Source organism: Varroa jacobsoni, unplaced genomic scaffold (genome assembly GCF_002532875.2).
Source record: "Varroa jacobsoni isolate VJ856 unplaced genomic scaffold, vjacob_1.0 scaffold_899, whole genome shotgun sequence".
NCBI lineage: Eukaryota > Metazoa > Arthropoda > Arachnida > Mesostigmata > Varroidae > Varroa > Varroa jacobsoni.
The window spans coordinates 1-72,089 of NW_019213801.1; the positions used below are offsets into that span (position 1 = coordinate 1).

General features: G+C 40.6%; 4 protein-coding genes across 10 annotated transcripts in view; 3 read left to right on the plus strand and 1 right to left on the minus strand.

Moving 5' to 3' along the window:
- Window positions 1-8,793: 8,793 nt before the first annotated feature.
- LOC111264793 (chitin deacetylase 1) lies at window positions 8,794-22,259 on the plus strand. The gene is made up of 8 exons (XM_022840953.2): window positions 8,794-9,019; window positions 17,769-17,944; window positions 18,295-18,555; window positions 19,096-19,278; window positions 19,426-19,553; window positions 19,925-20,191; window positions 20,307-20,640; window positions 21,164-22,259. The coding sequence occupies exons 1-8, from the start codon at window positions 8,983-8,985 to the stop codon at window positions 21,389-21,391; spliced, it is 1,614 nt and encodes a 537-aa protein (XP_022696688.1). The 5' UTR covers window positions 8,794-8,982; the 3' UTR covers window positions 21,392-22,259.
- Window positions 22,260-23,334: 1,075 nt separating this feature from the next.
- On the plus strand, window positions 23,335-34,206 carry LOC111264795 (long-chain-fatty-acid--CoA ligase 4). The gene is made up of 15 exons (XM_022840961.2): window positions 23,335-23,442; window positions 25,338-25,529; window positions 25,835-25,976; window positions 26,387-26,494; window positions 26,953-27,175; window positions 27,642-27,706; window positions 28,124-28,255; window positions 28,602-28,754; window positions 29,261-29,419; window positions 29,826-29,990; window positions 30,359-30,505; window positions 30,909-31,139; window positions 31,784-31,890; window positions 32,010-32,196; window positions 32,889-34,206. Exons 2-15 carry the CDS (start codon window positions 25,423-25,425, stop codon window positions 33,111-33,113), a joined length of 2,151 nt encoding a protein of 716 aa, XP_022696696.1. The 5' UTR covers window positions 23,335-23,442; window positions 25,338-25,422; the 3' UTR covers window positions 33,114-34,206.
- A 2,730-nt stretch (window positions 34,207-36,936) lies between these two features.
- On the minus strand, window positions 36,937-39,813 carry LOC111264796 (dolichyl-diphosphooligosaccharide--protein glycosyltransferase subunit TMEM258). 2 transcript variants are annotated; one of them, XM_022840962.2, is made up of 3 exons: window positions 39,575-39,813; window positions 38,323-38,478; window positions 36,937-37,445 (listed from the first exon to the last, which is right to left on the minus strand). In XM_022840962.2, the coding sequence occupies exons 1-3, from the start codon at window positions 39,590-39,592 to the stop codon at window positions 37,362-37,364; spliced, it is 258 nt and encodes an 85-aa protein (XP_022696697.1). In that variant the 5' UTR covers window positions 39,593-39,813; the 3' UTR covers window positions 36,937-37,361. The 2 variants fall into 2 exon arrangements, with proteins under 2 accessions (XP_022696697.1, XP_022696698.1); XM_022840963.2 differs by lacking the exon at window positions 39,575-39,813 and adding an exon at window positions 39,288-39,525.
- A 1,353-nt stretch (window positions 39,814-41,166) lies between these two features.
- Mical (Molecule interacting with CasL) overlaps window positions 41,167-72,089 on the plus strand; it is a 59,708-nt gene continuing 28,785 nt past the window's right edge. For 2 of the 6 annotated variants that reach the window (XM_022840954.2, XM_022840960.2), the window contains exons 1-6: window positions 41,167-43,126; window positions 67,300-67,651; window positions 68,278-68,415; window positions 68,582-68,674; window positions 71,432-71,602; window positions 72,009-72,089. The exon at window positions 72,009-72,089 is cut by the window's right edge and continues 456 nt beyond it. In XM_022840954.2, coding sequence (XP_022696689.1) covers window positions 67,505-67,651; window positions 68,278-68,415; window positions 68,582-68,674; window positions 71,432-71,602; window positions 72,009-72,089 — 630 coding nt within the window. In that variant the 5' untranslated portion in view covers window positions 41,167-43,126; window positions 67,300-67,504. The other 4 variants (XM_022840956.2, XM_086970212.1, XM_022840957.2 and 1 more) reach the window with 4 other exon arrangements.

The following is a 72,089-nucleotide window of genomic DNA, read 5'->3' on the forward strand; positions in this document are numbered from 1 at the left end:
AATATTAAGTCGTAATATACTAAGGTAATAAAAATTACTATTATGATTACTATATATAAGGCTAAAATGACAAGAATAATTATGATAATAAAAGTAAGCCTAGCACTGATGATACTAATAAAGATGATTAACTATGATGTAGGAGAAATAAGATATACTGAGCTGATGAAAGAGACTGAAAAAGGTACGAGAGAGAGCGAAAGAGAGAGAGCGCGAAAGAAAACAAAACGAAAAGCGAGAATCGATGAAAACGGGAGAAAGAGCAAACCGAGCGAAAGAATGAGACGTTGAAAATAAAACAGATAATAACAACAACAATAATTATTATTATTATGATAACAGATAACAGGAGGATGCCAGACGGTGGTGAACTGGATACGTAGATGCTAAGGATGAAGATGAGAAATAACTCTGTCTGAGTGACACTAAATAATAATAACAACAAATAATATTAATACTACTAATAATAAAAATATAAATGATAATAATATTAAACAGTAACAATAACATCTACAGAAGCTGAAGCGAAAATGAGAAAGAAGGAAGCAATGATGAAACTGAAGATTGCGAATACAGGAGCAAAAAATGGGTAATAACAATAAGGAAGATTGGTAAAAGGTAACTATCAGTGCTGATAATTACACTAATGATTTTGACGGTAATGATTCTGAAAGGAGGACGAGGGTGAAGAGGTTGCAATCGAACGAAAGAGAGAGCGAAAGCGCGAAAAACAGAGAGTAAGATGATGATTATTATTATATTAACAAATGATAAAGGCAGTGGAGACGATGATACTAATAAAAATAACAATAACGAAGATGATGATGAAAGGGGGACGATGCGCGATGACGAGACGCAACGAATCTGTGAGACTGTGGCAGTGGATCTGAAGTGGGACGGGACACTGCAGCGAATGATGAAATACAACTTCAGCTATAGCGAGGTGAGGTGCGACCATAATTGAAGGCGGTTTTAAGCAGGCAAGAATAATTGCGAACTATATCGATTCTCCGGGACGACGCTATAATTAGCGTCTATTTGTGACGATTCTATTGATTATCCTTATTGACGATGAACCATATTTCACTAAGGGATAAGATACGAGACAGCGGAAGAGCAAGAAAGATAAGAGGGGACGCGCTCATTGAGACCCTTGGGCCGGCAGTAATGCGCAGTCTATTGGTTTCAACGGCAATGAATAGGATAAAAGACTGGTAAAACAGAGGTCCCGAGCAGGACTCCCAGCCGCTGGCGTCCCGTCCCTCGAGTGCAGACGACGGCTCTAGATAGCGTAAATAAATAATTGAAGATGAATACACCAACAACAATGGCAAAGGGTGTTTTCATTTTGAATAGTTGTTACAAATGAATTAAATATATAGGTATTATATAAGCAGAGGTTTTGTGCATGAGACAAAGTTTAGCGTAACTTTTACCGTGAAAAATCCTACTGTGATCTCTTAGGATTCCCCAACTTTGTTATATAGAGGTAAGAAAAAGATATAGTTACGAGAAAGTTGCTCGTGGTTCATCCCTTGGTAGTTCTGACGATGTGCTATGTAGTGGACATATGTGCATACATGGTCGATTTAGCTGGCGTCGAAGATAACGAAGGAAGTACGGTACGATGAACGCTTGATTTACTAAGTACGGCATGTTATGCAAATAATGCGCCCACATTGTTCAAGTCTGGGGCGGGGTGGAGGGGCATTGCAGGACTTCAGGTTAGTCATCTTGATATGAATAAATAGATAACAACACAAGTGAATGCATCCATAAGCGAATTGATTTAATTTCTTTTTTGCAGTTGAAATTTTAACTTTTCGAAGTACAATTATGAGCATTCCCGCCAACTGCACCGCAAACTGCTTCTGCGCCGGTTACGTCAACGACTACCTTCTAGGAACAGGTCTATTTTCTTTTTCAGATTATACCTAACCAGCAGTAAAGCTACCTCCGTGCATTTGTAATAGGCTATCCAAGTACGAATTCGTTTTTTTATTTTATGAAACGAGCTCAATAAGGCCAAGCTTTATCCGCTTGGTTTTTTAGAGTGCAATCATATTACATGTTCAAAATTGACCTTGTGACACAAAACTAAGATTATGCCATGTCAAATCCGTGAGATTCTTTGATTCAAATGTATGGGCTGACCGTCTGCTGGACTCGTACGCCTCAAATTCTCGGTCACAAAGCGCTATCGAAAAGTAGTTCTGCTTAAAATATAGTTCTAGTTGTTTATTTATTAGTCTATATCATCTCAAATTGATTACTAAATGTGTCGTCTTGCAAAAAAGCCGAAAAACGAAGACTGTAAATAAGAATAATTGTTGAAGCACTCGCTGTCGATCTTGAAAACCGTATTGAATTTCGTCTTCACTACTCAGTTTATGTTATTAATGATGGCTTACTTTCACTTGGTTTCACTGTGGTCGCGGCGTAAATACGGATTACGTACAAGTGCGCAATACGCATCAAGCTTTCCACCTCATCTCGTGAGCAATGTAGTTTACGAAAATATCGTAACGTAATTTATTGACGCGCTCAATGCGTATCTACCAGTAATGCTAGATTTCTCTTAAATACCACTGTTTTGAATAGATCTACTCGTGTCGACAGATCTTCTAATTTCGTACAAAAAATACGTCCATAGTTTTTCGAGCTAATTGGAGATCCTTGACCACTTATGTTATCATCAAACGAACGTTTGCTCTAGTGTTTGCATTTGATAACTCGTTTCTTGTTTAACAGGGGATTCACATATTTAAAACGTTCACATAAGCTATGATTCACATAGATATGAACAAGACACTATAACATGTTTTTACCTTCCTTTGCGGTTCACTTGTTTCGAATGGGTGGAACAATTGCGCTTGTTGAGTATCAAAACCTGATATTACAATGAAAAATTCTCACCCAGTTTTTTCACGATTAATTTTTAAAACAAGGATTTTTCTATTTTAGGGCTTTATCGACGAAGTTATCATACAAAGGATTTTCATTATTTTTTTTTATTTATTATTATTTTTCAACAGGTGTGTTTTTATTTGGTCAGGCTGATCTGCCAAGTGGGTTATTACGCGTCGGGGTGTTAGTCCCCCTACACCCAATAAGCCAAATACCCATTCTGTGGCATTTACTGCTTAACATTGGCATCGAGATACCATTGCGACCAGGAACTGATTGTGACATTTAACTATGATGTAGATATGAATCGGAGCTGCGACTTCTATGTCCCTTCTTTACTAGTATATATCCATTGGTATCTAGAGCGTAAATCAGAAGCCACTTTGGGGCCGGCATTGGCTAAAAGTTAGATTATCGTTTGCTCGTTTGTCATTGACTCTGTGCTGGCGCTGACTTGCTAGCAGAAGCGGCTTGTTTTTTTTGGCAAGAGTACCAGGCGCAGGACGAACGAAGACTCTTTGCCTGTCACTTGTTCAGGCGGGAGAAGCAAAGTGGAATTCTTGGAAAAACAGAACGTGATGGCGGCAAAGCGGGACCGGTGAAATCCGTTTACATTCTATTGGAGCCGCTGTTATTAATGCTGTGCGAATACTTTTATAGTACATTCACTAGCACTTAGCTAGCTGCTTTACATAGAACGACCCGTGTCGGCGCTGTGGCGACTCAGATCTACCAATCCAAAGAGCATCTCACCTCTGTTGTCTATGAGTCATCATCGCATGACTCATAACAGACAGTAGAGTCACACAAAGTTCACTGTGATTCCTACTTGAGTGTCATCTAATAGAATTTCAGGTATTTTACTTACAAATTTGCCTAAAGGTTTTCCCAAGATCAAAACGCAACATAAACGAGATATTGTTTTGCGGTTACACAGTTACAATAAGATCATTTATTCGTCTCCGTCGATTTATTTTTCTTTACGGTGCAGCTTTTTTCAAGTCGAAATCGGTTTTGTTAAAATTGGAAAAGGTTGCTTTTCAAGGTCGATTTTGAACCAGTCGTGAAACATCCTGCTAGGACCTGTCACCTAGGGACAAATCTAAAGGTAATGCATAGCCTATGTCCTGGTGGCTAACAACAGACGTGACTTCATATTCCTGCTGCGTGCGGAAAGCGATAACTTTTGGTTTGTAACTTGCACATGTATAATCGTCATGCATTTACCAGTCATTGTGGCAGCGAATGACATGTAAAGTGGTGGTTAGAAGAGCATGCCTATTTTTCAGCACATCCCGACAGCTCAACTAAAAATATTGAATAGTGATGAATACAGAAAATGGCTATATTTGTCCGTAAATTTTGCTTCCAACGCCTATGGTACGGTTCAAACAAATTTTCAGTTTCAAGCAAGAAAAAAGAAAGATGATCTTGAGGGTTTACAATTAACTTGAAGACCTTCACAGCTTGATAATCAAATCCGACACTTGATTGTTACCAGTTTAACGCCCTAGCCTTCCCGTCGCCAAGACACCCAATAATATTTACTATCTGTATACCAAACGAATGACTCTACAAACCATTTCACTTTTACCACTCATAAATGTAGACATTGTCATTGATTACTGCCATGATCGATGTCGTAACCTCATAATAATTGTCTGTCCTTTACGGCGTCGATTTCTGCAAACTCTTGTCCGAACCATCGCCCAGCGAGAAGCAGGTGTTGTCAGAACAGCTCTACGACCGTCTTCACGCGGCTGCTCGCTCAATACAGTAATGAGCGTCACGGAACTAAAAACGATTTTCATGTGCGATGGCAACTTTGCGACTTGTCGGTATTTCAGACGGGAACAGCTAAAAAGTTGGGGCAACAGCTCTGGAACCACAACGGCACCAAGAACGTCGCTACAACACCGAATACTTCCGCCGTCTGCGTAACGCCATGGCGGTGGTGGAACGTTTGTTATCGAACACACCCTGCGTTGCTTGACATCTGCTCCTTGCGCAGCCCCGGGGTCTGTGGATAGTATGAAGACTACTAGCCCAAATGTAATAATATATTAGTAACAAGACCAAAAACTTTGTTATATTTACAACGGAGGTGTAAGGCGGTGGCATTATGCGCAAAATGGAAGATAATACGTTTCGTGAATGAAAAACTTACCAAATGTCGCAATAATTTTTTTATATAATTATTACTAATATGCGCTTCAATTTGGATAGTTTTATCTAATATAGAACTACAAACGAATACAAAACAGTAGGATTATTTGGGGTCTATGGAATTTAATATGGGTGTATAGTGAAACATTTACGCTAGACTTGATGTGTTGTTGGTAAAGATCACCCTTGCATTGCTTGATTTTTGAAGTTACAAGATATATATATATATATATATGTCGGAATTGAATTAATTTTCGGAATACTAGCGACACTTTAGCGAGGAATAGTTGAATACGTGTTCTTGTCGTTTTGCTCTTTCTACATGGAGTAGCTTCCTAAGTGATATACCGATAATGGTTAAGAGCTTTTCAGGTGAAACGGGCACGCTGTTGCAATACAGTCACTTGTATAGTGAAAGGCTTTTCACTTAGATACCACGGTTGATTTCATTATGATTATGTCATTGTATCATAGAGAAAAATATGGCTCGCCAACTGGTATAAATATAGGCGTTGCAGGACGAAAGCTCCGAGTTCGTTCGTACTGCTGTTATGTTCGCATGATAACGTGAGCGTATAGTGTCATTGTGTGTAATCGTTGCTCAGATAGTTCGCTTGTGCAACCGCACAAAAGAAGTTTCCAGAATAAATTGGAGAAGGTCACTGGTTTTACTGTATGGTTAGGTGTTGCCGGCGCTCAAAGTTTTTCTTGACGTTCTTCGCTCTAAATTATGGATGGTCATCGCTCGACCTTCGCGGAAGCAGCGCAGAGACCAGCCGAGCCGTTTGGCTGAAGCGAGACATAACCGCCATCTGGTGAGAGGAAGATCATATGTTCGAGGTAAATAAATCAAATTGAAGCGGTCTAAGCAGTGAAAGTTGTCGAGGGACCAATAAATAGCCCACACACACAAGAGGCGGGAATAGTAAGCTATCATTATTTATACTAAGGTACGCCACTGAGTTTATAAATCTATATTATTTTCCGCATTCTTTCCGCAACAACAATGTCTTAGACCGCTTCGTTTTACCACAGAACACATGTTACAGGTGTCCCAGAAACAATCTACGTACGCATTGTTAGATCAACGTTTATTATCGTTGATTTATTCAAATTTACCGCTTCATTGATCTTAGTAAAAACCAATGTGTAACCCAAATATGACAAACGACTAGATCTAGACGATTTCTTGACAGGATTTACGTACTTTTGCATTACAGAATGCGCTATTTAGTTCGTTTTAGACAGCTAGACAGATGTTATGTGCCAAGTTTGCTTCTGCTTGATAGCGCTAACGTCGCCTGGTAAGCCGTTGCGGATGCATCAGCCTACGGATGGGCAAGGTTGCAAAACGTTTCGTACTTATACTTAGTATACTATGCTAAAAATTAGTGCGCTAATACCGTACATACACGCATTTTGTGTACAGTATTAACTCTGGATGTCAGTAATTGTGGGCCATAGTGTCGTTTAATTTGGTCTTTGTATGTGATCTGTTACATAGGGTTGAGTCAATCAAACGGCCTCATCCCAGGTCTGGCAGGGCGTGTACGCACAGGCGAAAAAGTAATGATACTGAAATTGGGTCAAGCGTTACTCTGTTTTTCAACTGTCAAGGCTTGTGTGGTAGGCACTGGCAAAAATAGTCACGATGAGGATTTTGTAATATTCAGTTAGGGTAATGTTTGGTCGTAGCTCAAAGCTGTTGCCTGCCACAAAGACAGCTAAAAGCAAGCATCTACATCATAGATTGATCAATAAAATAGGCGGATAGCCCCCCTCACAACGAACCATGCATGAGAGTGCTTAGCAGACTCCTGTTAAGAGACTGCAGCGCTAAATATTCGGATTTGCACACGCAGACGCAAACATAGCCCTCTTCATGGAGGAGGCCTATGTGTTTTCCTCCAAACTTAGAAAAACAAAAAACTTAGTTGGGGTGGGTGTCTTTCCTATGAATCCATTCATACGCGGCAACTAGCGGAATTAAGGTAAACTTACTTCAAGTTTGAATTAAAAAAAAAACCTGTTATCTTTCCTTCGAATTTTTGATCTAACTTACTTCGAAATAAAAGTGTTTTTGAATTCTTTTTAGAAAACCTGTGGGGTAATAACATTGAAAAACATGCTTCATTAACGAATTAGAAAATACAACGTTAGATCGATTTATATAATATATGGCCTACGGGGTTAGAACCGGAAACTCTACGGCAGAATCCGGGTTTGCCCTGAAGAGGCCAAACGTGGTCCTGTTACTCCCGTAGCCACTATTTTCTAGTAACTCAAGAACCATTAATGAGCCACAGTGCGTTGCACAAATGCGCTGAGCTCATACGTTAAAACAGGCTGACAGTATTTCTACAGAGGCAATTTGTTTATTTTCAGGCGGAACTGATTATTTTATCGCGACGAAAATTATATGAATACGGTCTGGTGGCGACTATTACACTCTTGCATAAGTTTTTGTACTGCGGCCAGAACTAATTTACATAGAAAGTTGTTGTCGTTACAGGCGACTTCGAACTTAACACAGCATGGGAAAAAAGGAACGAGTGTATCGGGTTTGTGTTTTTGACGTTTGTGATGGATCAGAAAATGGTAAATTTGTACAGAAAAAGTGACGGTTGTATACGTGTATAGTCGCTGCTACATAAAGCTATTTTAAGCATAAAACTTGAGCTTCCATAATTGTAAGTGCCATTATTTTATTTCACTTCAAGCGAAAATTCTGTCATACGCTCAAAATGATGCGATAGCGACCACGTAAATAAACAGTTTTCTATAGGAAACCCGGCAGGTTGCTGTTCAGCTTAGAGTGCCCGTGAAATTTCTCTTCATTAGCAAATAGGGTACTACAAGGCCAAATTGCTGAAAGATTTGGCGACACACTTCTATCTGCTGAAGTTTGCCTTAGGTCAAAGAAGTTTTAGACAAATCCGAATGTTCGATATAAAACATCAAGTATTTTTTCATTCAATAACAGCTGTATTCTATCTGGGCGCCACGAAGCGACGCAAGGCCGTACGAGATAAGTTCATTTGTATCATCATTTGTTAAGTCATTGAAAAAGCTGAGCGACCATCAATCTAGAAGACTCAACGAGAGCTTTATAATGATCGTTTGAAAGAGCTACCGTTTCGTTTATGCGATAGAAGCGAATTAAACATAGATTTTTCTTTACTGTAATATACTGAGTCACTATACTGTAAAAATCATTAGTAGTCTATGACCAGCCGAGGTAGAAAAACGTATCAATTCAGCGGGTTCTGCAATTAGAAACGGCGGCCTAAAGTGGCTTAAGACTGTGGAAAATTTCTTAAACCAAATCTCGGTGTCCCAGATAGTTACACATTAGCCTCTCAAGTATCAGAAAAAAAAGAAAAAACGGTGTTACGACTCCACTTGTTCGAAGTTGATCACGTTATGAAGTTGATAGAGTTCGATTCAGCTTCCGGTTTCGGCAAACTCGAACTCCAACATCAGAGTGAAAATGATATGTCATTCACGCCACTATGAGTCCATATTGCTTCTACTCGTACTCGGATGCTTCTACTTTTTTGTCGCGTTTTGTATAGTTCAGCGCCTTTGCTGCCCTTGCTTCTGAACACCCCGTCGTCACGTGACGCTCAACAGCCAATCATTAGCTCTGGGGAGAGAGCTCCCGGTTGCTGAAATACTTAAACAGGGGAGAACCACTTGTGGGATTTTATAAAAGGTGGCGCTCGCATCGTCGCCGATGGGGCGGCAATTTCGGGCGAGGGTTGTGTCTTTGTAGCTGAATAATTGGCAACAAGGAAATTCACTCTATCCTCTCTGCCTGAAGCGCGAGTCGACGATGATCTAACGCGCGAGAAGTGACTCGTGGTGTACAATCTTTTTTCACGCGTTTTGGCAGTAAAAGCCGACGCCATGAAGAGCCTTGAGGTAATTGCGGCCATGCTCGTAGGTGAGTATAACACACGACATTTTAAACGAATTAGGGTTAATCAGAGCTGTGCTGAATAGTATATTGCTAGAACTTTATCATAATGGCAGTGTTGTGACCTTTGAGGAGAAAATTCGTCCATGGTTTATGCGCGCCGGCGCCTAACAAATTTGTGCAATGACTCAGGGTCTTCGAGAGCCCATACTTCATCCTTCATGTAATTTCTAGGGATATTGTTTTATTAAAGTCATACACCCCGTGTGGTGCAGTGGTTCAGCATCTACCCCGATGTAAGTGAATGTTAGTACGGATTTTGTACATAGTACATGAGTATCAGAAGCCTCTAATATGAAATTGCATCGAATGTCCTTATCTGTCGGATTGTAAAGGTGCTGTGGACAAGCGCACAAAATGACAGAAATCGTCAATTTTTTTTTGTTAGAGATCATTGGGCATTCGACGATCGAATAGATCGTCCTAATGAAGATTGTTTCTAATTATTGCCTTAAATCTTTGATAACGTCGACCACCGGAATAGTCAAGGATAGACAATGACGTCGGGTGAACGATGCGCCGTGTAGCGACAAAGAGTCACCACCGGACGAAAGCTCGAGGCACAGACATATAGATCACACGGTATCGCATTCACGGGTACTGTGATCGAACTCACTTCAAGCAGTCGTTGTTCTATTTTTTGGGACTTCAGGAGCTACACAGCTAGCGAGCATTTGAATGGCACAGCTTCATGTTTGTGTCGTTGACGAGAGAGAGATTCTTAGGTAACGCGGGTTCTACACGTTCTACTTGGATGTGCTTGAGTGGTTTTGGAAAAGTCCTGCCGTCGACGGATAAATCGTTAAATTTTCGTTCTGAAACGTGTGTTTTGAAGGGTTAGCCTGTGGCGTACGCGCTGCTTACATTACAGAGTACGCGGTTTTGAGAATGAACATACTTGATTAAGTCAAGTCCACCGATGAAAACTCATATAGATACTGAACAGGCCTATAACCTGTGGTTAGTGCACACAGTGAGTAAACCTACGCGTTGAAATAGGACATCATAGCTTTATTTACCGACTAACACTATATGTGAAACAGGGACCGGCTAAGAGAAGTTTTACAAACTGGAAAAGTGTTACAAAAGGGAATGATTGTGAGTCAAGAGTATTGCCGTAGCACGCGAGGAAATGTCTCACTTTCGAACGGATTCATGCTATGCGTTGCGATTTAGCACAAGTCTAATAAAGCTCCTTGAACGCATAACGAGCTATGCTTAAAGGTTTTAACAAGTGGATTTCAAAAAACGGTAATTATTGAACAGTAATATATTTTTATATTTGTATCCACATCCAAATCTCGCTCAGAAAGAGAATTGTTAAATGATAAATTGTTTACAGCTTTGACTTTTTGCTACTGGGCCAATGGTGATTTCTACGAAGCCACCTCGAACCTTTAATAAGACTAAAAGAGAATTATATCAAGAAAAATAGCGTTGCCTAGAATGTATGTGAAGCGTTCATCTGTAAAAACAATGTAGAGACTTATTATCACTGCATCATCAAATCGTTATTAAATATCCTTGATTGAATATCGAGCCTTCAGCGCACGAATGCGAGAGCTAAATATTTAGAACTATCCTCTATTTGTTTGTTTATGGACATTCTATTACCTGAATTGCACTAGGTCAACTAGTGTAAATTGAAAGCCATTTGTTACTTCCTACAGAATACCTATCCGAAACGAAAAGTCGAATGTACTGCCGAGCGAGCAGGTCCGTTACGCAGATTGTCATCATGGAGATCCACGATAAAGTCTCATTTATTGCCTACTCACACAACGTCCATGCCGTTAAATGCTAAGCGGAACATGCCCCATCGAAAGCTTCCGTGGGGTTTTTCTATCATCAGACAAAAAAACCCAATCCACACAAGATTCCTAGTATTATATATTTAGAGAAAGACAGGTCTGATTTGATACACGCCATCATTTATTTTAGCGCTTTCGACATGTTTCGTATGTGCTATATATACCATATGTTGTAGATAAATGAATCAGCGACGGTGAAGAAGATAACCTTGTCATGCTTTCATGAGCCCGTCTTTCCGTCGCCGTTGCATTGACCCAGAAGCAAGGTTGCCGTCATTTGCCGTCCAGGCGATTGATTGTGTCTTTTGCCCATGGAATGACGAGGCCTGCGTACTGCGTGCCTACAGGTGTATGATATTTCCATGCTGATACGATGCTAACCATAACGGCAGATCCGATTGGGTCGGAGCATTGGTTTCGACGTTACGTAACGCGTAAACAAAGAACTCGTCATAATCGTAACGTAGTCGCTATACAATAATTAGTACTTTAAACGAACGCCACAATTCAACTACTAGCCAACGATTAGAACTTGTTGTGTGGGTGTTTCAAAATTCGGCGATGCTTCTCGGAGCTCTCTGTTGCTTCAGCTGGAAGGTCGCTGCAGCTTGATCGTTTAAATTATTAATTAGTAGTTAAAAGTATAAATAAATTGTGTAAATAATCAATATTGATCTATAGTTGTGTTCATGGACGTTACATACCCGCTGGCCAGAGGAAGCAATTTTAAAAACGTTCCATCAATAATGGGTTTAATTCAACTCGTTAAAAAATGAATATTATACCATCTTATTTTACTTGTGCGCCGTTGTTGTGGCGGCCAAGAAGTCGCGGCTACAAGATCTTATACGCTGAAATGAACCTTAGCCATATTATTCTGTGGATTTAATTCAATATTTTTGCTGGCATTTACTCTTCCACCGTTTTGGACAGTCGTCGCTTTGATTTTGACTTGAATTAAATGTTTATTATTATGCAGATGCAAAGCGACCACCGTATACATGAAGGCCCCGTACATTAATGCATCACACTTTCCCCTAATTAAAATGTATGTTAAATCGAAGTACTCTTATCAACATATATCGGTGGTATAGGAATTATCAACAGGGAACAAAATGTCACTAAAGATAAGAACCGCTGTGCTGAGTAGTAACGAAGAATCATATCCGACCTATAAATTGTGCCACTCCGTTCGATTTTTGCGTCGTCCATTTATGTTCTTTCGTATTATGCGGCTTAAACTAAGCTAAATAGAACGTATTCTTAGATGGCTTCAGATGAAGCTTTTAAAATGTCATGCTACCCGTTTTGCTTCCATCGATTAAGTGTACTACCAAAGAGTAAGCATCAAATAAAGTGCGTATCACAAATGAGATTACAAATACGCGAGATCGTTTAGAATCTAGATTGTGCTTCATTTTAGCGTTACTGCTATTAAGCTTAAAAAAAGGTTTTCAGTATATCTCCTCGTGGGCTTTAGTCTTCCATTCTTGTGGTCGACTTGAAATATAATCTTATGATGCAAAATTTATCGCACCTTAGACAACCTCGCCGACAACAACGAAAGTTCACCTCATCAGTGTGTGTTCGGCCTACATCAGTGTATATGGCCAATGCCGCTTATCTTCTTTCGCCGCTAAGAACATAAACAAGCAAACTTTTTTTCTGTACCCGCAAAAATAGAAACCTGCAGTACCCCGCCGCGGGCCGCTGTGTTTTCGCATGGCCGAAGTCCGTTTGCTTCTGCCGCTAGCGGTTGGCTGTATCATCAATTGATTCTGGTGAAAGCCACTTTGGTCTGACCAGAGAAAAACGAAACGACAAAGAAGTAAAGTGTACCTATCGATTTGAGATAGCGGCGTCGACGATACCAAAAACGTGACGAGGTGCACTACAGAGCCAGGTTGTGTAATAATGAAATTTTGTTTTCTGGTAGAATCAACACAAGTGGGGTTTTTGAGCACTTCATCGTTAGTGCGAGTTCTCTAGCTTCGATTGAATTTGGGATTGACTTAGCATCAATCAGCGGCAGCATTATCGATCGACTTAATAAGAGATTTCAGATCGACATTATTTGAAGCGCTAACGATTGTCGTTTGCCTCTTACTATGCTCAGTAAAGGCAAAGATAGTCAATCTAGATAGATATAGACTAATCAATAATGCCTATTTCATTCTCGTTAAACATTGAACCTTTATAAGATTTTCCTGTTGCCGAAATCGCTTGGCATACAAGATGCTCCTGCTCCCTTGAATGTCGTTACTGCACAAAGTCGTATTTCTCTATATTTCCAGCTATACGTCCGGTATCGCCGGTAGCTGGCTCTTGCCGGCATGAAACAAATCCTATGGCTGTCTATGCCCGGTTTCGAACCTAAACCGCCACACGTACCCGGTATTTGCAAGCAAATGCGTTACCCACTAATTCGTCACGGAGACATAGTAAATTGTGCTTATCTAGAACTAAGTAATACTATTTACAGATGCTGGTAACATGGTCGGTTGAGTAACCGTTTCGTTGCAAAAGTCGAGGCAACATTTTTTTATGTTCCCCTAGACCTATTTTCAGTTTCGATGAAAATACGTACACGTTATCCAAGGCCTATCACTTAATTTCACTTTAAACAAAAGAAGAGCTGCAAGTTCATGCGTTTGAACGTTTGCATAAGCTGATTCTTTTGCAGTAACAATAAAACTACAATTGATTGCGACCAGCTCCGTTAGGCTTGGTTAATATTGAAAATGGCTTTGAAGGTCTCGAAAACTCTCTTAACGGCAACGGCTTATCAAAGCTAGCTTCAACTTGTAGTATGTAACAGCCGCAAGAGAGGATCATCCGTTGCTTTCTGTCACAGCTGGTCTGTGACTACGTTGAATACGAGAATTTCAGCGCTGTCCAGTCTTTTCCCTGCCATTAGTGGTTTCGTGTTGACTTACTTTGGCTAGCGTTCAGAGCTCGTTAATCTGTAATGCGTATTACGGTAACAAAAAAACAAAAAAAAAAAAAGAAAAAAAGAATCACGGGTTTCACTGCCCGACTGCTGTTGTTTGCGTACAACTTTTCACGATCCACATACTGAAAGCTTGCATCACAGATTGTATGTAGTAGGCTTCGCTCGACCTACCGCTCATACAGTTGACCAACCGTTTAGGGCGCGATGTCGCCGTTACAACAGCTGAATAAAGATGCGGGAAAAATAGAAGAAGGTATACAACTATTATGAAGTTAGTATTTAACAGTATAGGCCACTTTCTATGCAGATTACTTTTCAATGTATAGAACGAAAACATTACAAACCTCTTCGCGTGCTGAACGAATAGTCGTCAGCCAGAAATCATGTCGATAACATAAATACGACCGTCACATGTTTATATAACAATATGTTTTATACAGTCAATGAGTTAGTCTTTTTAGGGTGCTGATTCCATAAGCTGTGATCCATTTCTGATAATGACCCTAAACTTATCTATCTAATAGCGCATTATATACAGAGCAGGAGCGAAATGGAAACTGGCATTAGATAAAGGTTCAGCCATATACACATTATTTTTCACTTAATCACAGTTAACTCATTACCAAAATTGGAGGGCCGAAGCAACTAAATTCGCTATAGCAGATCAATGAAATTGATACGCGCATGCGTAGTAACCCGTGAAACGTAGGCAGCACATTTGAAAGCATGTTGGGGAGACTAAATGCGAACGAGTGAGTGATTCCTCATCTCATCATCTAGAACACTCAATAATTGGACGCTCCGGCCATTTTGAATGTAGTCCTTGACTGTAGTCGATTGTCGGTCTTTCTAATTTCTGCACAAATACGATAATACTTGCATTATTACTGTTGCTGTTTACGTTGGCATTTGTTGCTAACGTGATGCGGTTATGGGTCAAGGTTAGATCTAGACGGAGACCACTGCGAACACAGGTTTTGGGCCGCATCCGAGCAAACGTCATAAAAAAAAGTTTGATGACTTGATGCTGCTCGCAAGATTTTTCTATAACGTATGTACGATTCGCGTCGATTTTTTATGTTAGAAAAGTTGATACGGAAAAATAAACAGATTTTTTTTGTGTAAAACCAATCAGAGGGGTATACATGTCTTACGCGATAATGCCATTCTGTTCTTCTAAGGGGATTCAGTGCAGATGTTCTAAGGATATGTTTTACTTGTTGGCAATTTTTGTCACCCTATACCAGCGTGGTCCCGCTAAAAAAAATGCAAAAATTGCTTTGGTTTAATCCCTATTTCTTTTTTAATCATAAAAGTAACATTTAAACTGATAAGACGGCACAACTTGTCAAGGCAAGTTTCAGTCGGCGGAACCGGAACTTCGCGGATAAATCACCACTGAATAACGATGGTAGCGTTCGTCATACTGCGCCGATCTGCTTGCTGTGAAATCAGCTTAGTGTTTGAGACTAATCAAGCTAAGCCGTGCGCGAATTCGTTGAATTTACCAGGCTACTAAAGGCAAACATTCGAATTAATCGTAGATGTCATAATGAGCATGGTAACAACGTTACCATGGTAGAAAATGGTAGATCAAACGCAAATATTTAGTACTTGTAGCTGTGGAAGACTGCCAGCGAGAAGACCCACAGAGACCCACGCAAGTTGTGGTTTGCGAATGTAGCGGATCGCGGTCACAGACAGCCTGTCTCACGCTTGGCCGGAGACGCCCTTCGGCCTTAATAGCAGTGAAATGAAAGGTGGTCGTTGCTTCGTCGGGCCAAGCCATCATCATATTCAGCACAAACATTACTGACTCAATGTATTCTACGACTGTTCAGCAAACTTCAAGGGATGTATGTATCGTATAGGATATAGCTGAGGAAGCCAGTCGATCCGCCGTGTTGGCGGCCGCCATCTCATACACACGAGCAGTTGTGGCAGTAAGAGTCATAATAATAATAACATCAAGTGCAGAATCACTGGCTTTAGCTACAACTATACGTAAACTTTTTGTCAGTTCTGCCAGAACTATGAAATATAATAAAATAATTTTCATCATCATCATCATCAGTAGCAGCAGCAGCAGCAATGAATCAAAATATGTTTTTGTATATGAAAGCAGTCGTTATTCGGTGATATACAGACCTGGCGGTAAAGGCAACCGGCGGGTCGTTCGTCGTAACCCTATCTAGGATTAAAGTAAATGTTGATGGAAAATAGCTCTACTTTGAGAGGACGATCTGTTTCCTTATGATTATTGTTACTAATATTGCGCTATTTTTAAGCAGCGGGGCAGGCTGCCAAATAGATACTCAACCCTGAGCAAACCTTAGATCAACGTCGTTTGAATGCTGCACATGGAAAAAAAACGTGGTACCGTAGCAAAATACAGTGGTGACACGAAATGCGGTAACAGCATTTTTGAAGTATTTAGTTGTCATTTTAAAAAAATACTTATACTTAATTATAAATCAAAAACAAATTTGATAATTTTTTTTTGGGGAAGACCTTTGAATGCTTTGGCAAGATAAACCACTACGCAGAAAAATACAACGAAGATTAACCGATGGTCCACTAGTCATAACAGGAAGTGAATAGAACATCCAATGGGAAAAGGAGACGATGACCGATATCCTACCTTCGTACAAGACACAAACTACGAATAAAGCAGTGCCACACAAACTAAAAATATTTTAAGATTTACGTCCAGTGCTGTCATTACGCATTGCTTCAGACGGCTGGTTTTTATCACCATAAAACGAACTGTATATCTACCCACGCCAAATAAGACTTTTCACCCACAAATGTTTTATAAGTGTGGCAGATCGATGAAAACTCTACTACAGCGCAATTACAAGGATACACAAAAATACAAAAAAAAACAAACCAGATTAACTTGTTTTAAATATGCGTAATACATGCTATTTATACTTAAAGTCTTCCATTCGACACCATGCCAAGAGCAACTGTACAACCCAAAGTTTTGATTTTTTCTATTTACTCAGCGTTCAAGCAAACATCGATAGAACCACATAGTGCATGCTTAATATCTCCATGAGTCCGGCCCGGTAAGATCGATATTATCTCCGAAATTTTTAATCATACTAAATATTAATATATATATGCACTGGTTGCTTATGCAGAAAAAAAAACAACTTAATCAACTATAACGTAAGTAGCAAATGAGTGTATTAACTGTTTTAGTTGGGTAGATTCAAGGTAACAGAATGACTGCACCTTTGCAGGACAAATCGGACTGGATTGTCCTTACGTGCTTTTGCAGAAAACTTGCCCGTTATATAAACGTTCATGGTATTCTTAGATGGACAGCCTTACAGAGGTGTATATGTTTACGGTTGTAGCCCCGCACTTATGGCCATTGTACATACAAACATACATATATGTGCCATGTTCCGCAACCCTTCTTCGTTATAGTCATTGCTGCAACGACAAGTAAATCGCGTCGACGTGGCCTGACCTTTATCGAATCCACCCCTCGTAACAGACTTCGGCGCGTGCTTGAATTTCCTATTAAGAAGTAAAGAATAAATGTAGGTGGACTCGTATAAGCTGATATGTAGCAATGACTAACTGCGTCAATCATCTTACACCCTACGAATCCCACCCAACTCGGGGGGTGAAGATAACAAATTACGACAGTGCTGGACAACCAAATGCAATAAGCCATTACTTCAATTTACGCTGATGTTAATGTTTTATCATTGAACATGTTAATAGTAGCCTCCACGTCTTCCAAACGCGCGTTCCGTGCCTGAAGTGGCTAAATAAACCAAATACTGTAAAAGCGGCACTAGTCGAGTTCGAGACAGCTGAACAAAAAACATAACGTTATTGTGATCGACTTATGCATTGGCAAATGTCTGACTAAAGCGAGCCCTATAATTAAATGAATCTTGTCGTTTCGTTAAACTGCTCGGGCCACGAACAGCCTCCACATTGATAACAGCTTCACCCCGGCCACTGGTACGGCGGATTCGTCGCCAGTCGGGTGACTCCGGGGAAGGCGAAGACGATGCCGAGCTCTGTAAGGATCGACCACCTGCGGAATACTTTCGCCTTACAAAGGACGAAGACTGCCGAGACGTTGTGAGGTGCTCCGTTCAGGTGTGTAGAGGAGACTTGAATAAAATTATATTCTTACCATTTTATAATAATTTGCATATTTCTTGTGTGCCTTTAAACTTCACATAAATTCGAACTTGTACAGCTACGTTACGATGAAAGAATTATAATCCCCGGGACTCAGCAAGACGCTCGTTGGATCGACGCGGAAAATTTGCACCCGTCGCTTACACCGAAAGATATTCTTAAAATTAGTCTAAAATATACTTCTACATGATATTTCTTAGAGCAATAACTAATAATTTTTTTGTCTCGTACAAAAATGCCAAAGGCTTCTAAGTACCCCCAATAATAAGTAATCAACAATCGTCCTTTCCTAATTACTTTTATAGGGCCTTCTAGCTCTGCGATGCCCTTCCGGCCTCGCGTTCGACATCGAGAAGCAGACGTGCGACTGGAAGGCTAACGTGCACAACTGTAACCAGACAGAGAAGCCGCGGGTCGCTTTGCCCCTGCTCGCTACAGATGAGCCCATCTGCGAAGCGGGAAAATTGGCTTGTTCTGCTGACGAATGTATCGAACAAGAGAAGTTTTGTGATGGAGTGAACGACTGCAGTGACGGCCAAGACGAAAACGTCTGCACGCCCGACAAGGTGCGAATAGCAATCAATACAAGTGTAATACAGTTAGACGCCCATTTAGGCACGGCACTCGGCTGATCGGAGCGTTTACGCATTGCGTACTATGAAAAATTTTCTATATAAATTTGGTTTATATTGTATATATATGAGTTTATGAAAAAATATATATATAAATTTGTACGAAGCAATATTAATTTCCAAGCTATACGAGAAAAAACAGACTGAATAATGGTTAATGAAAATTATTTGTCAATAATTTATGTATTAATCAAAAAGAGAAATATTACTAGGATGATTTATGATAGATTTGAATTAATTTCCTACTTTGTTTGTTACTTTTATAAGTGTTGAAACATACGTGGTACAAGCGAAGTTCTGCTTCAGCCAAAAGATGTGTGAAGGCATTGGCTAGATCGCGACGAGCCTGTACTCAATAAGCAGCTAGCCAAATATATTACTTTAGAGAAGAAATTAATATTTCCTCGTCGAGGCGACAAACTATTGAATGCTAATACAAAGCAGTGATGTCTCCTGTACGCTATCCATTTTTAGGATCCGAACCGAGCTCCACCTTGTGATCCGACCCAGTGTGTTCTTCCTGATTGCTTCTGTTCGCATGACGGCACCCAGATTCCTGGCAAGCTCGAACCTAGCGTCGTGCCTCAAATGATCACACTCACATTCGATGATGCCATCAACAACAACAATATCGACCTTTATGATAAGATCTTTAAAGTATGCCATTTATCTATTGACGAGTATGTGATTTTAGGCACTAGATGGCGGGGGGTACTAACTGGACATCAAATAATAATTAATTGGGTTTTTTTTTCTAATTTCTATCGGAGTCTGAATGTTTTTCCTCTGCTCTGGAATATTTAGGAGGGCCGTAATAACCCCAATGGATGTACTATCAAGGCAACGTTTTTCATTTCGCATAAATATTCGAACTACTCGGCAATTCAGGAGATGCACCGAAGAGGTCATGAGATGGCCGCCCACTCGATCACGTACGTACTTCCTTCGCGTCGTGAATTTGTGAGCTGCCACCACGGAGTCATTGTTTTTACGTTACTCGTTTTCATGATAATGTACCTAGATTTTTTTTTAAACAAATGCAGTACTATAAATGAATATGATAAAATCGAGTTAATATGGTACATGAAAACTTGTTCTAAATATTAGAACTCCATTGTAACGTTTTGCCTAACATTTTAACAAATCAACTTGAACCTTTTTAACGAATTAATCCAAAGGCGAATTTACTTGGTAATGGCAGAAATGCCTTCCACAAAACGAATGTGCACGAGTGAACGGACTAATAGACATGTTCGAAAAGGACTATTCGAAATTCATGACAGTATGTTTTTTTGCTGAATAGCCATAAAAACGATGAAAATTACTGGTCCCAAGGAAACAAGGACACTTGGACCAAGGAAATGGCTGGTTCCCGTTACATTATGGAGCGTTTTGCTAACATCACTGATAATTCGATTGTTGGAGTCCGAGCACCCTATCTCCGAGTGGGTGGCAATCCCCAGTTCTTCATGATGGAGGACCAGGCTTTCCTCTACGACTCCACCATTACCGCACCCCTCTCAAACCCGCCCCTTTGGCCATATACACTATTCTTTCGTATGCCTCACAGGTAACGTAGCTTACGCTGCTATTCATGCCAAATGTCTCTGTACATGTATCTGTAATAATAATAAAGTATGGCTAATGCTTTACCTGTTATCCTGTCATTTTGCTGTCGTTTCTAGGTGTCACGGAAACGGACAGAACTGCCCTTCGCGATCACACGCTGTCTGGGAGATGGTAATGAATGAGTTAGATCGACGAGACGACCCGACCTTTGATGAGGAACTTGCCGGTTGTGCGATGGTCGACGCCTGCTCAAATATTATTTCCGGCGACCAATTCTACAGCTTCCTCAACCACAACTTCGAAAGGCATTACAAGACGAACAGAGCCCCGTTGGGCCTTTACTTTCACGCGTCGTGGCTAAAGCTAAATCCTGAGTATCTAGACGCCTTCATCCAATGGGTTGATGAGATATTAGACAAAAATGATGTCTACTTTGTGACAATGAGCCAGGTGCGTTTCTGAAGTCGAGGCAGATCGTTATCCTATATTTACTAGTAATTTTAGTTTAGAATGAACGATTTCACTTCGCAAGGAAAATGTGATGCACTTCTGTTTATTAATCATCGTATTAAAAAACAATAGATACGCACACTATGGTAGTATAAACAATATATAATGCATGTGATAAGATTTACTGATGAATGATGCGTCGTCTAGTGTTCCTCTATGGAGATATGCCTGCAGCCCGAACCTGCCATTGAACTATACATTTAGTCAGATGTCCTGGGCTACGACAGAAGGTTAGGCCGAAGTGATCTTTCGAATTTCAAATATGGTGCTGGCGTTAGAAGTTGCTTCATTAGTACCAGTTGCCTATGATCCTTAGAGAAACATGTTTCCCTACCAAATACGAATATATTCGTTCTACAATATTTAAATAGATAGTGATTAATCCGGACGCGTTCATAGTACAACCCTTACGTTCAAAAAATTTTCTTCATAACTTATCGTCCTACTGCAATGACAATTGTAGGTGCTCGAATGGATTCAGCACCCGGCTGAGATTTCTGCAATTAATTCGTTTGGGCCATGGAAAGAAAAGTGTGATGTTAAGGGTCAGCCCGCCTGTTCTCTCCCAAACGCGTGTCCATTGACCACTCGGGAACTTCCTGGCGAGACCGTTCGTTTGCACACGTGCGTCGAATGCCCCAGAAATTATCCCTGGATAGCGGATCCCAGTGGCGACTTTTACGCCAACTGATTGACTAGCTAATTAACCAGTCACTTTTTACAGCTTTCTAATGCGCTTGTTGCAGTGCCATGCAACTATAGTACACAACAATTCGTATACCTTGTCCTGAAACATAAAAGAAACACAAAAACTACCTGCATGTTAAAAACAAATAAAGCAAAAAGCAAACAAACTAGGAAAGCGAAATGCTACAGAAGATTGTTGGTGATTTTAAGCAAGCCAAGTTTGACGGGATAATCTTGATCATTTGTTGTCTTGTAGCGTTAAAGAAGAGCGTGCGCATCGTCCTGTTTCTGATGCTGTTTGAATCATGCGCTGGACGATGAAGTCTACTGATAACGAAATTTCGAAATAAGTCGTTAAACAGGACTTCAGACGGCTGGCTCCCAGCACGAAACGAAGCGTGTTCACGCCCGTATTCGAACCTAGACCAACTCGTGTTTTGTTTCTACCTTACTGTATTCCAGTGCCAAACACGTCTAGCGAACATTCTCGCGCATCAGTAAACGCTGGTGTTGTGGACAGCTATACCTTTTTTCGAAAATATTTTAGAGATTATATATATTCGTGGCAATCGTTGTACTTCAGCTGATGAGATTCGCCGGAATTGAGCTTGTGACCAACCACGCTATCCGGCAGCTGTAAATACTTATAATAAAAAACAAGAAGAGTGGACTCCTAATGCCTTCTGTGTATTTTCTATTGATTCAATTAAACGAGAATATATTCTCGGAATGGAGAGAAACGAAAACGTAATGTGATTGACGTACAAATGAAGAAGTTATTTAAATGGGAAAAGAAAAGTGATCGAGAAAGACCTGCTTTTTAGGGAGATTGTCCTGATACAAATAAACACGAACGTTCTCCGAACAAACAATGGGTTCTTTATTGCGAACGCTGCACGAGCATGCTGCATGACTAAGCCTTTGTATATTTTTATTTGTTCGGCGCTAAAGTTCGATACTATCCACTCGAAGTAATAAGCGATAGACACCAGCCAGAAGTTAATGAAAAATCGTTGTGGTACGGAATTGGCTAATGTTGGGTACTTTAAATCGTGTGATTGATGGTAGCCATAGGTATGGGTTACTCCAAGTCCAAATCTCTGAGGGCAATTGTGTCAAATCTTTAACAAAAACTCCTGATGAAAAATAAATCCGCCTGGGACCCAGGTGTGAACATCTGCTGAAACGTCCACGGACGTTTTTCATACACAGGTGACATCTTCAACTTTAATTATTAGTTCCAATTTTTTTCTATTTCTAACACCAAAGCATCGAGGCTACTTTAGTAATGAGTTTTCTAAAACTAAACGCATCCGTCGAAAAGAGTAAACCTATACACTTAAAAGCTAAGTACAAGAAAAGCAATTGAATATCAGACTACTGTCCCCGTGCAAGACCAGTGTAGCTTCTATCGAAAATAAGTAAATCATAGGTAATAAACTTCCTATTTTTTTTTTTAAATTAGATGCTTGCTTTTCCCTTTTAGTCTCAAAACCACCAACATGTTAGTGAAAGAACTGTAAACTTCTTGTTACATCAGCTTTATGGAAACGCGTACTCTAAGTGGTGTTTCAACAAACGTAAGTGCAAGATCCTATTTCCACACATTCCATTACGCTGATATGGCAGTTACTGCGTATGAAATCGACTATGCTAGCCGCGCGATTGCAAGAAAATCAAATGGAAAGCCCTGTAGATTTGTATTTTCATTTTATTTTCGAAGTTCGTGCTGATCATGCGTGTCGAAGAGGGTTCATTTAATGATGGTCCCGCTCCATCTTTTACAGCGTAACCGTGCACGTCACAGGAGAATGTCCAAAGTCGTACGTTGGCTACTTTTTAATATGATTCATAAGCGTACGTCTACGTTCCATATGCGATGCACGATTATTCATTTGTATGCGTGAATTTCCTTTGTCGGTAACGCTATTGTACGTACGAGCGGTAGTACTTATACATTCTCTGTTCTGCGGTGTGGCGTGTTCAGTACTGCTCAGGGTTGCGTGGTACGCAGCGCGCTGAAAGTTATACCAGCCCGGCTGCCTGAGCCGAAAAGTAAGTTTCGTTAGGTTTCGTATACTTCGAATCGAATAGATCTTGGGCTCGTTACTTTACACCGAAAGCAAAGTTTTAGAGCAAAGTTCTATAAAGCTTTTTCTGCATGAATAGACTCGTGAGCGGTGTTATCTCGTGCGTTTGTGGATCTGATGAGACGCCCTCCATGTGCAGTAATAGCGCAATAAGGGATACGCTGGTGCACTGTTGTTGCATTTTGTGACGACAAAGCAACTTCTAGCAGTTGCGAATGGGTTACGTGTAGTCCGGGCCACGAAGTAATCAAATCGAAGTAGAATGATTCGTTTGTTATTTGGCAATGGGCGTACATCAATAAAAGTGGTATGCTGATAAAAAAACGCGTGCCCATTTTAAGATTTGAGGGATGTGTAGACGGCTTTGCTGGCTCATCATCGGCTCGTTACAACACAGAATCATAGGACAAGTCTAGGATCTACGCAAAAGCAGAGGTTCTTACATTTAATATTCTGCTCGTAATTAATCCACAAAACCGCTCCATCTAGCAAAGAAGCTGCAAAAGTTTTACTTTATAATAGTGCAAGTTGTGGCACCAGTTAGCAATGGCTGGCACGTGCTAACCTGAAAAAAGGGTTTTTCATCCTACTTACTTATTTGCGACTTAGAAGAATCGTTGATTAGCATCATTACTATCAATTATCGCACAGTAGAGGATATTGTTGACCACTGAGCCCTTTTTGGTTCGTTTGTTCGTTATCGTTCTTTAAAACTGACACTTCATATAGGCGACAGTGAACGTATTGGTAAAAAAATGACATATTTTTGTCGGTATCAGTACAGTTGACGCTTGCTGAGATACATTTCTTTATTTAAGTAGAACCGGGGTTACTAGAATTGGGGCTTCTCAGTTGTGTTGCGTGTGTCAAGCTGGTATTTTCAACATCGGAGCTTCGGGTGAGGACAATGTTTAATTCGGGTCTTACAAAACATGTACACTATATATCGTGCTGACCTGAATATCATTGTGTGTGTGGTGTTGATGATACTGTTAATGTAACGAACTGCTGCTGTTACGCGGCGCGAACTAGCAGACAGTTTTTTTTAGCTTAGAGTTATCCATGGTCTAATTTCTACATAGCACTGAATATCGAATACTGAGATGATTGACTACCGGTCACTCTTAGTCTGCCCAGTAGTTAAGCTGAGTTTTATAATAAAAGGTAACACTATTCTACTACATATATGTACATAGTTCATTCTTAGGTTCCTTATTTTAGTTCCTTATCTACTGCCTAATAATAAAAAAAAAAAAAACTTATCTTTTTATAAAATCAGCGTCATTAATATTTGTCTTCATAGGACTTTCCTAAGGAGAAATATTATTTAAAAAGATATTTTATGACCATAATATTGAACTCTTTTCACAAAAAAAAAATATATATATATATATAGTAGGACCGTTTGTTTGAAAGCGTCAAAGGCGGGATGATTGGTAGAATCAGTTTATTAGGTACTACAGAATATCTGTACGATACCAAACATCATTAGACATTGAAAATACGCTAGCAGAAAATGCTAACAATATTCGTTGAAGTGAACTTGATGTCGTTAGCTTTGTCAGCGATCACAGCTTCTATCGTTGCGTTCGTTGTTGTGTATGCAGTGAAACTTGCCCATGGGCATATTAAAAACTACCGATTAATCGATAAGATAAATTTTGTTTAACAAAAAAAAAGGGCATTGCTAATTTGTAAGTGCAAAGGCAATCGTCATTGTTTGTATTGTGTGTATTAATACATTTGAATATATAAAGCCCATTCAAAATGCTATGCGAGCCCAGGTCCTTTAAACACGATCTTACACTGGAATGCTGCCCAAGCCTATTCACAAAAAGCTGTTGGTTTCATATTTTTCAGTTTTGTCGCTGCTACGTCATTCGGATATTAGTCACAGCCAGGCATTTGCTTGCTTCGAGAGGCCGTGTACCGTTGACGTGCAAAGATGGATGCTAAGCGGAAGGAATCTAGGTTGACGGACGCTATCGCTCATACAGCTCTAGGATACTTTCGTTTCAAAAACGCATTTCGAAAGCCTTTAGAAAGTGATGAGTATGTTATCCTTTTTCGGCAGAACCTGTCTAGAACAATAGGCAATAATTTTAACTATTAACTTAAAACTGATTGAAACGGGTACCTTTTCAGGGCCGAGGCAAATGCAACATTTGTAAATGACGTACAGTCTAGATCATTTGATCTCGATGGGGTTTTTCTTCCATGTTGTTGTTGATTTGAATGAATAAGCACTTCGATATTTACCTATCCGAATATCATTCCAGTTGAACGTAACACGGTAAGTCCTTACAACTTGTACCATTTCCAATCCTGATCTAACGTTCAACACGTAAACCTTTCAGTAAACCAGTTTCGTACGCAGAGCGTGTAAACGTGAGCATGTACTCGCCATACGTGAAGTCGGGCTACCTGAAGGCTCTTAGATTTGACAAAAAAAACGAACGGCCGTTTGACAAGTTAGACAAGTCGCTATCAATGGCGCAGGTTTGTCGATTGTTTTATTTTATTTATTTAACGAGAAAGGCAGCCAAGGCAAATGTAAGCATGACAATTACCTTGTCTAGAGACAACGAAAGCTGTCGATAATGATTATCTAAATACAGAAGTTAACACAACGTTGAAGAAAAATGCCGGTTCAAAAAGTACAAATACAACAAGGTTTTTGTCGTATTCAGTTAAAGCGTGGTTATCACTATTTCTATTTACTGATCAAAGCAGAGCGCCTTGCAATGTTGGCTAAAGAAGAAGACATTGATTAAGACAGAAAGCACTCACGTTGAAATTCTAACGTTTCAGTCATAGAAAATATAATTTATACAATGTACGAATCTCAGCCATTCGGCTTGCAGCTAATTTTTGATCAAAATCCAACCGGCAAAGTCTTCATCTTTCAGGTGTTTAAGGAGGCTGTTGCCATGTATGGAACGAAACCCTGTCTCGGCGTTAGAGATATTATTGAAACCCAGGAAGAAGTACAAAGCGATGGTAAAGTCTTCAAAAAGGTACGTGGCTGGTACGTGGCATTGCCATCCCCGTCGTGAGTATATATAACTATTTAAGGTCCATTTTTTAGTGTAAGCAATCCACCCTTATATTTTTTTCATTTCCTGCAGTATGGGCCTGTGTATAAGCCCTGTCCGCTTGAGAGTAATAAACGACCACGTTACCATCTGTCATCTCCGAGGCGATGGCAATAGGTGCTATTGAGCTGCTCGTCATTCAAAACGCGTGTATGCAAAGTGTCCTAGCATGCCTGAAGAACAGACTAATCACTCTTTCAGAGAGGCACGGCCAGTAGTTTTATTTACGGATATGTGTAAATCTAAAAAACGTACGCATGTTCCTAATGACTGTTCGTTGTCCCTCTCGTGTGCATGTAACTTCCATCATGCTAAACTTCGGCCTGGCTCATTTTTAAATGACAGTTGCATCATTACTAAAAACGTACCCTCTCTAATAGGTGAGACTTTCCCAGTACAATTTTCTTACCTATAATAACGTTGACGCTCAAGTGGATTTATACGGGAAAGGCCTTAGAGCTATTGGCGTTAAACCTCGGGAAAATGTTATCTTGTTTGCGGACACCCGATGGGAATGGATGGCTATGGCCCAAGCGCTTCTCAGGCAAAACATGCCTATTGTAACATTGTATAGCATGCTGAGCGAAAACGGCATACATCATGGTAAGCATTGTTCTTTTTCTGGTCCTTATTTACTTGTGGTCCTATTTAGACGAAATCTAAGTGCGTCTCGCCGCAGCTTGTTACCTGTTTATGCTAGAAAATAATAAACAGCAACATCGGTCAATCGCCTAGTTTGCCATTTAGCAGCCACATTAATAACAGCCTTTATTATTAAGCCAGCCATGCAAAAGCTGCATATGTATGCAATGAAGAGAACAGAGTCTGTAGCATTACTAGCCAGTTTGGATGTCAAAAACAGATAACATTGTGCGCTGAGACTTGCATTGTCCTTGGTCCTCCTACAAGTCCTTGGCTATTCTTTCCGTAAGTAGCTCGTTCTGACACTTCGACAGTCTCTTCCAAACGAAGACAACAATTCTGACAAACTTGCTTCGATAAATACGCGTCGCTTGCAATGAACGGAATGTTAATATGAAAATTTAATGATTTACTCTAAACGCTTTAGGCATACAGGAGACCGAAGCAACCGTAATGATTACCAGTCGTGAGCTACTTGACAAGTTTCACAAGGTAACGTAAATGCAAAATCTAATCTAATGCGAAAAAACAACAACAACAGGTTGTTGTTAACCTGTATACAGTGTCTATTTGTATTAGTTAGCTAGATCGACCAATATATTATATATAATTCCAATGAATAGAATTTGAGATGTTGTTTGTTGTTGATCTTGTTACGGGACGGAATATTCCGCCGGACGGGACAACGTTTACAATGAGATTTCGTAGTTTGGTTAAAATTCAGCGCTTATGGTCGTAACCCATAGTGTATTGAACTTCCTTAGGTTTACTTAATTACACTACCTTTGTTACATTACTTTGCTAAAATGTTCAATTGCAAGCGAGCAACTTCTTAGCGTCTGACGAGCTCATTTAATGTAGTTTTCCTGCCAAAGTATTCGTCCAAATGGCACAATTGTTTTTTTCTAGTCGTTGGCTACGCTGCTGCAGCTTCAACACATCATCTATATGGAAAAAGAGATTGCCCCCAAGCCGACGCCTATGAAGGGAAAAACACTTCTTAGTCTTTCTGAATTGGAGCGCATTGCCAAAGGTGCTAAAGTGAGTAAAAAGTATTCATATTGCATCAATCTGCTCGACGAAGCCTATTATTTGGTCTTACTCGTTTGATTATCTTACATAGGGCTTGTGTGAACTAGCGTAAATGCGCCCGACAAATACTCAGTTGCTCTTGGCTATTGTTAAACCTGATCGCACTGTTTACGATATCGACTCGAACAACAAGCCTGTGCTTGAGTTGTTATGGAGAATATTCAACTAGTATCAGGCAAATGTTGACTGTCGATTGTTCTTTGTTGGAATACACATCTCTGGACGGCCAACGTAATCAAAACTTGCGTCTATATGAACTTGAACAGTGTCTTTTTGTATTTACGTTGTGATGCAGGGTGAATTTGAAGAAGTCCCACCTACTCCAGATGACACAGCTATTCTAATGTACACGTCTGGGTCGACGGGTTTGCCTAAGGCTGTTATTTTGACCCACAGAAATATGCTTGCAGCAGCTCGGGGACTCTGCGATGTGTTCGAAAAGCTCAAGGTGAGACGGCTCTCTGCACAGGAATTTTTCGACTGAACGAGCCTATCTTACAGACGTATTTGAAAAAATAATCGAATAGAGATGGTAAGTAACAAAGTTCTATGCTTAGCGCACAGGACGCCGGAGAAAATCCCATCTCATATAACCCACGTAACCCTGGCGGAAGAATATATTCTATAATATTTTATCACTGCTTCGTAGTGAGGTGTTGGCATAGTGCAAGAAAATAACGTTTCCTATAACGATATGTATATCGTAGAGAGCGCACACGACATACCTTCGTCAGTAAAGTAGCGCATCCATATATCTTAATTTAACTCAGCTTTTGTCAAATATTTTTTCTTCTTATGTAAATTAATAATGCCGAGCGATTCGCTTTAATACCTAGGAATAGCGTCGGTCGGCAGAACCTTTACGTTTGTGCTATTTCACCGCATAGTTTTTGTTTGTCACTAACGAAAATCGAGTTACCGAAACGATCTTCATCCTGGTTTTGCCAAATATAGGTCAAGCAAGAAAGTGACAGCTATATTGCATATCTGCCCCTAGCGCATGTCTTTGAGCTGAACTGTGAAATAATCGCGATTTTGTACGGCGTAAGAATTGGCTATTCATCTCCTGTTACGCTTACGGACTCTTCAACTGGCCTCCTGGCCGGAACCAAGGTGGGAACACGTGGTTACATCACATACGAAAAAATCAATTCAAACAGTTCGTAGCCAAACTGAATTTATAGCTATGAATCTATCTGTAAATGATTCCCCATACATGTGGTTTTTCAGGTTAGCTCGCCTTGAGGCAGGAGTTCCCTAGATACCTTTGTTTGTTGGATATTTGATCACATTTCACTTGGCTTAGGGATTTACTGTTATATAATGATTCAATAATTGATACACAATTTATCTGTATTTATATGAAATATCTGTGCGAAAAGCTGATTTGATGACATAACATGTGCAGATGCAACATGGCTAACCGTGATCGTTATCTTGTATTGCATAAAAGTCTCTAAATAAACAAAGTTGCAATTTACTATGTATATAATCACGTTGCCTTTGTTCCTCCGAATAGGGCGACTGTACTCTACTGCAGCCGACAATCATGGCGTGTGTTCCACTTGTGTTAGATCGAGTGAAAAAATCGATTCTTGAAAAAGCGGCTGCCAAAGGATCAACTGCGCTGAGGGTACTAGAGCTCGCTGTCGAGGACTCTGTTCGAAGATTTAAAGCTGGGCAGGTAGGTAACATTCCATAACCCATATTTGTCGAACAAACTATGCTATTAATAACAATAATTATTATTATGATTTGTTATTTATTTTTTATCACACAAGTAACGATGGTCATACACCAGAGTCGTGAGAAAACGCGCGAAAAATGTAGCGTGCACATAGAATATAACCAATAAGCAATAAAAAATTAAAGTTGTTCAACGTTGTAGAGCATCACGTGTACTATAATTAACTAATTATTAAAATATAATAATCAAATTAACGATTACCGTCAACTCCTTGTGGAGTGAATAACATCGACACGAGCTTTAATATCGATTGCATTATGCATGCGCAATTTAATAATCACCTTGTGTTTGTGTGCCCAACGAAGAACTCAACCGTGTACGACAAAGACGTCTTCAGCGAAATCCGCTCCGTGGTAGGAGGCCGCATCCGAATGATAGCCACGGGCTCAGCACCACTATCGCCTGAAACCCAAGATTTTATCAGGGCTGCACTGGGATGCTACCTTATACAAGTATTATCATTCAAGGAGCAAAAAACTTACATATACTATAATTCAGTAGATATTTGACATCTTGATTTGAACCAATTTATGATTAAAGAGTGCATTTCTTTGGGTAAGTTGTAGATGATGCACCCACCCACGCCATCAACGTTGCCGGGCGGCTTTCAAATAAATTTTGCAAGTTCTACTTCTCGGTACCGCCTTAGTTAATGCATAGCTTCAGGCAATTGGCCGCTTGCAACAGAACACGCATCCTGTGTCTACGTCCACTTCTAAACCTAGGTTATCTGGCGTGCCCATTAGGAAGAACCACCGAATGCATTAGCCCACACAATAGAAGGGAGTATTAAGAAGCTTTTGAGCTTCCGAAAAAACCGTTATCGATAATATGCCTGCCTTCGTTCGTGTGCAGGGTTACGGCTTGACGGAGACATGTGCTGCAGCCACATGTATGGAGTTGAATGACAAATCAACAGGAAGCGTTGGTGCACCCGTAAATGGTGCCCTGGTTCGGCTGGAAGATTGGACGGAAGGAAAATACTTGGTCACGTGTAATCAAGGGGAGATTGTTGTCGGCGGCGAAATGGTTGCGGCAGGCTATTACAAAAATTCGCAACTTACCAAGGAGTGTTTCTTCGAAGAGGTGCGGCACAGTCGCGATATGCTGATGTCATTCTGAAAGATAATCATAGAAACACAACGTAATCAAATTTTATTAACTGCCGGCCATTGGCAGTGGCGATTCTCGTTACAACGACCCTGTGGGGTCGTCAGTATCCACGATTACTTTTTGCTACTGTTGACTCTGGATACTGTAGTTTGGGCACCCGAAACGAAAAGCGTTTCATCCTTTGCGCGGTGTAAAAGGCACTGTCGACCAGTGCCATAAAATGGGTATACACTAACATACTCGTTTCTGTGCGAGCTCAACTAATAATAGCTGAAGCAATTTATTTTATATGATTGTTACTACGCTAATTTACCTACATTTGGCCCCATAATTAAGATATTTCATCGACTCGAATACGCACCAGCTTGCAGCAAATAAGTCTGTAAACGTTCACTGCAGATTACCTATTAAACCCTGAGTACTCATTTAAATAATGCAGACTAAATGTATGGGTTCGTGCTTTTGGCATTCAGACTCATTCGTAGGATCAAAATTTAAAACCTTACTCGAATGCAAAATATAGCAAACGTTCTCTAAGCAAGAATAAACATTGGAAATATGGGCTCCACAAGAGACCATTTTAGCCCAGCTCGCTAATAAGATACGATTAATTACAGGATGGCGTGAGGTGGTTCCGCACAGGTGATATAGGCGAAGTTACAAACTTGGGTACTTTCAAGATTATCGACAGAAAAAAAGATCTTGTGAAACTCAAAAATGGAGAGTAAGTTTAGCTAAATACGATTCTTTAATATCGTTTTATAATATATTCATAGTTGTTTATAATATATAGATATATTCAATAAATTAAATGATAAAAACTATTCTTTTAAACATTTTTAGATATATACCACTTGGCAAGATTGAGACGGAGATGAAAACGAATCACTTCGTGGAGCAGGTTTGCGTCTGTGCTGACAGCTTCCAAGATTATATAGTCGCCCTGGTGCAGGTTAATGAAAAGAACCTAAAGGCGCTTGCCTGCAGCGTTGGAGTAGACCCCACCAAGGACAATAAAGAACTTTGCAAGGTAAATCCTTATTTCGTAACGTACACTAACTTACGGGACAATGATAAATGGGAAAATCTTCAAGCAGATATGAACCACAAATTGGGCATCCGAATACAAGTAAAAGAATTGAGCAATGTATAGAAGCTTTACTCTAGATAAGCAAAAATCCGCACTGTTGCTTTTGAAAAAGAAGGTTTTTCCTGGCTGATCTTCGGTTTTGAGTGGCTCACAACTTCCGGCTCTGGACTCTATAACAAAGCTTTGGCTGCACAACATGGTATTGTGAATTTTCAGCGGAAGTCCGAAAGCTTTTCAAAACTTATGGCCAAGTGAATGGCTTAATATTAATACTTACTTTGTGCAAAACGTCTTTGTATTCTTGGCTAGTTCGTAATCCAGTAGAAAAAACAGATCACAGCTTAATCTATGTGGACACAAATGCCAATACATCTTCCAAGCAGTGACCTAACGTCGCGAAGAAGCCAACTACGTTAATGATCCATTTTATTGAGATAAAGATATCCTGAAATTCCTCATAAACCTACCTTAAAGATCAGAAAGCAGATGCATTAAGCTTAAAGGTGTGTCCATTAAACGTATATTAGCACAATTCACATAAGGCCACCTTACATTTGTTAGCAGTCTCTGGTATACATAAATAATACTGTCTTTCTGCTCTTTATACTGGTCGTTTATCGTAATATCATTAGGACCCTGCGATTGTCCAATATCTACTCGTTAATTTCGAGGCACAGCTGCGGAGGCGCAGATTCAAAACGGTCGAGATTCCAAAAAAACTGACTTTGTGCGCCGAAGAATGGACCCCGGATAGCGGGCTGGTAACGGCTGCCTTCAAACTACGCCGCAAGCAAATTCAAGAACATTATCAGAAGGAAATCGACCGAATGTATGAAAACAGTAGTTACTCAAAATGAATCCCTGACTTTCGTTTCTAATGGCTCTCGCTTCAGCCAGTGGGGCATAACGATTATTGGCTCCCAAGCAATGCTCGCAAATCAGATGCAGTTTTCTTTCTCTACAAAACGACGACGTTAGTAGTCCTAAGGTTTATAGCCAGCTGCATGTGGGTAAAAACGAAAACCTTTTATCGACATGTTTGCCTTATAATTAATATTATGGTATAGTATAATTAATATGCTAGTGTATTTGTCGTATGCAGATAATATAACTAATATGTTAGTGTATTTGTTGTATACAGCAATCAAGCCCGTAGGATCGAAGGGGTTTGCCAAACAGGCTTAACAGACGAACGATTCTAAGCACTAAATACAAGTAGACTGAATCCATGTTGCTATCCTTTTTTTTACCTAATTACTTATCACGTTTCAATGATAACTGCAGCTTAAGATAAATGAGACGTTGCCTCTTAAAAATCACAAACATGTTAAATTTTAAGTAAATGTTTTGTGTGATCCACATGCTCCATTCTAGTAATGATCGATGTGTATGTATCGTCCCTATATAATATTTCGTAAAGGGATGATAGCTTACATCCGCGAAAATGGTGTTGACATTTATTCTGATCTAGTAGGCAGAAGGAACTGAACACTGAAATTTCGCATCGTTCGCACACCGCCAGACTTTCTAAACATCAGTTCAAGCTATAAGAACAGGTTGAAAATGAGTCGAACACGTTAAATGACGCCGCTCCGACTAACTAGTTACTGAATCTTTGTATATGTGATTATTTTAGAACATTAATGCACCGATGTCTATTTCGAATCTTGGATAACCCATATAATATATGCACTTCTATTAAAAAACTATTAAAAAATCATGTAATCTATAAATAATGTATAATTAAAGTATACGAAATGTAAGACAGGTACGCTCAGAAGACAAGGATGCTACAGTAGTGTCCAGTCGTTATATAAGCTAATAAAATTACCGACTTATCAAAACTAAACATATTTGTTTGGGGTCATGCGCCCTTCGTTCGATCCTATTATAAGCGTTTTGTTAACTACTAAGTATCATTAAATTTTACTGTCTTCACTTAAGTATAAAGACTGCTTGCTTGGTTTTCAAGTCTACTTGGGGTCGTCGAAGTGCAGGCGGGAGATTTAAAGTAACTGGGAAAACTAGCCTCGAGGTGCATTCTACCTGCTAGTCTCTCATCCAAGCGAAGATAAATAGCGTTCATGGTAAGCCCAAACAAATTTTTAATCAGTGCGGCACACTACCGGCATCGTCCTGCCTAATTTCTAATTTGGACGAAATTTTTTACGCTAGTAGTAAGGAGGAACTTTGATTCTGTGTATGATGCGGAAAAAATAGTGGCTTTGACCTCTTGACGGTAAAGATACCACTGTGGTTACTAGGAGCCACATACCTCTAAGCAAATGGCCTAATAAATCCTTGAGGGTGCGGACCGCTCGTAGTTATGAAAATGAATATGCACCGAGCAAATCTCGAGGGAAATACTCTAATGCAGCCACAGAAAAATTTGCTTGTGGGCACCAATATGTAACTATTATGTATTCTAAATAGCTACCTTTTTTCTTCCATTATATGTATACAATATTATACACTCGTGGACGAACTTAGAGAAACGTATTTAACCGACAAGATAAATCCCACTGTAGACATCGCGTTATATTTTTTGTTTCCGACAAAACTATTTGGGTAAGATGTCCTGTATATCTCGGCTCCTTTCATACTCTAAATATTCCTTGGAATCGGCAGGGTCTTATAAGAAATGCAAAAAACTAGGCATGACACGGAACAATCGCAATTAAGTCTATTTTTTTAATCAAATAAACCTACGGAATTTCTGTTCAAATAGCTAAAATGTCCTTAAAATATATAAATTATATATGTATTTTTTAGCCTTGATTTACCACTAATTTTTAGAGTTTCCTTCATTAACAAGTAGTGACACAATTAGGAGCGATTAGTTGAATTTTCAGTTTCCTGAGAAAACGCCTAGATGCGCAAAATAGATATAAAAAAAAAAGACTACAAAATTATATAGAAAAAACTGTATGCATCGCGGCAGTGCCGTCAGGTCATATGTATCAGACCATAACCTCAAGAACCGTTATTGTATACTTAGTAAATTGTTTATTACCAGTAAATTGTTTATTACCATCTCATTTTATAATAGTCAGTAATTATTCATTCATTTCCTCGTTACCTGTCTTCATTCGTATGATAATAAGTTCGTATTTATAAAACCAGGTGAGTTCTTTGAAAATTCAATTTAATTTTTTTGCTATTTTTTTTTTGTTGTAGCTTTAGTTGATAACACTTTCTTGCATGTGAAGAGTAGCTATTCATGCAGTTAGGCCTATATATAGCTATAGTTAAACAGAAAATTCTGGATGTAGTTTCCATAAGTGTTCATATATCGATAAAACCAACAATTTCGCCATCCGTTCAGTGCGTATGCGATACCAAAAAAAGAAAGCCACTACAAAAAGCACCGATTTCTACAAACGAATTTACTAAGGACGTTTTAATAGAATAGTTCTCATCTTCGATCGGTCCATACCGTAGTGCTTTCCACAAATGTACGCAGACTTTCCGAAACACGTAAGCCATCCTGGATATAAGTAGATAAAACAGTGGCCTTATAATGGGGTAGCCCTGTAAATGCGTGAACTTGACACTCTGAGGAATTTATAAAATACGATTTTCTTAAATATATATACATCTAATATTAATTCATTCCAAATATATATATATATATATATATAAAGGTAAACACTGTCTTCTGCTCATAAGGTAGTTAGTTTTCTATTATGCTATTTCTAAGCACGGAATACGTCGATATTCATTCAAACTAATTTTTTTCATACATGATATCAAGCGAAGTTGGGTAGCATGTCAGAATTCTCTCTGGAATTTCCTTTTATTATTTCGAATTTAGCAAAGACTAATGCTGCTTTCCCTCATTTAGGAGACTCTGGCCACAAGTAGCAGAGAACATTGGCCCCTCTTCCTACCGTTCCAGCGTTGAATATTTTCCTTTTCCATAAAGTACAATCATTTGATGAACTTACAGTATCAGCAACAATAGAAACCATGATTCATTTTTTGAAGAAGATGAACAGCTTGCCGATTAAATTGTTCGTTTCGTGACGGAGCTGCGAAATCCGAACCTACATGTGGTACGTGTCAACTATATCATGAACCTCTGTATATGCTCTTCTTAAATTTTGGTGTTCTGAAAAGATCCTGGAAACCTGCAGGTCACATAGGTTTTTAGCAGTGAACAACGATGCGGATGTAAAGGCGATTGGTCCTTGCTCTGATGAAATTGCTCTTTAGTTAATCCAGTTTATCCCCTAAACTCCTAGTCGTATTCAATACTTGGACTGTGTGTGCGTGTAGTTCAACGAGATCTTGTTACGTTTAAGTAAGTTTCTCAAAAAGATTTCGGATTGATCCCTGTAACTACACCACGCTACCGTGTCACAAACCGTGGTTTGAAAATCTTCTGGTTATTCATAGCGCGGGCCATAGGATATACAATTAGGTAACAAAATTTACTTGTCGAGAATCAAACAACAGTCCAAGAATGATACTTTTAGAACGTATTGATCCGTTCCCACAAAAAATGGTGTGCAGTGCGAACATCTATGATAAACTTCGAACTGCAATTTAGACATCCACAATCCGATGAAATCTATACATACGACAACCCGGCCGGAACCTTGAATGTAGCTCTGGGAAGAATTTGTGATTTCCTAAAATAGACAGGTAACAAAAAACCTACAACACAAAATAAGCATATTTACTTTAAAATTAGCTTTTATTTTAATCATTTTTTTACGGTTCGTATCATATTATTTGCCTATTTATATATAGGTAGATAAGCGAATGACTTCTCCGCCGCTGTCCCACTGCGCCAAGCCACCTTCTTTTATGTCGAGAACTTCGTCACTACCCATTTAATTAGGCGAGCTCACATTCGATTTCTTGCCCCACGACTACAATTAGGTTAGCTTTCAGCCATTCTCACGAATTCATTCGTGCACCATAACAAATAGCCTGTCGTCGGGGCATGTTGCTTGTTACGTAAATGTCGTTACCATAATGATGATTTAAACATCGTCAATAATATATATAAAGGTAGAAGATGACGCTCGTCCCATTCGCGTTCTTCGCTGGTGTATTGCAACAGCTTCCGTATACCGCACGAATACATTTAGTCCGCTTTAAACCCAGATGCCGACAAGTAGTAATAAAAAGAGAATTCCGCAGCCGAGAAACGTTGCCGCGCAAAGGGCGATAGCTAACTCCTGAAATCATAGCGATCAAATTAATGTACCATTATCTGACTACTTAAATTCGATAACAACCACCAAAAATTTCGCCTCCGCTTTTCATAGCAATCAGTAATAAAACTAACGCGGACCTCTTTAGAAATTAGCCTCTAAAACAATCCGCCTCCTACCCTATATTTCGAGTACGATTCCCTATCTGGCAAAAAACAAACAGTTTTGTCTTATTGTTTCCACTCAACAAAGCATAAAAATTATTATTTTTTAGTTACAAATTGCAGGTTTCGCCATCAATCGTTTCCTACCGATGGATCAACAGTGCTTGGCCGCTATAAAAAGCATGTCTCGGCGCGATTTTGTATACACAATTTTTTTTTAATGTCCATACATCTCCTCCCTAAGGTCATGAAAATTTCTGGGGTTTCTGCCATTTCGCTCATTAAGTTAAGATAGGAACCTAAAATTGAACAGGCGATTGACGTATTTTAAGCCCAGTAAGGTCAGAAGTTCAATAGAAAATTCATCTATTCAATAGAAAAAGGCAGGAACATGTAATTACTAAATGGTAAATGTCAGTTTTATGCCTTCGAATTTCCCCAATGAATAAAACAGAAATATTTCAGTATGCGATAAAAATTATATAAATTCATGTTTGTTCTTATTAAATATATCTATTCCTCTCTTTCTAAGAATGACCAAAAATATTTCGAAATTTCCAGCAGATCCACTGCATGCATGCATGCATATATATGTATATGTCTTGGGGGAGGCGTGCGTACGTGCATCCCTCAGTTTTCGCCTGTTAATGACAAAACTGGGCAAGTTGTGCAGCAGTCTCTGCGTTATATTTACGCTCTTTTTCTTTATGTCGAAAAGTTGCTTGTCTGTTGCTTACCTTGTACAGCTGTCGCGTGTACTTGGTAGCGGCCACCTCATAGACGAAGAACCACCCAGTGAAGAAAAGGCCAATCGTCATCAATACCAATGAAAGATGAGGATAGATCGCCGGAGAGACTGGCGAGGCATACTTGGCCATCGACTCGAGCGCGAACTGACGGTAAAGTAGTAAGTATTATCAAAGAAATCGAGAGCGATTAACTTTGTATTTGACCAAGCCTGAACTCTATTCATTTTTAGTAACAATTGTACGTAGTTAACACTACTCATTGACAAGTTATTTACTTTTAGAAATAAGTTGTGCTATGAAACTGAATAGCGTACGGAAGCACTGAACATGATAAATTAGACGACGCTGTTGATCATTTTTCATCGATGTTCGTCGATATATTATCGATTATAAACAATTAATTAAGCTGACGGCTCCATTAACCATGTGCCGAAGAAAAGCATAATAATCTGACAATAACATCTCTGTATTATTCCGCTTTAGATTGAATAACTGTACCAGTAAGAAGCTCACTTTGGTAAGCTGCCGGTTTCCTGCCGGTCAGATATTTATTTTCCATATCGTGAACGTGAAATTAACCATTCGCATAAGTGATGCCGTACAATGCGCGCCTAAATTGTAAATTAGTTCGAACACTGTTATAGTCTGTAACAATTTAATGGATCATTGATAACCTAGCACCAATTTTATAACTACGGGGTGCGGCAATCTCACGTGCAAATGTATTCATATATTGTCTGACTCAAATATTAAATGCAAAGCATCACGAACTACTTTATTAAACTTAACTGACTCTTGAAAAGGTTGTTAGCTCTGTTGCGTTTTGTCGAAATGCTTCTTGACATGCGATAACTGTAGTGAAACAAAAATTTTTTTAAAACCGACGAACATTCGGGATATTAATAAAGAAGAACTTCGGCTTAATTGATGTTTTCAGTTGAGAAAGTATTTACCAAATTATGCAATATGTGTCCAACAACGCTCAGTAGTGCGCTGTTTACATTTTTGTTTTGTCTTATTTAGCATGAGTACACGTGTCTCTTTCCGATCCGGCGCAGTGGTCCGTGGCCTCCTGGAATGTCAGCCCCGTCGCCAGCACCGTTTGGAGTGACAGACCTTATAGGGTCTAAACTTGGTCTTATATTTTGGCACCAAGTTTAGCCGCTCCAATAGCTAGATAGCACAGCACACACTTTAAAGGAACGAAAACGCACACAAAAACAAACAATATTTTACTCACATAGCCGGCAGAAGCCATTGCGATGTGTGTAGAGCTGCTCTGGAATAGATTCGCTTGCACAGCCGGGAGCTAACGTTATGTTTTCAGTGACAGTGGAACAAGACGGACCGAAAATACTAGTTGATGATGGATGATCCTGCCTGTTGCTCTGAAGTGTAACGACAGATGCGACTTTGCGCAGCCAGCCCGGACCTTTGCAGAATGCAGAACGAACTGTTGATTCGAACTTGCTGAAAAGCTACCTATATCAAATGGATAAGATTCTATGCTATATTAAAAATGCACAATATCCGCATTAGAAGATCACATCTCAGCTTAAGCAGACGATAAGAGGAACGCGTTCGTTAATGGAAGGGAGAGGCAAGTAATTCAACTAATACCGTTTCTAGATAAATTATATACGGAAAAAAAATTGAAATCGAGAAAGACGCAAGCCCAGCAGCAAAATGACATTCCTGTAAGGAAAATTCTTGTTGACTTTTTTATTTTCCGTGTCAAAATAACAAAGAACGTTGCCTGTTCGCATAAATGGCATAGTGTCTGTGTATCGGGAATGCCCCACGGACCCACATAGAGGAATTAAACGAATCTATTACGAAGGTTCAATGAACAAATTGTGAATCTGACTGTTTAGTTATGCGGTTTAATGTTATTTTTTTATGCTTCTTTACAGTTAGAATTGGTCGGCATAAATCCTTTTTAGGAAAAACTGGTATGAAAATTATAGCTTGCTTTGACTTTCAAGCGACGACAAGAACAACCCACCTCGCAGAAGCTCCCATGAAAATACAATCGATATATATTGTAAGACATTAAAGAAGTTCTAAGAAATTCCTAGGGACGGATTTACTTTTGGTTTCGTTTTTTACTGTGGTAGCACATTTTCTTCCAGTGACAAGTTTTTTTGCTTCATAAAAAAGCTAATTTCCTGACTCGCGTATTTTTACATGCAGCACGTTACATACTTCCAAGAGGCGTTTCTTAACTACTTCGCTCAAGTATTTTACATGCTCTTCCTCGCTTGATAAATAGTTATGAAAGATAACCTCTTCAGTTAGTTTTCATAAGTAGTTATACTTGGCATTTTCTCCCAATCACAATCTCTAAAATATGCCGAAGAAAAGCATAATAATCTGACAATAACACCTCTGTATTATTCCGCTTTAGATTGAATAACTGTACCAGTAAGAAGCTCACTTTTTTGTTTTTTTTTTTAGCTAGCTTTTAAAAGCTGTGAATGTAATAGGGGTTCTTGCATGCCAATTTTTCGAGGCTAACTCCTCGACGACATATTCAATTTTGTCAACAGTGTTATAGACGATGTAACAGATTTACTCATTGGTAGCGAATACTTGGCAAATCTACTTGAACTGTTCCTGCAGCTGTAGGAGTGAGGAACGATGGAGTGCCTAAACAGCTATCATTATTGCCACTTACTCATGAATGACCTGAATTTTCACAAACTGTACTCAAAATTCACCATGACCCTCTTTTTCGTTGATTCATCTTTTTTTTTTGCAGGTTTCTGCAGACATTTGTATTTTGCTACACTCCCCACAGGATGCCGAAACCGCTAAGTCATTGATACAAACATCGATATTTATGAGCGCCTGGTCCATTTTCAACTCATTCATTCGTTTATTGTTCTGCTTAGTTGTTATCTGTCTAATTGCAGTTGAGCCTCATTGACATTTCCATGCTCTTTCTGCTCCACGTATCCGCACGACTGCTTAGGATCATCACCAACACAGCTGACTACAGTTCGCCGTACCACAGAAGCAGTTTCCCCACCTACGGTGTGTGGTCCGTGTAAAGCGGGTCTTGTCCTGCTCCGGCATCGTCTGCTCTTGTTTAAAAACAGCTGCTGCTGGCCATTTCTGTTGCTGATGTAGTCTGTCTATTTAGCAGTAGGTTTTTCCTATGTAGCAGTCAACTTTTTTGTTGCCTTGCATGTCCTGTATTGTGCGCTGTATCTGGGCGGTTGCTCCAGCGATAGCTAGCGGCACCACCACCGCTGTTAATTACTCTACAAATGCTCAGTGCCTTGTTCGGCCTTGCGGTCGGCTGTGAGTCTTGTTCCTCCGTAGGCTGTTTGCTGTGTCGCTCTAACACATCCATGTGCCAGCGCCGTATTGGTATTAGCACCAGTGGGACTGGCGCAGCCGTTGCTTCTTTCCGCTGACTGTCGAAGCAGTCAGCGAACTAACCAAGCAAGCAGTCAGCGACTGTCTCCACTTGTATCTACACGCGCAGCACAGATCTACATTTCGGCTGGTCCCCGCTGCTGCGTCCATCCGATTGCTTGCCTGCTGCCTCCGGTGCCGTGGCCAGTGCCTCCTGTGTGGGTTTTGTATATGGGTGGTGTTCCAACGCCTAGCTAAGACCAGCCCCAGCACTACCCCACTTCTGCCAAACATGCAATAGCTGTCCAGTGGTGGCAGTAGCGGTAGTCACTGCAGCGGAAGCATTAGCAGCAGTTGTAGGAACAGGAACCAGAGTAGAGATTGCTGTTTTCGTATAGAGCATGAGAACGACGTGAAATATGGTAGTCGTAGTCTGACGGCAACTCGTCATCGTCATCATCATCATCATCACCATCTCCTTCGTCGTCGTTGACGACCGAGAGCTGCTGGGGACTCGGCTAACAACGTCGATCGTCTGAATGGCGAGCTGCGAATGAACAGCAAGGGCTAAGTGAGAAGGGTTGAGCACTTGACCGAGCGAAAAAAACAGATAGAGAAGCGCAAAAAAATGAACAACAAAAGTCGAGCGGCGGCGGCAGCGGCAGCTCATTGATTTGGTGCGTCGGGGGTAAAGCTAGGTGTTAACCGCCGCAGCCTTTCTGTTTAAATGTACGTCTCTGCTGATCACTCCCTACTAGTGGACCCAGCCTCTGGAAAAGATCAATTGGGGCAAAGCTACAGGGCCTGTGACATAGGCTAGTAAATGAGTGTTCGACACGACTCAGTGTTGTTTTGTATTGCGATTGTGTGTGTGTACAGCCGTTCTTCACGTCGAGAGGACGATCAGCTTCGTAAATGGAAAGCATAAGAAGGCAACAGGTGTACTGCAGTTGCCATAATACGTTGATAAATTAGCGATAATCAATAGCTTGGTGGTCAGTAAATGGATGTGGCTGTTACAATAATTCTATTTACCACGGTTATTCGTGTACAAGTGATGTACTTTGTCGCAGTCTGAGGAGAAAAGCGAGGAGATAATCGGGGGTTAGTTGAAACAATCGAAGAAAAGTTATTGGTGGTAATGAAAAAGATCGCATCGTTGGTGTATGGGAGTCCAGAAGTATCCTGATGCCGGTGTCAGTGGAGTTTCGCCGTGCGGACTTAATTAGTGCTATGCTATGCTGCGAGTCATCGACGCGAACGTATCTCGTTGGAGGATTAACTGCCGGCCGTGTGTTCATAGAGGCGACAAGGAAATAACGGTTTTGCAGTGCGAGTGATATCTTTCCGTTCTGTTTATCGTCACTGCATTAATATTGGAGCAAATTGGGAATCAGCAACTTTCTGTTGCTTAAGGTCAGCCATCATTGTAAGTGTAGTGATTATGTCTAGGATTGCGTGATGATAGCGTTTCGCTATTCAGCATTTGCACAGAGGTCTCTGCAGGTTGTTACCACCGTTCAGTCCCATTTGACATCGTATTGTTCTCAAGGCCCTTCTCCAGCTCAGCTCTGTGTTGAATTGTTTTTGGATTCAACGCAACTAGACGGCCCGACGAATACGACCATCTCAAACACTGAAGTCAAACGAAATATATCTTTAATATTACGGACGGTGATTGCTGCCCGAAGGCGGCGTTTTAGCACATATCAATGCTACAAAAATACACAAGTCGATGAATTTCTTGATCGTATCAACAAGCGCGCGAGAAGAACATAGCGATAGATAGCAACAGATAAATACACGATTGCTTAAGTGAACCGATAAGTGACGAGACAAATACCTATCATAGGCCAATCAGCCAAGACTGCTCTAGCCTCCATCCCGGTATCAGGAACCACCGACAGCACCACAAGTCGTTTAAAGATCTACTTATCTTCTTTCTATCATATCATCTTACCGCCACCATCCAGCACAGCATCAGCTGCAGCTGCAGTTGGCGCTATTAATATTGCTGGAATCATCATCACTCACTGCGATTTCTCGCCGCCCGTACAGCGACAGATATAGTCTCTTTCCGTTGTTTCTGCATCATCTTTGTTCAACTCGTTCATTCGTGTCGCTATTTTGTTCCGTTGCAGCATTCTGTTACCGATCCTCTTGCTGATGTTCTCCTCCGGCACGCCATTCTAAGCATGAATTTAACGTAATTTCGTCGCAGCTACACTAGTATTGGTAGTAATAGCAACTAGTAGCTCGATTGACAGCGTTACTAGCGCAATTATTGTTGTTTGCGATGGCTGTCCTGTAGTCTGATGTGTTGTCGTATATCGAATTGACGGTCATTCATGGTCGCGATCGGTGACGCTAGTGCTAGCGAAGCTGATGCAGCCGTTCATAATAATTGTTATTTTGATCATTATCATAAAACTAGCTTCTACTATACGATTGCATTGCATTGTTTTGCACTATGCTATATACGTTAAACTAGTGAATGGATGACGACGAGTAGAGTGGTGACGGCGGCAGCGGCGGGTTGCTGCAATGGCATCAGCTGATTAGCATCGACGATGCGCCCCATTGCTAGTAATGCCCCGCTTTGCCGTGGGCTATTACCACTCATAACATCTGTCTCCTGCGGCCACCGTTAGTGCCGCTACCGTCGTTGCGTGACTAGTGTTCTATGCTGCGCTACTGTGGTGAAGTCTTCTCGTCTCTGAGCGGTTTGTCTCCGTTTTTGATGGAGTAAAAAACGGTGCTCGAGGAAATGGTTGTGTTAAGGTTATGACAAACAAGCAGATGGATTAGTCAGGGTGTCTTCGTCGGCTTGTCAACTGTGCCCGTAGGCTGGTTTTTCATTTGGGTAGGAGCCTACTGCCAGTGTGAGAAGCGACAGCATTCGTACGGCTCCGATGGTGGAAACCGAAGCGACCTTGGAGATTTTCGGTTTTTCAGTGGCGGTCAATTCGCTCTCGTTATTTTATTACTGTTGAAGTTGTTTTAGTTTCGATAGTAATGGTTGTTGTTACTTTTGTTAGTTCTGTCATTATTATTGTACCTATCGTTTTGGTCGCCTTAATATAGCGAGCGTCTTTTTTCCTTAAAATCATCTCGAAGAAAGGTATGCTGAACTGTTGCCGGTGACGCATCGTTCATTTATTTGCTGAACTTGTTTTCTCTGTCTCCAGCGAACTCTCAATTTCTTAAAAAATGAACTCCCTCGGCCAAACATTTTGCTCCTAGGTGCGTTGACGGTTTGGCCGTTCTCGCAGCCACTGTCGCCGTTGCATGTTTGAATCCTAAGGAAAGGTTCAAGTCGCAATCTGCGAGCATACTGCTTGCTCGAATCATGTCTAGTGTTTGGTGTATTCTTGGCATTCTGTTATGTCGGGTAAAGTGTACCCCGCTGTACATTGTATGTAGATCCACGCCTGCAAGTAACAATAACCAAAGACTTGCGGTGGATGCTGTAACTTTCAAGTTGCTGCTGGGATTGCCTTAGTCAAAGGTGAGTTTAGTTTCACGAAAAAAAAAACGAAATACCATTGTTCCGTGGACGGTGCACCATGATCGTCACAGAATTCCGTTCTTAGCTTTTCGTTTTTCCCATGGTATTATCCTGGCTAATGGGACACTATAGAAATAAGGGCAGAAATGCACCAAGCCGAACGATTTCATGGGGGTAATTTGTGGTGGAACGGGTTCAGGAATAAGAAGTATCAGAAAGATTGGCGGAAACGCGAATTCCCAAAGAGACCTTAGAATCTCATCGAACCTGTAGACGCTGCTGTCGTCGACCGGAAGGTCGTTTAAACAGCAGCGGCAATCTAACGTAGGCGGTGCCCCCAGTCTGGCCACTTGAACACCCTTTCGAAAGGAAAAACCGGCAAACCCGACCGGACAAAAACTGCCTCCTCCACAAACGCGACTGCTGCCTCGCCATCGTCACAGTCAACGCTGTCACACGAATCTATATTAAGAGCAGCGTTAATATAGGCTGTGCATGTATGATCGTAATGCAGTGTCGATTCAAGCGATTGATGTAGTATGATTTGGTGGTTTAGCAGTAGTTGAATGGAATTTTGTACTAATAACAAAAGCAATGATGGTACTATACTGCTCATAACTGTTATATATAGTTATTTGTGGGGAATGCTGCATTGGACAGTAGTTCTTCTGCATCGTGTCTGTATATAACGACACGTATGTGTATCTGTCTATTTGTGTGTATCTGAGCTTTTTCAGAGCGGATGATGGACGTCTGATAGGAAACGTTAAACAAATTGATACGGGATGTCCGATTGACTGTTGAGCGCCACAAACTTTCTGTCTACGATAAGCTGTGGCAAAGTATCGATACACTGAGTTGTTGTCGATTGATGTTGTTAAGTTGCAACGGAATAAAAACGCTAGAGCAAATACAGACGCCATTACTGCGTTATACGTGACATAATTATCCGTGACAAAAATAATTCACGAACGGCATAGAACTACGTGAGAGCAAAAACATTTTCTGGTGAATGCGTAGTGCACTCTTTTTCCAAAGGTACTCAAAGATGACCCCGATACTAGATTACATTCATTTGTATGGTAGCCTTATGGCATAACTTAAATGTACGGCTGTACTGCGCAGTGCTCAGCCGCTTTATCGGCTAACGGAGTGCGCGGCCAATGAGATCGCGAGCGCACTGAATGGCTTCCTGATATTTTCCTCTTACGCAGACTGACACTCAAACCGTGCGCCGATATAATCAGTATCGAATTACTGAGCGAACAGGCAGTTCATTTCTGCGTCTGTCTTGGCAAAAATGATCGACTATCCGTAACAACAATCATAGCAGCAGTAACAATAATATATCTAGGAAAAACACAATACGGTGACGCTATGAATCTTGCGAAACCAACTGTAATTAGCAGCCTCTTTTCTGGCATTTGGGGTTCTCGGTAATCGATCGGTACGATTCTTCGGACTCGCTACGTCAGTGGTTCGAGTCATCCTTTGCTCATCATAGCAAGCTCACTTTTTCGAAGTATAATTTTCATTTGCACAACAATCGGTACATCACTTCGCCAGCGAAATCTACAACCGTAGCGAAGCTACCGTTTGAATGAGTGTGTTTAATAGTGGCCCATAAATGTTATCTAGTCTGTTTCTCTATGCGAGCGAAGGGAGTGAGCTAGCCGAGCGGCTTCCGCCCAGACCTTCAGTTGAGTACAGGGCACAATAAAGTAAAATGGCAGACTCGAAGAGCGCCATAAGGATAGGCCATTGCTTGCTAGTGTCGTGTAGCAGCTCTGCTTCGAAAGAAAGGCGTATGCACGTATAATGACAGCAAGAGTAACGACACCTTTTTGGTTTTGGTCGTGGCACGGCATGGCGTACCGTTACAGAATGATGATGTCCGGATGTTCGATATTTCGGCCCAGTGCCGCTTGGCTGTTGTATGCCCATCCGTCTGACGAGCTTGCACGGGTATTTTTTTTGAGCGTTTCTTTTCATTTTTGTTTCAGTGTTGAAGTAACAATGTAACAAGCTAAAGCAAAGAAAGATAACTGCGCTTACAGTCATGCCGGACTTTTTTCTTTTACTAAACGTATACGTACATCTGCCGGCTAATCCTTGAGGGGCCCGTTATGGCACAGATTCGAATCCGGGCATCGTCGAGCCAGCCGTTTCTCTGATGGAATGCCTAACGGCGAAAGCGGACGTAAAACTCGAAACACAGAAAGGCGCCTACGTGCATCTACCCCTGGAATCCTACCCCCACCGTTGCATCGTCATTGCTGTGGCTTGCGTCACCTCCGCTGGCGGAAGTTGCATGTTGAAGCAGCGATGTTTGCAAGCCATGTTTGCAGGGTTATAATTCTAATGGTCAGCCTTCTGGAAAATGTGGAAACCGGAGAGCTATCAGACAACAATAGGCGCCCATCAGCCGTGCCAAAGTATCTGCCGAGAATGAAGCCGTCGTAAAAGCTGTTATTTGACTTGGCAATCAGTTACTTCGAGCTGGTATTTACCTCAGTTAATGCCAATTTTTCGTACGTACTGGTCAGCTCGCGCAGGTTTTCCATGAACGCACAGGTACCGAAGCACTAATCCGTAGTGCATGTGCACTGGTTTTGTGTTCACGCGCATGGTATTACTATAGCAGCGACCTGCGGCTTTATCGATGGACCCGTTCGTTTACATTTGAAATCCACCCATCCATCGGATTCGAGATAGAACAGCTCAGCGTTCGTTATTCACTGATGCGCGCGATCACGCGTAAATGCTATAGAAAGTAAGACGAAAACGGTGTGTTTATTCGTTTGAGGTCAAGTTCTTTCAGTCAGTTTTAGTACGAGGACTGCTTATCTATATAATACGTCTTGCAACAGTAGCGTCAGTTACTGCATTGCACAGACACGAATAACTATTGTTTATTATATACACATACTAAGAAAATATATTGAGCAGCTGCTACTTAGCCGAATCCGTAGTATATTTTAACCCTAGATAGAAACAGTTTTTATAAAATATATTGAAATAAACGTCCGGTCCTGTGCCTCCAGCGAATCGTTGTTCCTGCGTAGAATATACGAGAAAAGAGATGGAGATCGGTGTTGCGATAAATCAATAACAAAAACAACAATAATGTTACATTTACTGGACGTGTTCGCATCAGACTGTGCACAGTCGGTGGGTAGCACCCGACTGTCGATGGTAACGACTGATGAGAGAATAAAAAACGTCTGTTGAAACAGTTTAAAAAGTTTTACGGAAAATATCTTTGTGCAGATGCGAACATTATTAGAAGTAGTATCATATCGAAGCGATGTTGGCGCTATTATTTGACTGTTTTGAATATAGTTGCTTAACTAAGTGAAACTAGGTTATATGAAGGCAGTAAAGAAAGGAAACTGTTAGGAATATTGGCAAGAGTGTAGTGATCGGTAATTCGTCTCGACCAATCGTCCGGTTCATTGGCTACCAAGTTATAGTTTACACTGGACGCATTTATTTATAACAGTGAATTGATGATTATGATCTTTGTCATCGTCAATCCCATTATCTGATCTAAGTATTGCTGCTACAGTACTGTTACGAAAAATATCGGCGACAGGAAAATGTTTGTGTGTCTCATTTTCATTAGGCTAACGGTTATTTATCTAGGACAATATTAGTTAGACCGAATAAAAACACTGCACTTTGTGGACGCTAAGTATCATCCACACAACTCACCATCTGTTCAGTGCACTTGGTACTATATCAAAGCACATCAAGGTAGTATATAATTTACAATGGGCCACTCGAGCTGCCTGTTGTTTGTTAACTTATTACGCTACCGCTAATGGCTTCTCACGAATTAGCATTACGCGGTATGCGAACTGTGTGTTTTGCGCACATATTTTTCCCGCTTAACATCCATTGCATGCGTTAATTTATTTTGAAATGGTTGTTCAGTTTTTTTCGTATTCCGTGGCGTGGAGCGATCGTTTTGAATTGGTTACGTCACCAACGATATTCTACAGTATTACATAGACGCTTGGGTTGTTTGTGAAGTTACCAAGGTTTATTGAGTGAGTGTGTTTGTTTGTATACTAGCGAGGCGCGTATATGTTTACATATAAATAAGGAATCTTCTGTCTCAAAAAGGTAAGAAAGTGGTGCTATTAGAGACAATCTCTCAGCCAAGCGATACGTACAAATCTCCGTGAACACGTGAATCCCTGGTTAGTACATGTCGACGTATGCAGGCATCAATAGCATAAGGTAATTTATGTGTATTCTGACTTGTCTTGGCTGAGAACATTTCGCTCAAGGCTGATGACACATTGCAAGCTTTGTTTGTGTGTACGTGTTTGATAAAAACGTGTGTTGAAGTTCGTTCGTCCTATATCCGAAGTCTCGTTGTCGCCTTAGTACATACATATGCACGTTACATCATTCAAGTAACTGTATTCTGTTTGCTTGATAGCCTAGATAGCTTAGCCAGTAGCAAACCAGCGAAGCTGTCTTTTCCTTGCTGCTTTCGCTTAATGGAGTACTTTCATGAGTCGATTAAAGCATCGTCTTGGTTCCCTGAGCCTCTACTGCGATACAAATGTTTAGCTTGCATTGCCGACAACGCTTATGCCCACGCTGAACGTCTCGATATCACGAGTTTGGGGTTTTTAATTCGGGCACAAAGGTAATCTTGGCAAATTTGCGCTGGCTCGTTAAATGTGAAGGAGCCGAACTAGGATGGGCATGTTTAGATTTGAAAGAATTTCCTTTCCCTATTGAACAAGTATGTAGAAACGCCTCTCTATGGCAACCGAACGCAGACAGAATGTTACCGGATAGTAGTAACTGAATTCTAAGGACATGGTTTTGCAACGCGAAAAGCAATTTGCACACACTGCTAAACTAGCGATAATACGGTCCTGTGATTAATCATCGTCACTATCATCGGATACTTGTAACCACTAGTAAGAAAAATAAATAAAACAACGGCTTACTATGCATGTTTAAGTCAGGTATGTTACTGCCGGATGGCAATGCCGATAGAGGAGACCTGCAAATTGGCGCTAAATATAGGCCAATTATTATGGAAAAGGCCTGAATTGCAGAAAGCTATACAAGTCCTTTTTTTTTTTTAGTTCGGCTCGCAAAGCAAAAAAATTGCATTTACGGAATGAACGGTCACTTTGCGACCTGTTGCCTTTCGGCAACGGTAATTTTATCCCAATCAAATAAATATAATAAGCGTTTATATAGTGAAGCTACCTACCTAAACCATAATCCTTATTCTTGCACCCGAGGGTTGTTTACCATGACGTTATCTCATAGAAGCATCGAATAAACGATCATTATTGGCGGCATTTCTATTTGTAGTAGTTTATGTGAGATGCTCCTATCTACCTCAAAACAAATAATTTTCTGTGGAATTGGGCGTTTCAGAGAAAACTAAATGCGATTGTGGAGGCGCTTCAATTTTATATAGATGTAATTATTCATAGGATGAAAAATTGAGTTGGAGAAATTTTGTCGATATTTTTCTCTTCGACAAAGACATATGCGGCAGCCAACTCAGAAAATTGCTTTTGCATAAATCTAATAGATATTAAGTCAGATGTTTATTGGCACAAGAACTACAACCAGAGGCATCTACATGACCTTGTATGACGACGAAAGCAAATATTGGGTGCCTGTGAATATTTTCGGAGACTGCCAAATTAATGCATAGTATTGGACATTTGCTTGAGGCGGTGACGTTTGTTATTGAATTTGCTCTCTTCTTCGAGCTTCTCATGGAATACGGGTGCATAGGGTCCAAAGTTTTCGATTTCATCGATTCGTCAAAACATCCAAGACTATGCATCTTTTGATTTTCACACTATTGCTTCGTCGTACCTCACTCTCGGCGCAGCTGTTTTGTTTGCTTGCGACCTTTTGCAGAGTTTCTACCATCTGAACATGAACGACTTACAACGGCTTGAGCATAGAGGACTATCCGTGGCCAAGCTTTCTGGCTTGCCAAGTTCTCGGCTCGATTATGTCAATGCCCTTTCTAGATAAACTGCAACTCGTTAGCTACTGTTGTGAGTGCGCGATCTGCGCTGTTGTCCCCTAGTCCTCTGCCTTTGGGCATCCCGTTCATTCTGCGGGATTCTTATAAGGTTACCCACCGCTGATGTTTTCCTCTCCCACTATCGCTGTTAATGCTACTACTGCTACTGGTGATGCTGCCGTCGCGTGCGTTCGCATGGTATGGCCCAACAACCATTATCGGCCTCTAAGGCAAGCGAAACCTTCAACTGTTCCTCCGTTAGACGGCCTTCCCACAGGCTCCTTAGTTACCTACAGGCCCGTCAATCAGGCCCTGCATTGCACCGCGCATCAACAGTAATCGTTTCATGGTAAAAGGGCGCTGATGCTCTCGTTGGCCCGAGGATGCGCAACCCAGCGGTGTCACTCCGTAGAACAATAACATTGTTCTAGGAGAAGGAACTAGCTGAAAATGCTACTTATCGTGCTGTCACAGCAGAGTCTGTATGAAATGTTAATGGTGAAGCTTGTGTGGCGCGATTTAATGAAAAAGCCATGGGGATGTAGGAAGCGATGCCGAGAAGCTATTTTTTTTACCCTTCTTATTAAAAATAAAAGGAAGGGGAAGAAAAATCTGCCCTTCGCAAGGCAGATTTGCCTGCGACGGCTCGTGAACGGTTGAAGAGTTGTGATCGGGTTAGAAGTAACATGTTGGGCTTCTTTGATCAGTCGTTTAAGAGGTTCCTAGTAGCGCTAATTTTGGTGATAGTTGGTGGGCGAGCAGATATAAGTCTGACGCACAGGGCATGCAAGTTGTAATCTATTGAAATAGCTCGTTTCTGTTGCTGTGGGTTGCTCTATTTAAATTGACTGACGGTATCATCCTTGTCTTGATCTACTATTCAGGAAACAAAACCAATCTCTGCGAGGAACCTATTATTGATGACTCAAGAGGCAAGTCACCTTTATGATTATAAATGAGCGTCATGAAACAAGAAATGCTGCGATCAATATACTGCTAGGGTGCCATAATGCTTAGCAACGATTCTTTATGCTCTTCAGATTTTTTTTTTCTTAAAAATTCTGTAATAATTCCAACCTTGCATAGCCAATCTGAATAGATGCACTCACAAAACAGCGGAAACATTACACAACATCTAGACTATAACGATACTGCAGTCATGTGCGAAAAGCTTTGAAGCACTGGCATTTCTCTATTCTTTAATGGAGTTCATATAACGCCGTAGTTGGAGTTTTAAAGAGCCCGTAAAAGGTGTGCCCTGGAATTGGGCTTTATTTGAACGTTTCATAGCCAACGGTACGCACGATCAATGTGAATTGATTCACGTCAGCCGCCTGATTTGTCTACGTATGCTATTGACCAGCAGATGAGTTCGGATGAACAACGACAAACAGCCGTTAGTGATTTTGCTGCTTTCACGTCGGTGATAGCGTCTAACCGCCGGTAAGTTTAGTCTGGTAACTGTAATAATTCAAATCTCATATCAACCCTTAGGTTACGCACTCTGTCCTCGCTACTATTGCTCAACAAGGCCCCTTACTGACGCTATAGTCACCATTTAAATTTTATGTATATACAGTCTATTGAATGCTCTTAGCATCATTCAATGTTACCGGTCAAGTTCGAGTAGACTAGGTAAAACGAGGTCACATGCCTGTATACCCTATTCTTAGATAGCACCTACTAAACGCCGTGTCGTCCGTTTAATCGTTTTCGTTATCGCACCTATCCTGACAACTGATCTCAGGATACGAAGCGACGAACGGGTACCGGCAGAACGGTGAACGCTGGTGCAGTACAAGTGCAGGAAAGCGGCACCAAAATATCGTCGTTAAATACATTTCTGACGAGACCAGGCGTCCGTCAACTTGGCAAAACGGGAACAACGAGCCCAATTGACCCAATTGACTTCGCGCAGTTAATTTGGTTTTATGCCAGGACGCTGAGCATTGTGGACCACCAATGGATGATATGAATAGGCATGACATCAGTTCTTCTTGATTGCAGACCAAGCACTCGATAATCGATTATGTGCACGAACAGAATATGTTGCGAATTCTGCTGGTCAACTCCGCAATTCTGCTGAAATTGCGATGACTGGAAACTATACCACGATATAGTACAGAATTGCGACGTAATTTTTTGATCTACATCGCTGGCAGTGACGATGCTTGTAGTTTAGCTAGGAAGACTCCATTTAGTGGCTCGATCAACGGAATAATGTTAAATATTCGGGTATGCTGGTAATCTCCTTGACATAATGGTAGTCGCTTAAAGAAGAATATAGCTTTGAATTTTAGTGAGCTCCTCGTTGACAAAAGTATGGTTCTAAGTTCAGAGCTCATGTGGGTCTAACGCTTCGACGATGGGCATTGATTGGTGAGAAAAAAAGAGGTGTATATATACATATCTATCTACGTGGAATAGCTAGCTTAACGAAATCGGATCTCGTTGCGATGTCAATGGTTGGTCCCGTAATATTGACTGCAATATAGTCGAAATTTATTTTCATTGAGGATACCTCTATGCTATAGGTGAATGATCATGATATAACATACATTGAAAAGTACAAGGTAAATAAATAATAAGTGAAACATATAGATAATAAATGTAACAGTTTAATGTGGCACACATTTTCTTGTACTTTAAATCTGTTGTTGCAGTACTAGACACGATATCATTTATGGGAACCACTTGTCAAAGCACTTTCGATTGTATTTTAGTTCAACTTGCTTTTGTCTTCCTCATTTATTTCTCAGTTCGTATCGTCCGCTTGTTGCCATCAGGATAACGGTCACTAATTTGGCCTTTGGAGACAAAAAGAGGTAAAAGGCAACTACAGACTAAGTGTTGCTGATTACTTCAGGATCCGATGAGAAAGGGAAAAACAAATTTAATATGAATAAAACGATCAGTCGCTATCCTGTGTGTTTACACTGGCATAGGGCGTTTGTGGAAAACCCCCTTATACAACGTATTAACTATGAGGCTCTAAAGTTACTTGTTTATTATAATTAAATGGTCATTCAAAATTAATTTCTCGCCTGACAGGACGATGTACCTATGTGATACGAAACCCGTTTAAGGGTCACCAGTGATCCACATCTTAAATCATTTACATGGTAAAAACGACCCCACAAACTTTTTATTTGCCTTAGAAATAAATACAATTTGAAGGTAAAGACAGCGACAAACGCAAGCATATAGGCGACGGTGCCGCTATCGTGGGCACAATCTCGACCCGTTATCTGCCGACTCCGCTATCTGGTCCAAAATACGTTTTGTCACAACAGCAAGTGCCACATACGTTGTCTAGTGCTCCTCGACAAAGCTGAAGCATTTCAAACGAGTCCCACGACAGCTTGCCAGCAATAACATGAGAAGTGAAATTTTTCATCGAATCGCTGCGACGACATACCGGCTAATCTGCTGGGGGCACTTTTTCTTGCGTCGCACCCAGCGCTACGCTGCTTACTTGTAATCCTCTCGACTCCTTCCCAAAACCCACCCTCCTCAAAACCTTCCAAGCGTCCGCATGGAGTTGAGAGTGCCCTGCAGACTATGCCGAGGGTTGACACGCACATTGGGACCAACCAGTTTTTCCATAGCCATTTGCACCCTTCTGTACCAGTCCCTTCTTACCGCTAGACCGTCAGAGAATCATTGACCCGTGGATTTGACTGATCCTGGATTTCAAGGCGTTTGCGACAACGTCGTTTTTATTGTATTACTTCACATAATCATATCATATATATCACATACATACAAAAACATTGATTTCTAAATAGGCGCGTCGTCTCACGCGACAAAACGTCTGTTTCGGCCACTGCTAGCAGCAGGACATAGGACTAACCGCACACTTTAAGTACGATAACAGCTTGATTGTTGCTTGCATAGATCCAAATTCGGAAAAGACCTGTCGCAACTCATAACGAAAGGATAGTATAACTTGAGAACCGTCCCACGGTTTTGTCTTATAGCGATAAACATCCCATGTACCTGCCCCGTTTAACTCTCGCCATCGTTAGTACACCATCATCAGCTGTGCTATTAATGCTGCTGTTGTTTATGGCGATCAAAATAAAAATGAATATCAACAAAAGCAGTTGACAGACAAAGTGATGTTTTATGCAGATATTATTTAAAGGGCTTCCTTCGTATTTTAGCGTGTATCCGAACGCTAATTCATTGTAAGATGCCCACCAAACAGTAACCAAATAATAAACGCACTGAAGTGTCGCGATCACAGAGCAACTATTATTATCGTAGTTATCTCTGTGCATGTACAAATGAGTAAATATATAAATATCATACGCGGATCGTTACATTTGTAACCATTAGAATTCAAGTCTGAACGTGGTCATGCCAAGTTAACATGCCTCGCTGTAGAAGTGGATAGGAATCGACGTAGAGGTGACAAAAGTAATAACAAAAGCAAAGCCATTCGTTTTCACATGTCTAATAAAAATCATTAAAGTTATACAAAACGTTTGTTTTATATATATATAGGTGAACAATTTTAGTCACGTGTGCTCTTTTAAATCCATATGTGTGTTTTTCTTATTGGTTTTCTGTTTTGCTTTATTTAGTCAGCGAAATATGAATTACTCGGCTACTACTTCTATTGATATTGACTCTAGAAAGTGTAATGACGCTACAGTTAGTTGTGTAGGCCAGAATGAAATAATTGCCGACTTGACTGGCTGGCCAATTTGTTGCTGTAATGATAACAACGATGATTGAATAAGTGCTAGCAACGGATGGTCTGTCTTACGATATATGTGGCATCAGACGCCGTTTACATCATCTGTGCATTTTAAAAAGAAAATATTAAAGAGTTCAACTACATACAGTTCGACGATACCCGCTACCGAAAACAGTATGGCGCTACTAAGGGAGTGCGGAACCCAATGAAAACGAATTTTGATTCCAGGGGTCGCTGAATCACCATTGGGTCGTTTGTACACGATGACGAGCTGGTTTAGATACTGCCAATACCACCAATATAATGGCTTAGCGTAGTACCTAATTAAAAAAAAGAAAAAAAAAATGAAAAGAATAAATTATATGCGAATCTATTTCTTGTTTTGTTAGTATTGTTCGCCCTGGCTCGCCATTGGTAGTACTAACATCGACACTTCCGCTTGCGAACATTTAGGCTGCACCAACACCGATAGTTTGTTTAATATTTTTAAAGTCTTGAAGACTCAGTTTAGACATTGATAAACTGTGCAATAGCCGCAACAACCACAACAACAATAGAAATGAAAGCTACATAAATAGCGAAAACATTTGCGACAAATGCGGACCATCAATTGAAGGTCGTCTTAGCCGTCAAATGGTCTACGGCAGAGTGCCCTATATATTTACACCTCATTGCGTCCAATAAATATAGACATAAATGCAGAGATCATTGAGAAGTGCATTCAAATATCCTCAAAACGAATATTTTCAAGAATAAATTTCCAGGGGCCGAAAGTGGTGCTGATGACGGTGGGTTATCTGTCGACCGATGAAAAGAACAATTGTTGAAAGTCAGTATTGACCTTTACTTCTGTTTTTGTGGCGTCATCATTATCGCATTTCTTTTGACGAGACGCAAGGGCAAGATGAATTATTAAATTAGTTATGCAATTTAATCAGGTTTGAAAAGAGAAAGTGCACGGGAAACTGATAGCGCAGGATAACTGTGTCCGACCGGAGTGCATCTTTTGAGCGGAAAGGCTTATTCTTATCTGCGACATGTTGCATCTATATAATTGTTTAGCGGTGCTAACAACTCAAATTGTACGTTTATTGAAAAAATGACGTAGCATGCAAGTATACTGAATACATTGCGAATTCGGACGAACCAATTTTTCGCTAGATAGCAGCCTGCACTAAAAAAAACATTTACAGTTTACGTCCATGCGACACACAGCATATATGTTTATCCGGGATAGAGCGATTCAGGCGATTACTGGCGGCAAAATTCGTTTATTAAAACAATTTTTCTGGCTGACTCATCTAGGTGCATCGCTGACTGGCTCTTTATTAAACATCGGTTAGTCATTTGTCTGTTGAAGATATCTAGAACTGTAGATTTGTTTATCATCATCTACGAGTGAACAGAGGAGGACAAAAAGGTAAATTCTCTCAGCCATGTAACGGTCTCTTCCACCCTTTAGTGCCAGGTCGGCGTGTAACGAAAAAGAAGGGACATAAGTGGGCGAAGAGCGTTGCTGTTTTCATATTATCATTAAAAGTGTACTTGCTGTACGTCTATGTATCAGGCTATCTTTATTTCATGTTTGATGCGTTGAAAAATGGCGCTCGTTTAACACAATCGATTTGCTCTAGTTGGCAACCATTAACTGATACCGAGAGTAAGAACATATAAGCTCGATCAGGCCAGGGATCAATCACTGTCTATTCTTGTCAAACTTGTCATATCTCAGATGAAATGGTTGGAAAGCTGACCGTTATTGGATTATATTACGCTGGCGTTAGTTAACTGTATTGGCAGGTTGAACGATGTTAAGTTTTGAGGCTTGAAGCTGCTTTACGAGCTCCGACGTAGAATGTGTACAGTTACAATCTCACAATTATGTAGGAGCGTAATAAAATAAATACGAGATAAATGTGATTGAATAAACAAACAATTAAGCAATGGTAATTATAATTGGTAGGATCACTAATATGCATACGAACAGAATATCTTACCCAATCAAACACATGTGCTCTAACTGGCGAATTTAATAGCGACCTTTTCTCGCACTAGCGAACTTTTGAGAACAACTCTGAAATTCTATAATTGTTCGATGAAATATTCTGATATGTAACAATCATAGATTGAGGTGTTAGTAGATTTGTAAAGCTCTCAACGTCTTGTTTTATTAACGCTGATAATATAATACTGTTACAATGGGCTGTTATTCCTGTGATCGGTTCTGGCGTAGTCGACGTAGTCGATTATACGACACAATAATGGTAACACAGGCCGCGCTGGTCGCCGAGCCGTTGTAGGAGGCGCAGTTCATCGAGGCGACTGGAAAAAATGTGTATCCTCAACTGAACGCTTAAAAAAAAATCAACGAAATATCTACTACAGCAGGTAAAGAGCAAATCGACATTGACAGTTTACACAAGGCGTTCTATGGTCCCTTGCCCAGGTTGCCTAACCAGAGGTAAAGGATGTTTTTGAGCGCTGCCAGTTTTTGAGACCTACAAGGGAGGGGCAATAGTTTTACTAAATAGCTTAACAATATTATGTTCTTGGCAAGTGGCAGCCTTCACTACATGCCTGCACATAGAAGTGGTTAGTTTCACTACTCCGGATTAGTGAGTCTGCTCGCCCCCCTGTGAAGATAGGAAGTCTACAATATGGAGCTGTTATTTATCTGAAGTGAGTAAATTTGCAAAATCAGATGAATGAAATTTTAGCCACATATTAATTAATTACAATTGTTTGGCTACTGTATCTAGCTCATAATTACCTTTTGGTATTCAATAAATACATAAATAGTGGAGCCTAGGGTTTCAGCTTCGTAATGAGAGGGTGGGGATGTTGGACTTACCAATAATGATTAATTAAAGAAGATACCATTAAGGGTCCACAACTGCTACATTTTTTTAAGCAACGAACAGTTAGTAGTTGTGAGAATATGAATAACTTCCGTCGACAATTTAAATCAATTAGACAGCACTGGCCGCATTGTCAAGAAACGCTATTTAAGTTCAAAGAAAAAACAATATTTTTAGCAAGAAATAAGCGACGCTTTGTTCGACTATAGGCAAAGCCGCAGATACAACGATCGATTTAGTTTAATGTCGCAAAAATTCAACGGTACCAGCCCAATGTTGTGTACGGTATCGCTGTTGTATCCATTTTGTACTTGGAATCTGTGGTGTTAGTTTTGCGTTTATGAAGGATAACCTCTAAAAAGACGTTGTGATTCCCGAAAGTAATTAACTATGCATTTTTCTTGCAAAACGACTGAAATGGTTAGACGTAATTTAACTTAAACACTCTCCAGTTTTTCTAAATAGAGCTCATATCATTTCGCCATTTTTTATAAATTGACCGAAAACTAATATCATGCCATTGACACATAGAAGCCTTGTCGGTTTCTAGTTAATCTTTAGACACTCGTTAGCCTTATTGCACCTTCTTTATGCTTGATCTATATAAGACCTTTGCCTGTGCTCCTATTCATTGCCCACAAACCATACCAGTTTTTCGCAGCTGCTGTAAATGCTAATACTAACATCGACACACTCGAAACTGCAGTGATCTTGCTACTCTATGGTGCAGTTAATGACGACTGTATTCTGCGTACGGCCGCCGTCTATGCAAAACAGTAGCAAAACCAAATTTCGAAAACGAAACCAACGTAGTAGTTGGCAAAGATCATCGCCGTGAGAGAAGCGGGCCGATGTTTACGTTCCCTACCGCGTTCAGTAACCGCATAGTTAACTCGTTTATAGCAGCAATAGCTGTTTCGTTGGTTAAACAATAAGCGGACCGTTGAGCGCAATTGTCATAAATGGTCGTTACTGTATGACTCATTCGGTGTCAATATTATCTAGGTGCCCAGCGACCATGCTGCATTGAGTCATGTTGCGTGTAATGGACAGCTCGAACGTATCTTTACCAATGCTATTTCGTAAGGATATAACAACGTTGCGGGAAAAGTACCTCGATATTTTTTTTCTATGATTTATACATATGACGCTAATTCTTATTCGGTCTGATTTTATTATATTTACTATTAGCAATATCTGTACGATGACGGACACAAATGTTTGTTTCGTGCCAGAAAAAGAACGTCTTACGTGACAAAAACAAAATACACGTTAATACCAAGTAACGGAAGTTGGCGATATTGGTTACACCATTGAAAACTGGAAAACAAGATATGTTTTAAAACCAATTGAGATAACCGGCGAGTTCATTCTAAAATTAGACCTTCCCTAACAATAAGTAGGTTTCAAAAGGAATAGAACCGATAAATATGAGAGAGTTATATGGAATGTCTAACATTTTGCGCTGGCGCTAGTAATTCACCGTCAGGATATCTACCGAGACAGATGATGTCTTACGATTTAGAAGGTTTTCGGTCCGTTGAAAACGATATGTCGTGAAAAACTTTTACTGATTAAGAAAAGGATCCGATTTACTCCATCTTAACCTAATCGAGAGGGCGGCATGATATAGCCAATCTTACGATTTCCGCGCGATTCTTATAGCTATACACATATTCATCTGACAGTCTTTTCTTTCTTATGGGGCATTGCGAATCTATCAATTATTGAGAGCGCATGCGAATTGTTTGCCATTACGCCTATTGAAATGTACTTCCAATAGATTAAGCAATGTGGTGCAGATTTATTTGAGTGTTTACCTTAGTCAATTGGTGAGCAGCTGGATTTAAGCATTTTGAAACGATCTTAATATAATCCTTGTAAACTAGAAATGTGCATAAAAGATTTACTGCTATGTCGGTTCTCCACTGTAAAGTTTTTCAGACAGGAAGGTTCCGCTCAATATAGACAATAAAAATACGTAGACAAAAGCGTTACCACCTGCTGACTGGCAATTCACTGAAGTTTATATAGGAACAAAACATCTATATCATATAATAATCACTGTTACGTCATAACATATTCCACTAAATCTAAAAAATTATATTTCGCAATATATTCCCTGTTGTCTTCTTGTTTATTCATATGTTTGGCCGGTTCGGTCGCGGCGAAGAATCGCTTTGTTTCCAAAAAATTGTTGATACTACTTATTACTATTTATTTTTTTTTTTACAAGAACACGCACAGACTTATGCTTGTCTACTTTTCCTGCAACAGTTCAATATCGCATCACAACCCATCGTCATCATATACAGAAGTGCTCTCCGCTCACTAAACGATTGCTACCGTCACTTCCAGCTGTGCCGATTTCCTTTCGTGGTTAGTCGCCCGCCGTTCCTTGTCTTTGGATTATTAGGGAAGATTATCTTATCGGCTTGCTACTGCTTGATATTGTAACAATTCTACAAAGAGTAAAATGGATCGATGAGCTGCGACCAACTGCGTCCTCCTTTTAACTATTTGCCTACCCTTCCTCAATTTGCCCTTAGTTACTCTTTATCGATTCTCACACTTCCTTTTTACCTCTCCGATTGTCTCCAGCTCTGTGTTATCCTCTGGTAAGCATAATTTTCTGTGCCTGATCACACTTTACCAGCTCAACATTGCCATGACGAGCTGCATTCTGTTTTCGTGCCGCCTCGCTGCATTGTCAAAACTACTCACTTCCTGCACTCCCCTCTGTTCTAGCTGCTTCAGTTTGGGGTCCACTTCAACAGTATTTTACGCCTAATTGTGCTGCTTGCGTATGAACCGATAAATCAAGCAGACCTAAGTAACGAAAAAAACTACTCAGGACAGTTGTGCTCCGCTGTCTAGCTCGCTTTTCCTGAGTGGCGATCAACCCTTTCTTTGCCCCTTTTGCATGAGTGACGTCGACTGACTAACTAACTGACTAGCTACACCGCGATTCCAGTGTGATTTGTTGCTGTTGGCGATGATGATCGTGGCGGGTCTGGCTCTGTCTAAATGGTACATAGTTCGCTAGCTCGGATAACGGTCGTCGTGCTGTTTTGCGACTTGCCACCCGCAACAACTTATATCGGCTTCATGTTCTTTCTGCTTTGTTTGATACGTCCGCTGTTGAGTCGAAGAAATAACGTGTCAATCCGATAGTCGGTGGGCCGGGTACCTATCGATGTCGTTGACTGTTGAGGGCGACAATAACCATTGCGGCACTAGCACAAGCCAGTGCTAGCGGTAAAGAACCGATGATGCGACACCGCAGATGTTGGCGGTTCCGGTAGTGACCTGCCGCGTTAGTAAGCGCAGCCGCGTTCTGCGTCCGATCGTTTTGCTTTGCGTAACGTTATACCGCGCATGTAGCGTTGCGCTGGCGCCGTTACCGTTGCAGCTGTTCATGTCGCTATCATGTGGCGCTGTGAATGCACTTGCAACGTCTGCTCTTTTGCCGCTGTCGCCGCCGCAGATACCGATGCTGGTGCCGTTGTTACTCTTGTTGTCTGTGTCAAGCCTGAACACTGATTCGAAGCGAATTTCTTCTACGCACTACGGCTGCTACTACCGTTGTCAGCCCCACCAGCAGCGGCAAAACGAATTAGATGAAGCGGTACTGCTAGCTGTGGCAGGTGCTGCTATTATTATCACTGCAGCTAACATATTGTTATAGGACCGAACGGCGTAAACGTTCTGGCTTACCTGTTCTAGCTTTCTGCTCCTACAACAGTTTGTTGTTGTAACGGACCAAAATGGACTTTTTTTTTTTTACTTATGCTTCATTCCCGTTTCCAGTCTCATATCCCCTCGCTCCTGTTCTTCGCCATCATCGACTCTTTGCGTTGCATTGACTGCACGTTTTAGTTCTTGCTTTTGCTTTCCGTCGTTGTGCGTCGCGTTTTCCTGATTTACGTGCAGCTGTTGCCGACGCCGCGTTTGCCAGTTTGGTTTTGATCGTTTACATCAACAGCACTAACGTCATCTTCATCAACTACGTTGCGTCAGTGCTGCTTAAGTGTACCACTAACAATAACAGAAGTGCTTGTAGCATTAAATCAACTACACTGACTGCACTGTAGTTGGTTTAATAGTAAACGTTATGGTAGTTATTGTAACTATCATCAGCTATACGTATCATCAGCTACAACTGCTATCTAATTTGCTTCGATGTGGCACTTTTGAGACATCATCTCGTGCCGAATATACTTGGACCAATTTGGAGCGTCTGCCTGCAGACGATAGTTTGCACCTGGGCATTTGGCGGCCGAGATGATGTTTGCCCGCACGACAAAGATTTCTTCCCCTGTATTATTATTTCTCTCTCTTTGTCATCCATTTATCTTTAGTTTGCGACTTTTCACGTGTCTCTTCCCCTTCCACCGCTGCATGGTTGTGGATGCTTTCGTCCCATATTGGAGAAATGGTAGAAATGACGCAGAGGTTTGTTCTATTGAGCAGCAATTTTTTTCGCATTGGACTGTTCAGCTACCGCCGAAGCGAATCATCGAACAACTCAGATAATAGCATAATAAGCAATATAAGTCGTCATTGTAGTACCAAAAAGGCTCTCAAAAGACCAAATGGACAACATCTTTTACTGGACTTCTTCACACTTGATCCATGTAAAGCACCTTATTCTAATATTACGTGCATCCATGATAGAAAATTATTATAACACCATGGAACGATATGTATTCACTTTTGTAGAAATACAGTAGTTCATTATTGCGTTTCATGTTTCACGTAGAGCACGTACAAACATCTTTTAGAAAGCAGCATGGCCGTAGGATACCTTACGTTTACCTACCTATTCTCAAGTCAACGAGCGGGAACAACTACGAAGTAATTCGCTTGAACACATTTTCAGATGCCATGCTGCCTAAAGCATTTCATTCTAGATTGATCGAGTCTCAAATTTAGTCCACTCAGCTTCCTGTTAAATTTCTGTATTTCTTTGCAGTCAATAAGCCGTAGTTCCCGGCAGTTTGCATTTTGCGCACGAGTTGTTTCGTAACAATACTCCTTATTATGTTGTTGTCAGCCAAGCCAAGTTCAGCTGTGCAGGCAACAGCCACCGACATCCCTATACTTCGCAGAGTTCGCAAATGGTCCGACGAGACTTCTAATGTGTCTTATCAGTGAAAAAAGAAAAAAAATAAAAACAAACAGTAGCAGTAATAAGACGAGCAACAAAACCGCTGTTTTAGCGGAATGTGCTGCTGCCGCCATTCGAAAGTTCATTGTTCACGTTGTTATTCAGGTAATCAGCGGCGTTAATGACTCGCCACCGTGACGCATGCCCCTGTATCTATAATACGAACTATTGTCAGCAAGGCAAGGGCTCAACCAGTTGAGGGACGACGCCCAGACACAAAATTCGATGTAAGCATCGCTGGTTTGAATCCGCCAACGTGCATTGCTGCTTAATACGAATGTTCATCATTTAAGCAAATAAGAAGACTAGCCATTCTAGTAACATGTGGGTGTGGCGCAAGCAATTGCCGTAGGCTGTAGTCGCGTTTTTCTATTTTCTAATTTCAACATATAACTGTAGCTGAGAACAGAACGTCATATTTATTCTAATCGGAAAACGAACAGTATTATTATATGAGTACGTTATGATGCCAAGCATTACCAGCAGTCATATCGTAAGTGCTGGTTCGGGAAGTTGCAGTAGAAGTTGACATTAATCATCTAACGTGTACAGTAGCACCATTTTACGATACAGGAAGGACAGATTCACCATAACACAACCAATCGCGCTATTGCTAGTCAAAGAACATCAGTGCTGCACTTCGAAAAGCGGACAACTGCGAGTCTCTTTGGAGCCCGTTACCACAATGATATGCTGCTGTGCTGTTCCATCGCGTCGTAGTGCGAGCTGTCACAACAGAAGCAGATGCTGAACTATGTACGACGATCAATTATATCGCGCTTTGCGTAACTCTGCGGCCAGTGAGTATTAGCGCCGTGAGACACCTGAACTCGCTATCAAATGTGTCTGGGTTTTGAACATCGGGTAAAACCGCACGAAGCGCAACTCAGCGTGTTTTTTGTTCCTGTCGACACCCCTGAAGTAAACAATGCACATGGCGCGCAGGTCGACTCTTTAATTGTTGCGCTGAACTTCTTGAAGCAACAGTAATAACCGCCAGTCTGCGGGGCTAGTATTAACAGGAGAATTCTTCGGATACAATGGTAATATCACTCGATACGGCCGTGGGCGCCACAGTCATAACAGTAGTCGTATAGCTGCCGTCATATCGTAGTAACAGTGGAAACGACTCCGACAGCAAGAATAGTGTAATGAGACAATTCGCGCGTGCGCACTAACCATCGTACACAAATATACAGATATTCAAGTAGAAAAACCCACAAAAAAAAAGCTCTGTCTTCTGTTTTAAATGATCTTCCCTCCTCCTCCAAACGCATTTTTATTGAGCGGATACTGAACGGTAGAAGTTTTCCTCGAAACGATATGACACCAAGAATAACTTAAGTGGTGATGAAGTTGTTGCTACGAACGAGATGTGGGTGTTGATAGATACCGTAAATTATTTTTAAATTGCTTATGGAGGCAAACGTAAACGAGGATTAGTTGTTGAACATAGTTCATAGTGTGAAGAAATAGTAGTTCTATATTAAGTGAATGAATGTACCTACAATGATATGCCTGTTATTATTTGAATTCTGTATTTATGTGACACGAAGAGAATGACACTCTTTCGATAATTGAATGTTTTAGGGAAATCGATGCCTTTAGAGACTGGTACCCTCACATCTATTGTGCTTATTACAGGCGGAAGGTAAAATTAAAAACCTAATTTTTATATTGTCAGTATGTTCACCATGGCAGAAACTCGCGCGAATCTTTTGAATCCGATTCGCGCATTTGCCATACGCCGTTATGCAAATTAAATATGGCGGGCATCTTAACCAGCTATAGGTTAACGTGAGGTAATTGCGAGTGGCATATGTTTTCTGTCCCTGTGATTTTGCAACGTTTCAAGGTGGAAGCTTAGCTTCTTTTTCGCATACGCTTATGTGATTCGCTTGAAATGCTAATTTTCAAGAAATCATCTGTTTTTAGAGCCATCACTAGAATCTCGTTATCATCTACATTGATGCGGTTGTGTCCCAAAACTAAAGGAAGCCTGCAGTCATGTGATTGACTTTTCTACACAGCCCATCCAGCCTGAAAAGTACTCAGTATTGCGGAGTTACATTTGCGCGACAATAAATGCATTGAATAGGGACACATCGAAGGCAATGGCCCGTCTTCAATGGTCACACGCGGCTTAACCGCCCTCTAGAAGATTTGAAACGAACTAGGGTCAAAAAGGGACAACTGTTAAGCAGACAAATGTCACAAGCGATAATGCAAATAGTAGATAATAATGCTACACTAGGATGCGTCACTGACCGAGTAATTGCCATTGTGGTCGACGGTTTTTCTCAGTATGCTAGTGTGTCTGTATCTGCATATTTCGAACTGCTTGTGGTGATAGAACGAACTATTTGTCAACGTCAATGAAGACTATGTCAGCAAGGGATTTTATTATCACTATTATTGTATATTTCATTCGTTTAAAATGATGTCGTCACTAAACAGTTTAAAAATAAGTAGACGGCAAAAAACTAAGCGGATAGTTTTTTTTTCGCGCGCATTACTTTTTTGGTACTTGTGTATTTGTTTGTTTATCGGCAGCACAACACACTAGGCACACATAATAATAATAGTAATGGCTATGGTTCGACCCTGCAGGGTTTTTGCGGATAGTAATCTAAAAAGACCCTTGAGGTAATCGTCTCTTGCGAATGACGTCACCTTGATATCATCATATGATTACCCTAACATGAGATGTAAAAAAAATAAATCAACCAAATAGCAGGCCAATTCTGAAATTGATCAGTTAACTTTATTATGACAACACCGGCAAAAACGGGTGTCCACAAACCATCAGAGATGGGTGTTCTGGTCTTAGAACACCTCAGTCTGAGATTTCTGAGTAGGTGTAGTGATCAGTGCGAAACACTGTGCTGCGATTCCAAAAAAGTCTAGAAAAGGTCTACGTTGAAGTCTATCTTTCAGACGTCAGTGTTTACGGTGCCTACCTATTAAAAGTACTCGAAGCAACAAACAAAAAGACAGACAGACATGAATTTGCCCGATTTAGCTTAATAACTACACCTGATGGAGCTTACACTGAAAGAAAAAGTCGTTTGGCGTTTCACAGAGAGTAAACAATTGAATGAAGATGAGTTTGTATTCCAGAGTTCAATAGAAACGTACGTAAACGGCGATATATCTTTGTAATCGTCAAATCGGTACAGAAATTACTTTGATCCAGCAGCGGCCTCACTAACTTCGATGACAAGGAATCGCCCTTTTTATTCGGATTCTACTCCACTCCGTGCATAACTGGAATGCTTTATATGCTAATCAATTATCATTACTAAAAATATTTTCTATGTTTAACAATGCTTTCAGGTGTAACGAAATCACTGAAGTCTGTCGGTGATCTCCATTCAACTTAGAGCGTTAAGTATCCTGGACTTACTGTGCGCTGACACCAGTAGCTCATTTAACCTGCTAGGAGCCGTTCAGGCGTTAGGGATGCGTCTAACAACGCGTTGATTTGGGCGCCATCAGGGCGCCGGGCGTATTGCGCCCACAGGTGCCGTGATATTACATTATGTCAGTGGGTCAAAGACAGACGAGTCCTGTGGGGGGCCCTGGGCCTCGCGGGCTCGCGTCGCCTGAAAGTGCCTTAGCTGCCGACCGGTTCGAGGCGTTCACCTCAGCTGGCACCTTCAAGCAGGTGTTGACCTGTTATCGTCAGGTGAGACGGCATTCACAGGATTAGATATAGCTAGGCAAAATAGTTTTTAGCCTAATGTTAGCACCGTACGTAAAACAAGTCGGCGCCTTTAGGGCGTATAACATAGATTGACCCGATGATTTTAGCGGGTTTGAGCTGCATGCGCTAATATCGTTGTCTAAAGTGGCGAATAAAGTCACCGCAACAATTCTCTATGTCCTGACGCCCTGATGATAACCTTTCAAGGTCGCCCATTTTAGTATTAATGACGAATAAGTAATTGAATGCTATCCATTCATATAGATATAACGTATTCCGTGTGGGAACAGAAACGTACAGGGCGAAATTAAGAAGTGTTTAACCGCCATGAATAAAATCTGCGATTTTGTAAATAAAAATCAAGGAGAGTACTCTGTTATCTGAATTAAAACTCAACTGACTTACTATCCCAAGATACTACAAGCATTTCGTTTATATTTTTTTTTTTTTATTAAACCCATTCAAAGCGAGAAGGCCAAAATCAGTTTATCGAATCATAAAATATAGGCACATACATAGTACTTGCTACAGTACATACAATAGTGCTATATAGAGGGTGAACCGATTCGCGATGAACATCTCTCCTTTTTGCAATTTTTGTATTTCAGATCTGCGACATCCTGCAGCTAACACCAGCCCCATTAAACCAGTTCTATCCAAAGTTGAAGAACAAACTTAGGTCATGGAAAGCCCAGGGACTTTGGAACAAGCTCGATAAAAGGGCGAGCCAAAAGGAATATAGCAAGGTAGAAGAAATTTTTCTTTTGTGCTTCCTGTCGGCAGCAAATGGCAGTTCCAAAGCTATGCCGGAATTTTACACAACGGTCTGAATTTTTTTTACTTAGTTCACCTACTCAGTGCTATCATTTGCTGAAATACAGATTATTAATATTTCTCTCGCTCGACTTTTAGGGGCGAAGCTGCGAAAACACGAGAGTGTTGATCATCGGGGCTGGACCTGTCGGCCTTCGATCGGCCATCGAAGCTCAGTTGCTCGGCGCCAAGGTAACTTTAATCTACGTAACGCTTAAGTACGTTCTTTTCGAAGCAGCAGAGATAGCTTACATAAAATATATACGAACTAATCAACTAACTGCTCGTAACAGTTTCACACCCTCGTCACATATATGTTGATTGAGACTAAATAAAGTGAAGAAAAAAAAAGGAAGAAATAGCTTAGGTCAACAGAAACCAAAAAATTCCAATAAACTCATTAGAAACAAAACCTTCAGAGAAGAGACTTTTTTTTTCACTAATTCACGTCGCTGGTTGCGGCTTATATAATATAATTTTAGATTTACATAGTAATAATAAGCCCCTACCTAAGAGAGCCCCTCTAACAACTGCACCTTATTTTCACTGGTTGAATTTAGTCGATTCAATATCAGCAGTCCTGCACTGCTGTGCAACAGTGGCGTGTCTGGAATCACGACTTTCGTTATGTTATTGTATTTTAATCTATCGGTGTGACCGTTTGAACTGAACACTGCCGTAGTCACCCCAGAATGAAAAGTGCCTGCAATCGTTACCTTTGGCTTTCTAATATTGCTACCGCCGCTAAAACAACAGAAATGGCAGCTGCTGTTATGGCCGTCAGCTGCTGTTATTATGTCAGCGAAATGGTCTGAGTAATAATTGAGTCTATTTAACTGAAACCGATAGGTGCTTTATTTAGTCAGGGTCACTGTTTTTGGTTGCTAGTCAGACTGGATCAAAACGATCGAAATTGGACGAGCCTGGCGTTTAGGCGCTGGATAGTGTTGTTTCGAGATAGCGTCAGCAGCGCGCGCTGGGTGGACGCACACTTTTGCTCTGTTTATTGGCAAATAATGGGAACGGTGTTATAAAATGATTTTCGAGTCGCCACTTGTGAGCACCATAGCGAACGGTTGATGAGCCGATGAAGCCATGAGCGTCCGTGATTTCGACTCAGTAATGATTGGGCAAGTTCACTATTTCTGCATAATATCACAGTGGTCGCCACTGTACTCACCGTCATTTCAGCGAAATTTTCGTTTTGTTTCAAGGTTCGAAGATAATTAACACACTAATTATCCTCGCGGCGACCATAGTGAATTTCCTGGCCAACCGGGAAAGACAGACGGACCGCAGCAGTTATCGCAGCCGGGACACGAAGCGATCGAGCGACAAAAATTTGACTTGTTTCTTTTTATATCGTCTTAACCTTTTATCAAGCGCTGCAGTAACGGGCGACTCGGCATTTACTAGCGCTCCTTGTATAGGTGCAGTTACAATAGTAGCATTTCTAATGGTTTCGCATTATGTAAGCACTGACACAATGGCGAAGATGAATGATTAGAAGATAGACGAGCAAACAGCAACATGAAGTATGATTATTGAAAATGAAATGAGAGTTGAGTTTCGAATCTAGGCAGCAACGATTTAAACATCTGTGTTCCGAATTAGTAGACAACGGTACGAAATAACCCTTCGAATAGCTTTAGCTATGTTGATCTTTCCCAGCTATGATTTACCCAAAAAAAAACTATGCCATCATCGAAATTCTTATTGACGTGACCCTATTAAACAGCTCTCTTGCTAGCTGAAAGATGAAAATTGTTTATTTTCCTTTTGGCTATTCGAGTATTCAAAAAAAGATTTAAGTATGTCAATATTTTCTTACGTCACTATATAAACATCCGCGCTACTGTTTTAGATAGTACAAGTTACACTTGTTAAACAGACGCACTGGCCGCTTTAGTAAGCGATTGAGAAACCGTTGTCAATTGGACAAATAATTACTAACACCTCGTCAGTAGCAGCGTCTATCGACAGATCTGCAGTGCTAGGACAACATAGCAGACCCGACTTAATCAGACCGGATACAGACGGCTTTGTGAGTCGCAATCGGATCATCAAACTCATTGATTATGGTTTCGTTTACATGCGGATCCGCTCCGCGTCTACCCACATGAAGACAAACGATTAAAACATTGATTTTTACGAACTCATGTCTGAAAATAGTGAGTTTAAATATAATTGTTTTCCGTAAATGCTATAGTATTGGACACTTTTCTGCACAGGGGCATCATTAGTATCGTTGATACTGTTTTGACCATTTGTTACTAAGGGTTCTTATTTTATAAAACCGACTATAACTAAAACAATGAGTCCATGTGAATAAGTTAGCCGTTTAACTTGAAAAAAAATCGTTTCGTAAGAAGTTACGTAACTTATCGTCATTTATTTCTAGTTCAAATAGATGAAATCGCTCATAATGAGAATGAACGATTTACCAGTATTTCGTTATAAGAATATAATACGTTGCTTTAATTCGACATTTATCAAAAATAAGCCGCTGAAAGTAATTACTCGTCTTGTTGCCTGTGTATGCGTAACGCCGAAATACTCATATTCATTTGCGTATCGCGAACACTGGCAAAACCAATATAGCTAAAAACATTTGATGCCGTCCAATAGTCCCGCCTTTCATAACGCACTGATTCCTGTTGGTCCGGTCAATTTTTTGGTTGGGGTTGATGGGTCGTGGTGAAGTTACCCATGAAACGGTCATGCGCTCAGAAGACGGATGTCAAAATTCGTATACATGAACAATTACGTGCGAATAGAAGAGGTAATAAACATCTTACCTCTTCTATTCGCACGTAAATGAAGCAAGCGTTGATTTATGACGTTTTCTGAAGTAAAAGAATGAGCCTGTAATCTCTGCCATAAAAAAAAGAACATCATGGTAGCATTAGTGTGACATTTTGCTGTTATCATTGTTTTGCGGTCTCACAGGTTGTGCTGGTCGAAAAACGAGACCGATTCTCCCGTAATAATGTGCTCCACCTGTGGCCATTCGTTATTCAGGACCTTCGTATGCTCGGAGCAAAAAAATTCTTTGGGAAATTTTGTGCAGGCAGTATTGATCACATTTCAATTCGACAGCTCCAGCTTATCCTCCTCAAGGTAAGCACAAGTCTGCAACAAACGCACACCATGTAGCTGTCAAATTTTAGGACAGACCTGAAAAACTCGAAGCGTCTAAATGGCCTTGTAGCTTTGCTATATATACACGGAACCTGTTTCTTATCAAGATCTCAGTTTACTTGGCATTCTAATTTAGTTACTGTGGGTAAGCTTTGCCATTTACATGTGCCTATGTAATTAGCACTTTGCCTGGTATAACCATAGCGGGTGTATATGTTTATCAAAGTGGGCACTCGCCATAGTTCTCATTAATTAGTTATAACGAGAAGTGTAAATGTGCAAGTGTACGGGCGTTGGGCCTCACCTAAACTTTTACTGATCATATTTTTCAAGAGGTTACTGTATAGACAAACGCCTACTTTTTCGTAATATTCTGTTCCTTCAGGTGTGCCTCTTACTAGGTGTGGAAATTCATGAGAGTGTCACATTTGAGGATCTTATTGAGCCGTGCGAGGAGGATGGAGTC

Bases quoted from the DNA above. Each gene is read 5' to 3' on its own strand.
- LOC111264796 (XM_022840962.2), bottom strand. The intron at 37,446-38,322 runs GTAAGCAACAGA...CTATGATTTCAG, and splicing joins ACACGCGACAGCTGTACAAG to GAGTTAGCTATCGCCCTTTG.
- LOC111264795 (XM_022840961.2), top strand. From the start codon at position 25,423: ATGGATGCTAAGCGGAAGGAATCTAGGTTGACGGACGCTATCGCTCAT. The intron at 27,707-28,123 runs GTAACGTAAATG...GTTTTTTTCTAG, and splicing joins TACTTGACAAGTTTCACAAG to TCGTTGGCTACGCTGCTGCA. The intron at 29,420-29,825 runs GTGGGAACACGT...TCCTCCGAATAG, and splicing joins GCCTCCTGGCCGGAACCAAG to GGCGACTGTACTCTACTGCA.
- LOC111264793 (XM_022840953.2), top strand. From the start codon at position 8,983: ATGAAGAGCCTTGAGGTAATTGCGGCCATGCTCGTAG. The intron at 18,556-19,095 runs GTGCGAATAGCA...ATCCATTTTTAG, and splicing joins ACGTCTGCACGCCCGACAAG to GATCCGAACCGAGCTCCACC. The intron at 20,192-20,306 runs GTAACGTAGCTT...TGTCGTTTCTAG, and splicing joins TTCTTTCGTATGCCTCACAG to GTGTCACGGAAACGGACAGA.